Here is a 60948-nt window from a genome sequence, read left to right as displayed (position 1 = left end):
CATTGCAGCAGTTTACACTCCAGTTTCACTGTACTGTTTTTTTTGCAACCATAACCCAGATTGCCTAGAATTTTTTTCTATAATGTAAGCTTAGACTGCAGAGAATAATTACACAACACTGTAAAAATAGTCTGCAGCAATTTACACAGCCATGAAATACTGGAGCTGTTTTTTTCCAGTGTACCTATATATACATGGTTGCAACTAATTCCAATATTTACAAAGGACTCACTGGAGCTGTGATCACAGAAACTGGTATTTCAAGTTAGGCCACATACATGAACAAAACATTTATTGTTCTAAGGCAAGATTTTGTATTTTGGGATGTTATACCATGATCTCACTGAAGCATTACCTTGCCACTTCTGCCTTTTCTATATCACCTTCTGTCTGGATTCAATAACATCCTTGTGGCTAAGACGTTATGCATTCAGGTTGGAAAGTATTAATTTAACTACAGTTTCTTTCCTGTAATTGTGTGTTTCTTCTATTTTTGACCAAATTAATCATACTGAGGGGTTATACCCTCATTTCTTTCTCAGCAGTCAGCTTTGCTGCTCCTCATTTCTATTAGGGATCATATCTCCTTGCCTGCTGGAAGCTCTGTCCCCAGCCTGCTCTCCTACATGCTGATTTGTTCTCTCTCTTGATGCATCTTGCTGATGGTAGGACCACGGGCCCTACTGGGACTAAGCAAACGATGCCAGTTCTTCTTATGAGTAGGAGAAAACTGTTGTACCAGGGAGCAGAATAACTGCCCACTGACTCTCCTCTGCTGCAATAATTGTCAGGACTTTGGGTGTTTTCAAGCCTAGCTAAGCAACGGAATGAACTAATACAAGTCAGTTCCTCCAAGGTACAGCATGAGCTCTCTGGATTGCAAGCAGTTGTATTGTCCAAAGCCTGAAGATGTGGTGTCTAAATATTCCTTTTTATGCTTCTCTAGAAGCCTGCTTCTGTCTCTTATGTAATTCTGCCAAGCTCCTACCTTGCTAGCTCTACTCTCCTTTTAATGAGCTTGTTTAGTTGTTGTTTAACCCAGAAGAACTTAAATGATTGAACCAAAACTAAAAGAATGAATGAATGAAGCCACAGACTGGGAACAAACCCATTGTTCGAAGTCTCTGCATAGAAACTAATCAGGAAATAGTTATAGGAGAAAAATACAGAACATAAGAATTGATGAAAGTGACTATCTGCCTTTGGGAACAACAACTTCTAACTTTTGCAATCTAGCAGTGAGGAATTAATTCTTAAACATTAGATTTAGGCACTGATTTGAAGGAGTTAAATTCCCAGGCTGCCTCTTCGGAGCAGGGTGGGGCATTGGGGAAGCCAGAGACAGAAAAAAAAGGCACCTGAATGCACTTGGAAGGAGCAGCAAAACCTTCTGTCAAGCTCCCCTTCCCCTCCTATGCAACAACTGCTCCCCTGCTGAGGGAGTCCTGGTGCACACCAGCATTGCAGCCCTGGTGGCACACGCCTGCATGCAGTGACCCATGTGAGCAGCCTTCCCCACACCAGGAAGAGAGTGCCACGTTCACATCCTGTTCGCCTCTCCTCAGAGCCACCCCTTCCCACTGGTGGGACAGTGCCTGGCATGGCCAGTGGCTGGGGCCTGAGGGCAGGGACATGGACATCATCCCAGGCATCTTGGAATGCATCTTTTGGGGGACTGGGAACCGGGAGTGGGCCCCTCTCTGGCCCCTGGTACAGCACACACAAGGTAAGTGCCCACCGTGCGGCACCATGGTGGGGCCCAGGAACAAGAGGGCTTGGGGAGAGGGGGTACTAATTTCAGCCTCTTCCCTGTGTCCTCTGAAGAGCCCCATTCCAGCACCTGTTTGTTGCTGGCGCTGCTCCCTCTTCACCCCATTGTTCAGCCTGCACTGCCTGGCTTCCCCCTCTGAGCAGTCCTTTCTGCGTAGGAACTGGGCAGAGCTGTGCTGTCCTGTGCTAGAGCATCACTGGTTTTTGTCATCTGTGTTTCTGTCACTGTCAGTGCTGACAATGGATTTAGGCAACTGCAAAAGAGAGGCCGAAGCAGTCCCTGAGAACTAGCAATTTGAAGCATCTGCTAACAATAAAAATGAATTGGAGGTACATTAAACCCTTTACCTTTTCCCTTCATTTTATTTCACAAACTAGAAGGCATGGAAGGATACCCAACATCCTTGATTTTCTCTGCATAAGAGGCAAACCACTTTTTCACAATGTAAAGTATTGGTATAAATTGTGCATAAAATGGCTTGCAGCTACCTGCTCTCCTTTCTCTAGGAGCAGCCCAGTAGCAGCTGATAGCCTGAGGAAGGTCCCAAAAACTTTCCATTCTGGATTCTGCATTTGCTACTGGGTGGATAGCCATTTGGCAGGACACATTTTTCAGCCCCATGTTCTCAGAGCAAAGGAAACCTGAGAATTCCTGTGCACAGCTCCCTGGTGAGGAGGACTCCTGGCTGATGGCTGGTGGCAGTGCTTCCCAGGACCAGAGCTGGGTTCTCTTATTGGGAGACAAGAACGTGGAGCCAGTGGTTTTACTGTGGGTTTGTGAATTATGGTCCCAAGGCTGTGAGCTTGCATGGCTGCCAGAGGATGGCAGCAACAGGGAATGCCGTTGGCATGTGGATAATCCCCCACCCTGGCATGTCAAGGTGGGGTTTTTTTTTTTTGCTTGGCAAACCTCCCAGCCCTGCTCCTGTACTCCTTGGGGTTGTTGCATGAGTATTGCTGGTTTTTAAACATGATAGTTTTCTGGATAGACCTTAATAATTTTTTAGAGCTGCTTGGGTGTCTGTGTGTGAGACTGAAATTCTGTTCTTTTTTTTACTTTAGTTGTAGCTTTGGAGCAGTAATGGGTAACTATGGGTCATGTGTTGATGCCAACCATAATTTTTCCAACAGTTAAATTCTTCTGTCCACCCCCATTTTCACATTTTACATTTTTGGAAGCCTCAGAAACAATTTCCTCCATTATGCCATTCATGGCTATCCTGGCTGTGATTCAGTGGATCAGCCCAGTTTCAGGTCTTCACACAGGGGCTCTTTCCCTTCCCCTTTCCTTGAGGTCATTTTGTCCTCTTGGTTTGAAAAGGAGCTCTTTTTCTCCCTCTACAAGAGACCATAACTGCACTGGATCTGATCTGCCTGGAAACATCCCAGGACAGCTGAGGTGAGTTATTTTTCAGAGAGTATTTTTCAGTCCCTTCAACCCCATCAGGAGGTGAAAGAGTGAGATCCTCTTTCAAGAGCTCCTAGACATGAGTGGCTTGGCATGGCTGCCAATTGCAGTTGCCTAGTGCCACATGGCACATCTACACAGGAGCAGCAGATCTGACACATTCCTTAGGGAAATCCATGGCACTAGAGTAAGTCTTAAATGATATTTGTAAACACTCAGCTCCCTGGACAAAGTTAAAGTGGCTGTGACCACGTGGCTGTGTCCACGTGGCTGTGTAGTATAATGCCTTTGTGCTGGCTTTACATTTCTTTGTCTTTTGTTTTAATTGGGATTATTCTCCTGAAAGGTCCCTGATCAGGCTGATTGGATGCTAGCTGTTGGCATAAGGGTAGAAGGGGGCCTACACGGTCATGGGGAAAAAAAGGTGGAGGTAGGATTTCTCCTTGGCATCAGCATGGATATAGCTTGGTTTATACTGCTTGAGGAACTGCATCTCTGAAATCAGCAACACCCAAGCCTGTGCTCCCACAGCCTTCCCTGTATAGGCATGGTATGTTACGGGATATGAGTGTGTTTAATGGTGCAGTAAAATCTGATGAAATATGTACTTAGTTACCTGAAGTATTTCCTGCAAACTAATATTGTAATATTTTTTGTGTCTGCTGGAGTAATGAGTGTAAGAAGCCACAACATGTGGGCTTTGTCTGCTTAATAGGAAGTGTATGTAATTGCCTCAGTGTAATACATTTTTATTTCCCTCAGGACTTCTCATAGGTTTTTACTTATTTACAGTATTGTTGTTTATGGGCAAAAACAATTTGCAGGATTAGTTGAGATTATTATCTACAGTACTGATCCTGGTTTGACTTTGTATCAGAGAAGGAGAAAACAGCTGGGTGAGAACAGTCACTGAGAGCTCAGATGTAATAGAATCATAGAATAGTTTGGATTGGAAGGGACCTTACAGGCTGGCTAGTTCCAAACAGCCTGCCATGGGCAGGAACAACTTCCGCTAGACCATGGTGCTCAGAGCCCCTAACAACTCTGCTGTGACTCAGCATTTCACATATCTGTTGCGTGTGGACACTGTGTGTAGTCGTTCAAGTGCAGAAGCTGAGCCAGAGGTAGAAATTTATTTCACTTCTGCTTCTTTTTCCCTCTTTGCCTGTCACTTCATAGACTCAGAGTTATTATTGGCTGCCCAGACACTCACCTCGAAAGATTGTCTTATTTTGTGGGTTGTAGTAATAAATAATTTCTGCTCTGTATTTAGGGGTTGACAAGGCTGACAGTTCCTTCAGATGGATCTGTGGCCTCTTGCCCCCTCACAGTATATCTCAGCCTGTCAAGCATGAGTATGTGCCTGATCCCTTGTGTGGTCTCATCAGCGGGCGGCTGTGGCTGATATCAGGTGTGATGAGAAGTCCCACAGATTAAACACATTCTTGCAGAGGTCTTTCTACTCTGCCTACTATCATATAGATGAAATCTAGATTTTGTGTGGAATGCCACAATTGAGGTTTTTAGCTCATTCTGTTCAAGAAGAACATCTTCAGTGCTCCAACTCACCCCTCTTTACTAGGGGCTGGATGTCTAGCCTCAGCAAGGTGAGAGCATCATTTGGTCCTGTTTTTTTCCAGTGGCAGCACAGTGCCTGCTGGTACTTCTGATGCTGTGGGGGCTGCTTCACCTGTGCTGTGAGGGACCCAAGGCAGGAGGGCAGGGAGCTGTCTCCATGGAGAGAAAGATTTTGTCTCCATGGAGAGAAAGATTTTCTCTCCGTTTGCCTTGGCTTAGGAAGCACCCTAGAGACAGTGAAGGTCTCTTTAGCTGGCACCATCACCAGAGGAAAATGTTGTTGTGGTACATCCCTACACACATTCACCAGAGTATTTTGAACACTTAAGCAATGGCATTTCCAACCATGGCTTTCAATTAGGAAAAGCTCTAGAGTAAGTCAAGTTGTCCCTAGGATGTGTCGGTGGGAGTCAAAGGGCAGCATGGCCACAGCACAGGTGGGTTTCAATCAGGACATCTTTCCTCTGCAAGAAGGAAGAGAAAGGCTGTTAAAGGTGAAGGCAAACCCTCCTAGGTTTTTTTCCGCCTTCAAGTGTTTTGTAGGGGTTTTTAATGCTATTTTCTCGGTCTCTGTAGGATACCTCAGTCTCCAGTCTGCTCCCTGATGCACTGCAGATGTTAGCTTTTTCAGGTTAATCAGTAAACCAGTCCCTGAGCATGGGGAAAGTAGAGGCAAACGTCCTCACCCAGCTTTCTGCTGGTGTACTCATCTGTGAAGACTGCAGTGAAGTTTTTCCCCTTCAAAACCATCCCCCCAGCTCTTTATTCTAAAACTGTTCACTGAAAGCAAACAAGGGTATCAAAACACTGACTCTATTTCATCCTCTTGTCCTCTACCTGTCAGATTTCAGAGTTCACACAGTTTGTTTCCTTTATCTTACTGGGAAATGTGTTTGGGAGAAAATGCATACCATTTTTTAGGTACTAGGGAAATAGATATTATTTTCAGCCCTAATAAATCAAAACTTGGGAAGAGGACTTTGCTCAGCCTTTAAAATGCAACCTCTTTGAATCTCTCATAGGGGAATTCAAAACTTAAATGTTACAATGAAGCACATGATCACAGAATGGGTAAGGTTGGAAGGAATCACTGGAAATCATCTAGTTCAATCTCCCCACTCAACCAGGGCCCCCTAGAGCACATTACTCAGGATTGTGTCCAAAAGGCTTTTGAATCATTCCAGAGAAGGAGACTCTACAACCTCTCCAGGCAGCCTGTTCCAGTGCTCTGTCAGCCTCACAGTAAAGAAGTTCTTCCTTGTGTTCAGGTGGAATCACCTATATTCCCATTGCAGCTAGAAGCAGAAGAAGCACTGCACAGTTTTCTGTTGTCCATCTGCTGTCAAGAATCCAGCAACTTGCCAAGGTTTAGTGCCCATTTAACTAGTTTCTGCTAGAAAAGAATTTGTGGCTCTGGCTCATAAAAGCAGGACTGTCAACTGAGCCAGCTTGCACACAAGCTCTCAGGCTCTGTCAGAGCTGTAGGTCTGATCTGCTGAGGGTTGTGTTCTGATTAGCTTTAGTGTGACCAAGAAGCTGACATGAGAAGGCAAAATTGAACACTGGTTAGAAAGTGTTGCCCATATCATTCTTCAACCTCATACACCTATTCTGCGTTGCTGAACATCAGCTGTCCCCACAGATGTAAAGATCACATCTCTGGTGTGAAACGAACACACAGCTTACAGACTGCAGCCTCCAGCTTAGAGAGAGATCAGCTGCTGCTTGGGAACTTATTCATTGCTCAAAGGTAAGGGAAATAAGTACAGGAGAGCATACCCCTTGCCTGTCCCTTTGCACAGTACTATAAACATGTCTGTATCATCCCAGCTCTCAAATTCCATAGGGAAATACAGGGTTTTTTCCATCAACCACTTCAAGCAGAGTGGGAGCAAACCATGGAGCTGTTTATACCTCTGAACACAGAGGAGGCTGGACATGGGGCAGCAGGTCTGGAACAGTGGGAAAGTAGCCCAAAGACTGGAGGCAGTATGCAGTTTTGTAAGCCTGCTTGAGGAGTGACCTGCTTATCTAGTTTCCACCAGGCACTTCTCTGGGTCCCAGAACAGAATTTTCCAGTGTGTGTTATTGGCAGGCCTCCTACTGCCTTGCTTGGGTTCCTTCTACAAAGCCTGGAAGGAGTCATGTGCCTGTGACAGTTTCCCAAGCCCAGCATGGTGCTGGGCAGCAGGTAACAGCAAACAAACCCAGCTCCACGTTCTGAGCTTGGGGCACACAGGCCCAAGCAAATGCTGATGATGGGAGAGCTCACAGTCCATCTATTCTGGACATCTCCTTCTCTTCAGCATTGCTGGCAGAGCTGCTTGCAGGAATGTTTCCTAGCCTGACACAACAGAAGCTGGTGAGCAAAACCCTTTTATTTAGGCTGATACCTTACAATTCATTTTGAAGAAGTCTTGGTAGCTCTTCCTGGGTGCCTCATCCAGGACACTGGAAATGAATGCTCTTGCAGAGCTGGGGCTGTGCTAAGCACCAGCTATAGCTTGTCTGAGTATCTGTTGCCTCATTCTCACTGGGCTATTTTTCACAAATCTTAGACTGTTTTCAATGCTTCTCTTCTCAGCAGATGCTATGGTAAAATGAGTTTTATTTTTTTTCTGAGGATGTTAAAGAACATTTGCATTTGAATTTTTTCTTTTTTTTTTACTGATGATTGAGGTGACAGCAAGTTAAACAGGAGCTTTGTAATTATACTAATCTCTTTTAAGAGGTTCGAGAATGTTAATTAGGAAATTTCTAGGCAGTAAGGAACATTACACTACTAGTCATTTGTCAGAAAGTGGGGTGCAGAAGACAAATACAAAGACACTTGAGTCACTAATTACACATATCCTACCTAGTGCAGAATTTAGTTTTGCTTTGGACTGCTTCAAAATGGTATGTTACAGAAAGATGAGGTGCATAGTGCAGGCTGTATCTGATATCCAGCTTAGCCACTGACTTGAGGGCTTAAACTCTGGAGCCAGCAGAGCAGGTACTCCTCCTCCCTTAGTCATCGAGTGGGAAAGACCAGGCACGGAATGAATCTAAATCCCTATGCTGCTTTGGAGGTGCCTGGCTCAGTGTAGTGCTTTGCACTTCCTGTTCCCATCTTCTAGACTAGTCTACAACTAATGGACTTTAAATTAAATTGGCTGTGGCCACTGTGTTGATTTTCGAGTCTCATAGCATGTCTGTGAGTCGCAGTGACGTAGGGTGAAAGTCTGGCTGCTCCTACCAACACTTGTCTGCTCCTAAGATTTCATGAGATTGCTACGTGGATCTAGGACACTGCTGCCACACAAAGCAGTGGTGTTGCTCCCACCTTGAATCTGTGCTTCTTCTGGTTCATTAACTCTGGCTCCTTATGATTTTGTGATCCAAAGACTTCATTGCTCTTTGGAGCTTAAGTATGATCTTTCTTTTCCTATGGACTTGAAGTCTGCTTTGGGCATTGATAAAAAAGATGTCTGAATCTTATCCTTGCTTGTCTCCAACAGTCTGCCATATCTGAGTAAGTCCTGTTTGAAGGAATCAAAAGAAAACAAATTACTCAAGTAGAAATTTGACCAAACTCAAAAAACAAGGCTTTAGAAACATGAACAAACTGCAGACTGTGAACTTCAGTTGTAAGGGAGGTGAGGACCTTTGTCTAACCTGGTAACTGGAGACTGTGATTACTTTATGTGGAATTTTGGTAAGATGTATAAACTGTTATGCTCATGTTTATAATGTCAACAGGGATTGTCCCAGAAGAATGGCATTCACTAATGTGAGCAGTTGGGAGATATGCTTTCCATTCTTTGACTAATACGGACTTTGAAACATGTGGCCAGCAGCTTCAGAGAACAGCCCATTGATGTGTGAATCAGCACCAGGCCTGGAGCAGAGCTCTTAAGAAAGGGATGTTTGCAGTGTACTCAAGTAAATAGTCAATATCAGCCTAAACAGATGTGTTCTGCTTAAACTGAGGTTATACCGGTATAACTCCCTTCTCCTCAATGACGTTCATGGTTGATTTACATCATCTAGGCTAGAAGCTTTGGCCTCGTTTGGTGATATGAACTGTTTTTCCCATAACAGGGAAATGAAGAAAGATTATGGAACTATGATAAAGAGAAATCACGGAATCATTAGGGTTTAACTCTTGGATGAGGCACACAGCAACTCTCTGGTCATATTTCCCTTCGTATCCTGCTGTGTGTTGCAGAAACAACCCTGTAATGCACAGGCCTATGGTGAAGTGCAAGGTTTGGAAGAAGTCCCTCCACACACGAAAACAATGGGTCAGAGCAAAGCACATACTGGCTCCTTGGACAGGACTTCATGGTGGCTGAGGTGAAGTAGTAACATAGAAGTGCATATCCCCTTGTGGACAGCTCTACCTCTGGCTGACAGTTAATTCCCTAGAACTAAATCAGCCTCATGGGAGCTGAAATCTCCAGCAGAGTCCTAGCTAACATGTTTGATGACTTGACTGTCGTCCTGCTCAAAATGAAGTAATTTTGCCAGCTGATACAGATTGCACTTGAAGACTTTTTCTTCAACAGCCAAGGATGTAAAGATGTTGTAAAGATGTTACAGCCACTGTAAAGATGTTCCTGTGAAAAGCAACCAGAATATGGGGTTTGTGTACATAACAGGCTTATACCCACACAGTTAACTCCCAGTTAAAACCTAATTTAATTTTTTGGGCTCCAGCTTGGGAGTAAATAGATTGTGACTCCATTTACTTTGCTTTATGACTCTAACCTACTATTTTTTAATGTTTCTTTTCCATTTTTATTGGGGGTATTGTTGTGGTTTGGGGTTTTTTTTCCTGCTTTGTAATTGTCACAAGGTTTTTGTATTTACTGACTTCTTATCACATTATTTTCTTTCCTTTGTTTCTCTCTCTTTCAGTAACAGTCTTTTGCTTCCAGCAGTGACTAAAGCACCATGAACATTATATCATTCAGTGTCTATGTTATCATGAAGCAGTGACTCAGTCATCCTGTCAGGATGACCAAGAGCACAGCTTGTAGTATCTGCAGAAGCTTCAGTCAAATAATAGCAGCTTTCACCTGATCAAGATTCTAGCTCCATCTCTTGACCATTGTACTGGTTTTCACCGGAGTTAATGTTCTTCATAGTAATTTGTGTGGTCTGTGTTTTGGCTTTGTGATGAAAAAAGTATTGCTAGCAATCAGGATGTTTAGTTGTTGCTGAACAGTGCTTGCATAGCATTGAGGTGTGTTTTGTTTCTCATACTGCCCCATCAATGTGTAGGCTGGGGATGCACAAGGAGCCGGAATGGGACACAGCTGGGACAGTTTACCCCAGCTGACCAAAGGAATATTCCATCCCATATGGTGTCATGCTCAGCATAAAAAGCAGGGGGAAGAAGGGAAAAAGGGGACGTTTGGCATTGGTCCTCCTAGGTAACCATTACTCATGATGGAGCACTGCTTTCCTAGAAATGGCTGAAGACTTATACACCGATGGGAAGCAGTGAATGAATTCCTGATATTGCTTTGCTTCTCATGCAGCATTTGCTTTATCTATTCAACTGTCTCTATCTCAACCCACAATTTTTTGTGCTTTTACCCTTCCAATTTTCTCCCCCATCTTGCTGGAAGAGTGGCTCCAGCTGTGTGAGGCTGAGCTGCTGGCTGCTGTGATAACTACACATCAGAGACTGCCAGGACAAACTGAAGAGCAGTGCATGGTTTAAAAAGCATGCATGTGAGAGATAATAGCATCTGGCTCATGAAAAGAGTACTCAGTTCTCCTTCATTTCTTTAATTCCTGAAAAGGAATTTAACTTCCTGACCCCATTTCCATAGCAATCCCTGTCAAGAAGAAGTTATATCATATGTACCATTATATCCTATACTAATGCTAAAATACCAGAAAAAAAAAGACAGCAAGTTCTATATTGGAGAATCCACATGAAATACAGCTGCTGAAAGACCAACAATACTCAAAACTAGGGGGAAAAGCATCACTGCCTTGTTATCTCTGTAAGTACAACAGAGCACATTAAAAGGTGTTAAAGGTACATAGAAGGGATCATTCAGCTACACTGATCTTAGTTTTCTCTTGCAGAAAGCAGCTATGAAGTAGATGCTTTGAATCTTTGTGAGCTAAACACCTACTCTTTATGCCAGCATTGACCATGAATTGCAAAATGCTAATAATACTTTTATACTTTAAACCAGTAAACTACAGTTTGTAGTAAAATATCCAAATGTCCAACTGTAATGTGTCACAGGGAGACAGCTGAGCAAACACCAGCCTGCTACCTGTATCTCAGGCCCTTGCAAGAAACTTGCATGTGAGACCACTTCTTTAGAGTTTGTTTTTTTATTCCAAGATTTACATCTTACAGTTTTGAACATAAGTATCTGCAAATTAAAAGCATCCAACAGAGTGTTTGTGTGTGTATGCACCCATCTACATACGTGTGAATATTTCAGAGTGCAGGACCTCTTGTTTTTAGATCATCACTGATAATCTAGCAGTTGTTTATATTTAAATGAATAATGCTGCTAAGCAGAAGGTTCTGCCTTCTGGAGTCCACTCATTTTTTTTGCGTTAGGAACTATCTGTAAATGATTAACACTCTCTCTGGAAATGAAACTAGGAGAGCCAAGTGCAAGAGGTGCAGGAAGGAAAGCAAGGAATGATTACAGAACACCCCTCCTCTGCAGGAACAGCAGACTGGAAGGGCCTTTGGGCTGCTCATTCCCCTGCCATAAAATCAAGTAATTTTTTTAACAGATGGATCCAACTTCATTCTAAATGCAGTCAGGTCTGTTCTTTTTTTCCGTCCCCTGTTGTTAGTCCTGTTAGAATATTTCTGAAATGCCACTGGCTTGTAAGCATTGTGATTTCCTGCCTGTGTTTATACCTGTCTGACATATGTGACTCCGTGTTTCAACAACTGAGCATGTTCACTCAGGTTGTGACTTGGAGCAGCATTTTCTGTGAAGATCAAAGGAAGGGCTAGTTACAGCTAACAGAAGATTATTTGAGTCAGAATGGGAGACAAGCCTGCCGTTGTTTGAAAGTGATACTGGAGAGTGCATGCTGGAAGAGACATGCCATTCCTCTCAACTGGTGAAGGGAGAATTTCATATAAAAATTCTTTTGAGGATTTGGTAAATAATGTATTACATTTCTGTCAGGGTTTTCTGTTTCTGATTGAGGTAGAGTCAGAAATAGCTCATTTGTGCTTCAGCGAGACTTGTACTACAATAACAAGAGGGAATGAGCTATCTGTGCTTGGAGGCACGTTTGTGTGTACATGCAGAGGTTGTGTGTACATGCAGAGTGAGACATCTCTCCAAGAGTACTCCTTGTGCCTTGCCCTGCCTGATGTAACACTTAACAGCACTATTTACTCAGTTGTTCAGATAGCTCCCTTTTGAGCTTGCCTCCATCTTCCTATAAGCCTTGTATTACCTCTTTGGCTCTCAGTTTAGGGGTCCAGGGAACCACATTAAGCAAGGATAGGAACAACACAGCTTCTCAATGTGAGGCAGACTGTAGCTTCTGGGGATTAATATACCTAGGCTTGGAGTGGTCTAGCTTGGACCTTACCTTGTACACCAGGAATTAGACTGGGTTGAACAGGAACATCCAGAAAGCCTGCCCCTGGAAAGCAAAAGAAGTGTATCCCCAAGCCAACTGGCCATTTTGAGGGAGAAGCTGGTCAGGCAGTGCTAGCTTGCCTACCTGTTTCTCCTGTGGAACCTGGAAACTGACAAAAGTTTATAATCCTATTCTTGCTTTTCCTGGTATGTAATTTCTGTAGTTGCCATGGAGACGATATGTGATGGTACTTGAGAAAATCTTTTTATTAAGATGTTTTCAGCTATGATTGATGTTTTTATACAGTCATTGGAGAGGTTTTTATTTGCAATCTAGCAGGCATTATTAAAAACATGAAATGATCTTTGAGTATGCAGCAAAATATCCCAGAAACTAAAGTGTCCCAAAGTATCACAGGCTATTCACAGAAACAGTGTAAAAATCCATTCTGCTCCTTCTCCATTCTCCCACTTATTTCTAGTTTTAAGATTTCATTCCTGAGAATAAGAAATTAAAATTTAGGAGTCGAGGGGTTTCATTTTAACTCTTCAAAAAGGAAAAAAAATTGCTACTCATAGTGGTCTCTTAAAACTACCTGAAAGCAGGTTGTAGTGAGGTGGGTGAGTCTTGTCTCCCTAGTAACATGTGATAGAACAGGAAGAAATTGCCTCAGGTTGTGTCAGGGAAGGTTTAAATAGTACAGTAGGAAAAATTTCTTCATAGAAAAGGTTCTTAAACATTGGAACAGTCTGCCCAGGATGGAGGTTGAGTCACCATTCCTGAAGGTGTTAAAAAGATGTGTAGATGTGGTCCTTAGGGTTTAGTGGTGGACTTGGCAGTACTGGATTAATTGTTGGACTGAATGATCTTAGAGGTCTTTTTCAATTTAAATAACTCTATCATTCTAGGCTCGTTAACAGTACTGTGGGTGGATATGTTTGTATATAACCTTAGTAAGCATATCAAAAGTTACTTTAGTTACTTTATTTTACAGTTCATGTTCTCCAGCTTGGTTTGTTAACTGCTATGCATATTAATTAAAACAATCAGTGTGATGAATATAAATAGGATCTCATGAAAGTGGTTAAAACAGGGAGATAAATAAAAGAGTCCCACTTCCATAGTTGCTGTATCCTCTCAAGTTCCCCCACCTTTTCATAACTTACCAGGCTCTCATTCCAGCCTTTGCAATTTGTCACTTTTCTGGAAAAAGATATATTTTAAATTTGTGAGGTAATGTAGTTACCAAGTCTCCTCTCTCTATTCCTAACAAAGATGATGCCAAATCTTTTGATTCTCTCCTTCTCATATATTGAACAATGTCCTTTTTCTTTTGCGTCACAAGAAACAAATCAAATGTATTTTCATTTCATGTTCCCACACTGGTAATTGCCTTTTTACTCTTATTTCAGCTGTCCTTCAGTACTTCATATGGACCTTAACCCATATCTGAGCATATGAATAGCACTATGAAAACCATTGAAATAAGGACCTTGTTTTATTTATACATCTGTAAAGCACTGAGTACAGCCAGAGCTCTGTGAATAATAATAGCTAAATGATAAGCCTCTCCCAATTCCACATGGTAGCTCTTTGAAAAATATGTTTTTTGTTAAGGACTCTAAATTCCTCTTGCTTCAGAGTTAACTCATAATTGGAAGTTCAGAACATGTTCCACCCCTTTCTCTTTTTTTTTTTTTAATGAGATCCATTGAGGTCTGACAAAATCCCAATTATTGGAAATGGTGCATAGCTTTTGAAACAGTACATGCCATTAAATTTGTTGGGAATACCTTTAGATCACAAATACATAGAGAAATCAAGAAAAAATAGGAGCAACAGTTTAACTAGCCTTGATGAGTGAGCCAAAACCAGACATTTAAAGTGTTTAGGTTTTTTCCTGCTCATCAGTTCAATTTATAGCCATAGCAAGTTTCCATAAATAATGGCATATACCTTTTAGTCAATGCAAGTTAAGTTCCTTTTTCTAAGTTTTCATTTTACAGACCTGGCAACTGCAGTTTAATGTGCTTTAGGAAAACACACATGTAATAAGGATAAATTGCATTTCACCATATAACTGAGTCTCCAATGCAGATTTTAGTCTGCAAGTGATAAACTTACTAGAATTATTGCCAAAGATACAGATTTCATTTGCCATAAACCCCTTATTTTACTTTGACAATAAATAGAGATTTTGCATTTAAAATATCATTTTAAAATACTTTCAAAATGATGTGAAAAGGTGCTCTGATAAATAAGCATCAGGTCCTGCCTGAGTGCTGGAAGCAGGACCGTACCCATTCACTTATTTTGAGTAGCAATGTGCTGCCACTCCACGTGGCAAATGGATTTCTCCTGACTGATGGTTCAAACCTCCTTTGCCCACGCCTCAGCTTGTGCAGGACTCTCATGTGGCCGGGATGGGGATGCCAGGTGAGCACTGAGAGTGCCTTGCTTGAGGTGAATTTGCCATTTCTTGAGCTTGTTCCCTCTGGCAGCCCCTGTGCAGGTCAGTGTCACCCTTGACAAACTGCACAGGGTCACCAGCTTAAAACCCTTCCTGTGGATTGTGAATTTTGACCCACCTTTAGTGTTAAACACTGGCAGGTAACTTATAAAGAACATAATGGTAACGGGGTATATTTTGGATGGATTATTTCAGGTGCTTAAGCAAGGCAGTGAGAGAGTGGCAGGCCAGAAGAAGGCATTCATCAAGCCTGTTTTGCCACCAAGGAAAACGTTGGCAGATCCACAATGTCAGTCCATGGTCTGTGTACCCAGGGGTTATCTAGAAAGGACTTCAAAGTGGGTAGGTGACTTCCATGGCTTGTTCCAAAACATATTAAGGTGAAGTAAATTAAATTTCTGTATTGTTTTTTATTTTCTGGAAAACTTAAGGGCAAGATGTTTCTGTGACAAGCCTCATGCATTTGGAAGCACTGGAAGAATGTGTCAACAGTTTGAAATCTGGGGTCTGACAAAGTGGCCTGTATGCTCAGACAGATGTTTCGGTGATGAAGAAACTTGCAATTTATGCCAACAGTTTTGAATATTTAAAGCTCTTTCCTGTAGAAGTCCTTAGTTGACTGAAGTAGTACCATGGATCTGAAGTTGTCTGCAACTGAATTCCCCAGCTGAGGTTTGTCTTGAGACTTATGTGTGGGAAGCTCTGCAGTGCTGCGGATGATATCACAACTGGATATCACAACTGGAAACTCAGAGAATATCATGTTTATTACTTATTAAACTGGCTGTTCCACCAGTCCTTTAGTCTCTGAAGGATATTAAATGGCAGACACTGCACAAATAAGGAAGCCTCTCACATGATAAGATGAGAACAGAAGGACTCTGGTGGCCTTTAGGGCAATACAGTAACCATTTTGTGATCTGTCTCCAATTGCTGGTCATCTTTCATTTGTGTGTGGTTTTACTAGCCTGAGATATGCTATCCTATTTTTTCTCTTCTGTTTGAGTGCTGCTGTATGTGATAACCCTGGTTCCTTAGAAATTACCTGCTGATTTAGTATTCATTCTGATTTGAGATGTTTGCAATGTACTTTTCCTCTTTACTGTGTTTTTTTCCCCTTTATTTATTTAAGAATGTGCGAGTATGTACCTGCATGAGACAATTTTGCCATGCTGTAGCTGCATGGTGTTACTGTACCTTCATCTCATCTCCCTGAATGGATCCATGTGATATTTGACCTCCTTAGGGCATCGTACTCTGCTCTCAATCTTTAGGAGTCTGTTCAGCCCTGCGTTTGGAAGCCTGGTGCTATCATCATGCTAAGCAGAGCTCATTAACACCTGTCAGCCTGGAGCAGGCACTGCAGTATGTATGCAATGCTCAGGTGAAACATGTGGTCATTGCAATAAAATGACCTTGAGCTATGAGGGTAAGTTTTGAGCCCAGACTGCCACTACATATTTGTGTTGATCATACACATGTGCTGTTTTTTCTTGTGCACAGACTAGGAGGTTGCTTAAGTTAGGCACAGAGGAGTGTCACAGGGTAATGATTGTAAGATAAAAGATGGTAGATTTAGACTAGGTACAAGGAAGAAGCTTTTCACAATGAGGGTAGTGAGGCACTAGAACAGCTTGCACAGAGAAATTTTGGATACCCCATCCCTGGAAATGTTCAAGGCCAGGCTGGATGGGGCTTTGACCAACATGGTGTAGTAGAAGGTGTCCTTGCCCATGGCAGAGAGGCTGGAATTAAATTATACTTAAGGTCCCTTCCAACTCAAACCATTCTGTGATTCTCCAGGAAGAGAATTGACATTTTTAAGATGGTTTCTGCTCAGACACAGGTTGGTCATCATGACAGAAATCTTATGTGTCCCACAGTGATATATGAGCCAAGCTCACACGTACCTGGTGAAGCAACCACTGTGGTGCAAAAGCAGTTGCTGTTCTAGGGAGGACACCCATGACGCAGGGCATTGGAAAACCCACTGTTGGAGATTTGATTCACAGCCTCTAGGGCACACACTCAGGTCATCATCAGTACCCACACATGGATCTGATTTAGCACATTATTTTAAATGACCAATGGAACACATGACCTCATCCTCTGCTCACCAGCTGCATTCAAGTTTTACCTCCAGAGCTGGATGGAGACCCTTTTGAGGTCTGGCTTAAGATCAGTGGTGTTTCTTTCCTGGGGTGCTGGTTGCCTACTGAGTCCTGAGCAGTGTTTGTGACCCCCAGTGGAAAATTGGGAGGAAGGAGCTGCAAGGGGTTGCATCCTGAGATGCAGCCATAAAAATCAGCCTCTGGAAGAAAAAGAGCCGCAGAGAGACTGAGTTTTCTGCTGGGACTAGTGGGGATTTGTTACAATTACTAATGTAAGTGCAATAAGACGATGGGGTAAATGAAGTGGCAGTTTCTGCTTTCTATTCCCTGCTGTCTCCTTTTTCTTAAACACTTCATGGCGGGGCTGACAAGGCCACTTCTCCACCTCCTCACAAGGGAGCATGTTGTCATTTTAACAGTACAAGTCTTTGGGAGCAATAAAAATGTTTTTATTTAGTTGCTGTTTTTTGAAGCTGCTGTGTGTGCAGGATGAAGTTGTCAAACTTTGGGCAAGATCAGTGCTCAGGATTTGATGCTAGAGCATTAAGGCATAAGGAAGCAAAACCCAACCCCTCTGCTTCTGCAAGGCCGGGGTGGTGTCCATGTGACAGCACTTCCCCAGAGTGGAAGGAGGCTGCTGTGTCCCTGTAACAGTGCTGATCTCAGCAGAGACGTCTGTGCTGCGGTGTGCTGAGATGTGTCATCACACACTTCCCACTGGCTCCAGTGACATGTGTTCCCAGAGCGTGAAAAACACAGTGTGTGTGTGAGAGCCCAGAACATGCTGCTGGAACACCCACTGGAGGATCCTGAGGAGACGATGCAAGAGGGGAAGGACCTCCAGTGGCCATGCACCAGAAGAGCTATGGGCTGAACTCTTGAGTAATGCTTCTCACTGAACACTTCTTGTACCCAGGCTGGGGCACTGATGCTGTAATAGTTGGCAGAGGGAGCCCTCTCACTTCCTGCATTCTTGTCTCTGAATCCCCTTGCACCCATCAGTCATATCTTGGTGACACCTGGCAGGCAGACAAGCACTTCACTTGGAGCAGTTCTGTTGTCTGCTTCTCCTGCCGACTCTAAGCCACTACAGAAACATATGGGCTGGAAATGGTTGCATTCTGCTGTTTGGCTTAAGTAAGAATATTATAATCGATTTGTAATAAGGCTGTTGTTCCTTCACACTTTTGAGAATGCCTTTTCTTAGTCTTGGAATATCTAGCCACAGCAGCAATCTCCCCCCCACGTGCTTGCTGGACAACATCCTTATAAATGTTGACGGGGAACAGTCTCTGTGGCTGGTAGGCACTGCCTGTTCAGAGTTGTCCAGGGACCTTCTTGGATAAGTATCATGAAACCTGAGGCTGTGAGCATGGAGTTGGATGGTGCTTTACAGCCTGCAAACAGTTGTTATGCTGGGTTATATTACCATGACCTTGTTTATAAAAGTGGATGGTAAGTTTGTCTTCTCTACAAGCTAATGGGGCTCCTGACAGCTCTGTAGAAGTGACCTTGATTGTGTTTTTAATACACTTAGGATGGATGGCTTGCAATGTGTTAGAACATTTTGAAAGTGGACAGGGAGCTCTATCAAGTACCTGTTGTTTGACCTTGCTGAAATGGCATCTTTAAATGACTGCTTTCCAAAATATTGAATCCTGCTTGAATGTTTTTAATTCCTTGGCTTCATAGAAAATTTGCAAATCTTACTGAAAATTAGACAGTCTGATTAGGAAATTATTTGATTAAATAACACAATACACTAAAGCAACTGTCAGGAAACCTATGATCCTGGCTGCCCTGTCAAATGGTGGATATGTTAACACATAAGATAATGGTGTTCCAATAGGAATGGTTTGATTGATAATGATTTTCCTTTAGGGTAATGTAAAAAACAGGTCCTTTTCTGGGGGAAAAAACCCGGTATGTGGTTTTCAATGGAAACCTGCCTAGATTTTTCATTCATGAGATTTAAGAAGGTGTTGTACTGAAGGACAGCAAACCACTGACATGCCCTTTCCATTTCCACTTGTTTACTACTTAAGCCCTAGACAAATGTGCAGAGGTATTTATCACTTTACTCACTGCAGCATGAACTCAGTGACTGAAAAGTAAAATAATTTGGTTTTGATTGGGTTATAATGTGCTATGAGAAAACCACCATTATATTGTTCTTCTTAAACTAATAAGTATTTTTGTATTTCTTTGTTTTGTGATTTGCAGACTCAGCTCTTGGGAGTTTTACTTGCTGCTGCTTCAAATTTTCTCATTAGTGTCTCTTTGAATATACAGGTATGATATGGTTTCTCTTTATTCAGAGTTGTTTACATTTAGCAAGTAGTTCCATTGCAGTTTGGTTTTGGTGACGTTCAAAATGCAAAACTGTTGTATTTAATAAACCTTCTCTCTTTCATTAACTGTAATCTAGCAGTGCCCTGCTGTAGTTGCTGTAAGTTGGGAGTTGTTGGGAGCTCTCAACCTGTTCTGTGCTGTGATTGTCATACAGGAATAGAAGAAATGGTTATAACTCCTCCTCCTTTGAATGTGCCAGAAGGAAATACCAGCTGTGACTCACTTGTGGTCCCACTGAACCTGGGAGGAAGGAAGGATACTATGAGAGACAATATCAAAAGCTTTGATTAAGTCCAAAAAGATTACATTAACTGCCTTTCCTAGATCAACTAGGTGGGTTACCCTATTATAGAAGGAAATGAGGTTTGACAAGCAGAACTTTCTCCTCATGAAGCTGTGCTGGCTGTGGCCAATGACTATGTTGTCCTCCAGGTATTTTTCAATACGTCCCAGAATAATCTCTTCCATTATTTTACTGGCACTGAAGTGGGACTGACAGGTGTGTATTTTCCAGGGTCTCCTTCTTGCCCTTCTTGAAAATCAGGACAGTGTTCACCAGCTTCCAGTCAGCTGGGACCTCTCCAGATCCCCAAGACTGCTGAAAAGCAATCGAGAGAGGCTTTGCAATTACATCAGCTAGTTCTTTGAGGATTCTTGGATGAATCCCATCAGGCCCTATAGATTTGTAGGGATCCAGCTGGAGCAATAGATCCTGAACAAGTTCAGGGTTAGCTGGGATTTGATCATTCTCACAGCCATGGTCCTCCAGCTCAGGGTACTGACACCCCCTTGGTCTGTCATCCTGGTTGAAGACAGAGGCAAAGAATGCCTTAAACACCTCTGCCTTGTCCATGTCCCTGTTTGTGAAGTGACCATCCTCATCCTGTAACAGGCTGATGTTATTTCTATGCTACCTTTTGCTATTATATATCTGAAAAATCTCTTTTTATTGTCATTCACATTTCTGGCCATCTTCAACTCCAGCTGAGCTTTGGCCACACAAACTTTCTCCCTACAGTGGCAAGCTGCATCTCTGTATTCTTTCCAAGTCACCTGACCTTGCTTCCACTGGGCACACACCTTCCTTTTTTCTCTTATTTCCAAGGGAAGATCCCTGTTCAGCCAAGCCAGTCTTCTGCCTCTTCTGCTTGACTTCTGACACTGGAGAATTGCTGCTCCTGTGCTCTTAGGAGGTGATGTTTAAAAAGTGACCAGCACTGTCAGACCCCAGCACTACAAAAACATTTCCCAGGGGACTTTTCTAACTAGTTCCCTGAGCAGCCTGATGTCTGCTCTCCTCATGTCCAGAGCTGAGGTTTTGCTGCACTTTTCCTCCTGTCAACAAAGATTTTAAACTCGAGCATTTCGTGGTCTCTGTGGCCAAGATGGCGCCAGTCACCGCACTGGTGACGAGATCTGCTCTGTTGACAAGCAGCAGATCAAAGAGGGCATCTTTCTGAGTTTGCTCCCTGAGGACCTGTCCCATAAATGCATAAAGGCATAAAGGTTTTAAGAATATTGGACCCCAAAACAACTTCGACCAATTCAGCTTTTTTTTCTGCAATTAAGATAAAATAATCTGAGTAAATACTATTTAAATCATAAAAGTAATGGGAGGTGCCACCCTTACAACTGTGGTAAAGGGTTGTGGGATGTCATTTATAAAATCCTTTCTGTTTTAATAATTAGAATACATACTCAGTAGAAAGTTAAATTTTTCATTATAATCTCTATCTTGTAGACTTCATTGTATTTTTAGGTCTTCTAACAAAAGTTTTTAAAGCACAGAAAACATTGTTGTGTAAATTGTCCAGAAGAAGTATTTTTGCTAGCTAGTATTTTAGAAGTTGTACAGGCCTCATATAAAGCTATTTCTTGCTTTTTCTGTAAAGGATGAAACAGAAAGTTGTGGAATATGAAATCCTCTATTCATAGTAACCCACTTCATTAATGGTAGAAGGTTCTTCAGTGGTTCCCTCTTATTTTAAACATCATTAGCTGGAGAATCCCATAGAAAGAAACCTGTTTAGCCAGAGGTGGTAGGCAAGTTGAGGTGACTGCTGCCTCTCCAACATGAGTTCCAACCTGCTGGTGGTGACAGCACTAGGACAGGCTCTAGGAAAACCTCAGAAGTTGAAGTGGAAGGGTAGAGGTGAAGAAAAGTGAAGTAGAAATTCAGTCTAGCCATAATGATGAGGTTGTTCAGACTTCACATCTTTTGTCTGCCGAGCGTACTGGATGTCAAAGTAGATGCTTCGCAAGGGGATGTACTGAGGCATAAAGGCAGACTTCTGCTGACAGCCATAATCATAACAGCCCTTCCTGGATTTGAATGATCAGCTTTTTAAATGCTGGTTAGGGAAACCCAATAGCTCTCACTGCCATTTGACAGAAAGTTTAAACTGAAATTTTTTATCCTTTAAATTAGGTTTTTCTCCATTCTTCTAAATATGAATAATGACTTTCCCTAGATCTCAACATTTATTTTCACACTCCTATTAATGGGACAGGCCAATTTTTTTTATTCTCTGTCCCTCTCTGATCATGCAGTCCATTATCCTGCTTCTCCTCCCTCTAGCAGCTATAACTGAGTTATAAACAGCCTCCGCCTAAATACCATTTGCACACATTACTGTGCAGAGAAGATGAACATCTGGAGAACGAAGGCTGTAGGGGAGTTGCTGAGCTCTCCATCCTGTGTTCGCTGCACATCTTTAAATCTCACTATGCCCTCAAAAGTTAATCCTACAAGATTCTGGGGTGAAAACACATCTCAGGATTCAGTTAAAAACTTGTCCTATTTAATTTTTGGCAGAAACTTGTATTCTTTAGTGATAATTTGAATATTATTTAAAATTAATTTCATCTGTATCTTCGTTGGACTTTTTTTGTTTCCTTGCTTATAAAAATGGAAAATCCTGGATGTTACTGTGAAGAATGTGTGTCTCAAGTTTGATTTTCTTTTGCTCTTTTTCTCCTTGGAGGGCTAAACTTCTTCCTAGAATTTCATCCCTTGAACAGGTTCCACAGCATGAAGCTCCAATAATGGCACTGACTAAGACTATGGGGTGTTACAGACTTTGCTGTTTGGTCCATACTCTATCAAGTAGCCTACAGAGAAGGATGAGAGTATGAGGAAAATTCTTTACAACCTCCCCAGGCTCTGCAGGGAGACTTCTAAAGTCAGATAGCAAGTGACGGAGAAAAAAATTTCTTTTACCACCACTTGTACTGTAATAACTGTATCATTTGATTCCCACCTTTTTTGACCCATGTGCAGAGAAACTGGAGAGCAATTTAAGAAAGGAAATGATAATCTGCAGAATTAATGTGGTAAACATTGCATCATTCCCAGTTACGACACTTTCTTGATGGAGACTGCCTGGACTCTATTTCAGAAGATCAGTGTGATCAAAGACAAATTACCGTTCCATGTACAGGTTCTTGCTGTACAGCCAGAGAGAAAACAATTACGACTTGTGTCAATGATACCTTCTTCACGTACCAGGAAGTGTTGATGAAGTATTACTTGAGTATGTGTTATACCTGTGCCAACTGTTTTTTCTTTAGAAAATAATGGTTTACTTATGATCTCCTTCTAAGGTCAAACAGGAGATTGTAGCCAAATCATAAATTCTATTTAATTAATTTAGAGTCCTCCCTACAGAACATGTGATTAAGTGCTGCCTTTTCCATTTTGAAATGATATTTCTGGTGAGGATAGGTTTCATGGACAGGAACACCCTGTTGTCTGTTCCTCCTGTCCCAGTTTGTTGCCACAGTTCTGATTCTGCCCTGTCTCCTGCCTTTGAGTGTTTCCAGATTCAGAGCACAACTGCTGAGCTTTGCTTTGAGACAAGAACAGATGTGTGTGGTGATAGCTAGGAAGCACTAGCTAGTACTCACTTAGCATTTTTTGGGTTTATTCAGAGGCCTAACTTTTCAGCCCTTTCCACCATGGCTGAGAAAGCACATCTGAAGCAGCACTGAGTTAACACAAAGCTCTGCAGCAACAAGCTCCAAATCATGTTTAAAAAGAAAACCTCGATGCACCTGCAACTTGAAGTTGACAACCCCCTTAATTATTCCCCTTTTGTCAGACATAAGAACACAATGGAAGTCTTTCTATTCATGCCTGTTCCTAATAATTAATTTTCTAGAAATGCGCTCATCGCCGACTGGTTTGCCAAGCAGAGCAGAAACCCTACTACACGAGCAAGCTATGGTGGTGTGGGATTGCCCTCCTAGGGCTTGGAGAGGTGGGCAATTTCACAGCCTACGGATTCGCCCCCATTGCTCTTGTCGCTCCACTGGGATGTGTTTCTGTTATAGGTGAGACGATTTGCCATTTCTTGCTTGGGTATATGCTTTAATCAAATGCTTGCTTGTGGCTAGAGGAATAATACCACAGAAACTGCAGCAGGAACAAGAGGAAAATGTTAATGTCGTGGTTTGAAATTATTCATATAATTACATGAGCTGACAGTTTGACAAAAACTGTCTACTTAAACCAAAGACTCTTCTAATATATTTCTTTTTCCATGGTTTTGTCTTTTGCGTCACTCTGTGCTCTGCTAGTTCCTGCCCAGTGCTGTAACTGTTGCCAGCTCTGCAAGCTCCCAAAGAGGGGGACTGGCATCCTGCTGCACGCACAGAGCTGAGCTCTGATCCTGAGTACCTACAGCGTATTTGCTGTGTTACCATCACAGCAAGTGGTTTCTGCTACCTCTTCCCTGCCCATCACCATGATTCATGTTGATGTGGGTAAACTTGCTTGACTCTCTGGAGTGTGCGACAAAAAGGGCCTAGAATTTCCAGAAATATTTAGTACACTTACAGGCATTATTAGACATGTTCATTTGTTCTTTTATGTACAGATTAATTGGACTTTAGCTGCAGTGATATGATCTCGCTCTTTACTTCATGTGGGGTTTTTTGTTATTAAGGTGCTCAGACAGTATGTCTGTTTCTTTGACAAAGTAACACATTTAAAAATATGTCTTCATGTTGTACTAGTGTAAAGCAGGGTAGACAGGGAAATATTGTACAGAGGCTGTAAAAACAGGAGTACAGGGTGCAGCTGCATCCCTTAACCTAGTCACTTCACATCCACAGCTGAAACATCCAGGACTGAAATATCTCAACAGTTCTGAACATGCTGGAGCTCATTTACTTGCTATTTGCAAGTGATAACAGTTCATGGCCAGCAGCTACCAGTTGCATGCTTGGAAGTGACATTGCAGTGAGCGATTCTCCACAGGGAGGTAGAAAAGATGAATTATCTTCCCAGTGGACTGCCTGGCTGCAGTGGAAGGAAGCAGCTAACCATGTGTGGGTGCAATTCAGCAGAGAGAGAGGGGGAAGGAAACTGCAGGCAATTTACTGTAACCTTTAATGTTAAACTATTGCAGAATTTCACTTATAAAGCCATGTTAGTTCTTCATAGTAGGAAAGATTTCTCAAAGAAAGGAATGAGATATTACCTCAGTTGAAAATGTAAATTAATATGACATATCCCAGTGTGATTTTGGTGGCAGTAGTTATATCTTTAACAATTGTAAGCATTGTCAGACATCTCTGAACATCAAAGAATATTGACCAATCTCACTTGTTGCCCAAACTGAATAAAATGCAAATAGAGAAAATGAGAAAGAAAAAGCAAAAAGCAGTGAGTAGGAAAAAAGATCCCAATATTTATTAAACTGAAAAAGATGAGATCACATTTAGGGTTGTTTTTTATCCAAGCAGATTCCTTCTTTGCTTTTGCAAAATGCGAAGAAACATTGCATCTGGTGATTCCTTCATTCTCCCCTTCCCTTATTTATAACAAATACCAAAAACCATTTTCCTAACTGTTATGTCTTACCAAAATTCTCATCTCCTTTTTTTATTTTTAATGGCCCAGAATGATTATTCTGGAAGATCCCAGAAAGCACATTATCTTATATTCCATTCCCATAAATCAGCTGATAGTATCCATTTCATAGCCCAAACAATAGAAATATCTGAAATTTTATTTAGTCTTGCAAACATTCCCTTAAGGAAGGGCAAGTAAAAATTGTGTAGACAGCCAATTACAGCAATAACTTCCCAGTAACACTTCCTAGTACAAGATGCTTTCCTGTCTTCTGAAATTAAAGCCAGAGAGATCTTAATTTTTAAAGAGTTCATCATTTAGGGCAATGACAAACTGACTAAGTCAAATGTGCATCATCTGCTAACAACTGGGCAATGGGTAGTTTAGGCAGCAGGTCTTCCAATTTAAAAGATCAAAAATATATTTCTCATTAAGTTGTGACCTCTTTTAAGTGGTGGAGGGTGGCCTTTGCAGAGTCTAGCTGACAGGTTTTTTTGAGGTATTGTTTGTTGGGGTTCCTCCCCCCTGGCATGGGGTCCTGTGAGAGGGGACCCTGGAGTAGAGGCACAGCCTACAGGGTTTCCCTACTTCCTGGTCAGTCCTGTTCCCCATTGGTTGTTTTGTGTTCCCCTGCCCGAAAAGGACCCTGCTGGTCCCGTGATCGCGAGGTTCTTCAGCAGGACCCCGGCCATGCGGCTGGAAAACAAAGATCTCTGAAACATCTATCAAGAATCAGTCCCTGTTTTCCTTCCACGGGCCTCGCTGTCTATACATGTTGCAGAAATCCCAGCAGCAACAATTGTTGGATTTGTGTCTTTCATAAATTAGTATTTTTTAATGAACAAATTAAGTACTGGATAACAAACTCCAAATGTGTACCTCAACCCTAAGTCCAAACTCCTGAGAAGCATTTCGTTCCCAAATTCAGTGTCAACACGTCCTGTATGGTAAGGGCTGACTTTCACTGACATTGGAAATGCAGTACATACAATGTACTGAAGAGAAATGTGCTTTGCAGTATGTCCAGTCACCTAGGGGATTCTCTGCAAATCCCTGTGACTCTGGGTTTGCAGGGAAAGTTTCCTTTGCTTGGAAACCAGGGTTTGGAGGAGGATAAGGCAGACAGGAGTCTCTGCCCAGGATGGATTTGGGCTGTACCCGTCATATATCTCCAGACTTCTGAGACAGGAAGCATCTTAAAATAGATGGAGCCAACATCTATTATGCTCTGCTACCACATTTAACTACATTCAACTGAATTTTGCATGTAACCTGGAATCAATTAAATAGTGAAAAGTTTTTGCCTCTTTCTATTGAGCTGGATGCTTCCAGTGTTGTGTTTTAAAAAGAATACAGCACCAAAGATCATAAATTGGCATGGCACCAAGAGATTTAATTTTTTTTTTTTTATAATTAAGCTAGAAAAACTATATTTTCCTTCTTACACAGTGTAAGTATTTCTGTGTGTGGTTGCAATGATGCAAGCTCTACATCTGTTCAGGGTTTTAAATAGTTTGAGAAGACAGCAGTTGTTTTCTTCAAGAGGAGAAATTAGTAAATTTTTAATTTAAGAGTGGAGGAGTAATACATGTTTGATGTGATCATTAAGAAACTTTCTATACTTAAAAAGTAAAACTCATGTTTTACACGTAGCTTGGGTAATTTTAGGTTGCAGTGGTTTATAGCTCATCATCTTGCCTTTGCCTGCAGAAATGACTTGGGGATGGAAAAGGTGAGGAGAGGCCAGGGGTGTTGGAGATAATTTCTTCTGCAGTTTTCATCCTTCTATGGGGAGTTGTTTTACACTTGACTCACTTAGCCTGACATTGTTAAGATCCCTTTACATTTTTATGTGCTCCGTGTAAACAGTAGTGGGGTGCTTTAGGCTTTGAAAAGTTATATTCCTGATGAACTTCAGGAAGATTCTCAGATACTCTTGTAGAAATTTATTTCTCCCACTCACTGTAATGTAACATCTTTGTGGCCCAAGAACTTGAGATTTTGAGGACTCTGTTACTAATGATATCTAGGAAACATTCACCAAATTATTCTTTAAAATACTTGATTTGTACTTGTCTAGAAGATGTAACAAAAGGATTTTCAGGGGTTTTCCTTCTCTCTGCAGTGTATATTTCCTATAATCCAGATTACAGAATTAAGATCACCTTAATGGTCTCTCTTTTGAGCACTTTCTCAGATGGGGAAAATTTTTTCATGTTGTTCACTACTTTTCCAGTACTAATCTTTGATCATGTTAGAAATGTTACAGGTTCAGTGTCCAGGACAGCTATCAACAGCTATCTGTAATGTCTTTCTTTGTATTTAGTGCAGCATTAATATCCGTCATATAAACTAAGAATGGGTTTTAGTAGTCAATTAAATGTAATAAATTTGTTTCCAGGTGTCATTTGAGCTCCAGCAATTAAATGCACTACATAGGTCATCATCTCTCCAGATTTTCCTGATTCTGTGGCAGACTACAATAGCTTGAGTTTAGGGATGGATTGAAGCATCTGCAAGTTTTTCAGTACTGGGATGGTCCTGAATCACTTCAGCTTGGAAGATAGGCTGAGGGTCTGTTCATATAAAGCAGACTTTGAGGTCGCATCTTGAAATGTGACTGGCCACAATTGCATTCTTGTAACTTGAGCACTGCTCAACTGATTTAGGGTAAAATCAACCAGGTAAACATAAACTGCTTGATTAGAAGGAAGCACACCCTTAATTTGCATAAAACGGTAAATTCTTGGTCTCAAAATGAAATATTGTTGCACAAACTGAGAGAGGTGCATTAGTCTTTGAATCATGTCTAGTTCTCTTCCCTTGGTGTTTCATCCAGACCAGTGGTGAAATGGGTACAAAAGTATTCTTCTGGATGGGTGAGTTTAAATGCCTTTACCTGACTGAGTCTGTTAAGCTTAAGAAAATGAACATTTGAAGCAAATATTAAATTCTGTGGTTTGCTTTTGGTTTTTTTTTAACTATTGGAGAAGACAGAAGTAGTGCAAGCTGTCTATGCATTTATGAGGAGAGCACTAATCTTTTTAAATAGTGCATAAAGCTCATCTAGGAATTGAAAAGAGGAAAAGAAAGGATATACTAATACTTGAATTTATGAACAGTTGTGACAAGAATTAGTGTAAGACTTAGTAAAAAACAGAGGCAAAAAGATCATAAATAGCTTGAGAATCAGGAAAATAGCTTAATAGTGAAATATAGTGAAATAGTTCTGCATAGGAAAAATAAATCATGCACCCTCACTTAAGTTTTTTATGGCTGGATTGGAAGAAATACAGAGAATACATACTATGAATCAGTATGTATTTTCTATCTTTTACTACTTCTGTTGTGTATTATCCCTTTCCTAAAGAAACAAACAAAACCCAATCCTAACTGCAGCTTTCATGTCTAGGAAGCAGAGGAGTTATTTTGTGAGCTGGATTCTCACCATTCATTGTCTGCTAGTGGCAGAACCCACACATCACACTGGTCTTTATTTCTATTTGTGCTGGAGAAAACCTACATATTGAGACGATTGTAAACGATCACTCTCCTAAGAGAATGAGCAGCTGACTGAGCTATGTGCAGCACCATTACAGCCCTTCCTCAAGGCACTTAATTGCATATCATGAAGAAACTGTAAATTTTTTATAATTTTTTCAATTTACATTGAAATTCACATGCTGCAATGCATAAAAATTCATTCAATAATGTGAGTATATGATCATTCAATATATAATGAATATATTCATTCAATAACAAATGTAAACCAGCCTGGTTTATGCTAATGTATGAAAAGATGAAGATTTTTAGATAACAATTAAGGTCCTGAACAAACCCCTTCCCCCATCTCTCACCCAACAGTTTTTATGTATCATGATTTTGATGTAGTGTCAAATAATATTTTCCATTTGAGTTTCATGAGCATTCAGAAAGGCTCTGTCATATAGATACAAGCATTTTACAGGACCTATTTACTTTTCAAATTATGGATATTCATATAAGCATGCAATCAAGGCATGGAACAAACTCAAGGATTACATTAGGATATATTGGTTCTGTAATGTTTAATCCTTAACAGATCATCTCCCAGATTTTCTGCCCTTCTCTTGGTCTAGCATTGTCACTGGCCATGGGAGTTGGATCTCTGCCTACTTTTGAAAGTTTTACCTTAATAGTTAGTGAAAAAGCTAAAAATTATTCTGATTCACCCAAAAGTACACAAGTCTTCTCAGATGACCAGGGATGCAGTCTTTGATTTGATGACTTGACAGCTGATAATCCAGGCCTAGGGTTGTGCATGTTCTGTGTTCCCAAAGCCAGTGATTCAAAACCAGCAAGGCTTCAGAACAGTGATAAATTGCTTGTTTTGTTGCTGAGATATTGCCAGCTTACTCTTTGACACAATTTTTGGTCTGCGTTTCTGTATTGTTGTATTGTATTGCTGACCAGTAAAAAAAAATACCAAGAAGAAGAAAACTATCCCTCACTCTGACACAGATCTCAATCTCTATAACTGTCTATAGCTTTTTTTAAAAAATAAAGCAAACAAAAAACCCATTGCAAAGACATATTAATACTTTTCAGCACAGCAATTGCCCGAGTTCCTCAGTCTATTCACTCATAATGGTGGAGGAGGAGGAAGCACAGTTTCTGTGGAGGGAGAACAAGAGAACCCTGGCATGGGAAAGGGAAAATTGCGGCTGAGTGGTAGGGAGTTAAACTTATGCTGTGGTGATGGGATGAAATCAAGGTGAAGGAGAAGTGGACTAGGAGGAAAGTATGGGGGTATAACATCACTGGTAGAGAGGAGGAGGGGTGGGAAGATGCGAGACACCACACCTGTGATCTGAGGGAGGGTGGGAAAGGAGTGGAGAGTCTGGGAAGTTTCAGCAGGTCTGCATTTAAGAACTGAATTTAGGATAAAGTAAGGGCTTATATTCATGTATCTGGTAGGCCTAGTTATAGCCTCTGGGTGCCCACTTACTCTCTTGCAAAAAGTTCACAAGACCTAGGATAACTCAGGTTAGAAGGAACCTCAGAAAGTGCCTAACACAACCTCCTGCTCAAAGCAGGATCAGCTTGGAGGCCATCCAACAGAGAGGAGATGGCAGCGAGTGTGTGTTGGCCTTTAAGAATGTTGTCTTAAACTGCCTTTTCTGGAGGAGTTAATGTCTTAAGCAACTAAGTGCACCTGGGATTGTGAGTGGGAGCACAAAGGAGCTGAGGAAGAGGAGCAGAGCAGCTGGGAGGGCTGTGGATTTCTCACTGGGCTCCTGGGGAACACTTTGGTGTCTTTTGTCTTGCCAGCCAGAAAAAGCTGCAAAGCTGGCAGAAAGCAAAATTAGCAAACACCAGCCTGCATTCCCAGGGCTCCTTTCATACCCCTCCTCCCTGACCCATCTCCAACAAGACAGTCAGCTCTTGGTTTCTTTGCTTTAATCTGATTCAAACCTACCTCGAAAATTGAATAATATGAAAGACAATCCCAAAGTCAAACTTGGGAGCTTAAACCCCACGTAACTAACAAAATAAAAGTAAAATTAAAATGTCATGTTCTCTTGGCTGTGCTGCCATAACTTGCTTAAAATTTAGTCCTGGAGGTAACAGCCAGAGTTTGAGAGGCTACTGATCAGTCATGTATATTTTCTAGCATCTCATCAGGTCTGTGTAACTGTTTTCCGCTTATTCTCTTAGGTTTACCCTATTTCCTTTTCTTCTTCACTTGAATGAAAATGGAGCATTGGCAGCTTACCCACAAAGACAGTTGTCTTTTGTGTTCAGAGAACCTCCTGGGTCTCATTCTCCTCACCTTGGTACCTCACCTCTTACTCCAGTTTTTTCTCTACTCCTAGATGGTCTAATATGTGTTCTTAAAACCTCTCCTATTTTTAGATTCCTCTACATATTATTCTACATCGTAAAGAGTATTAATTATACATAGATTCTGTTGAGCTCATGATCGCTGGTGCATTACCAGCTATCTCTGGAGACAGAGCTTGCTGCATTTGAATGCATTATTAAAGCTGATGACAGGCTGAATGACAAGTTTCATTATCTGGCTGCATTCCAGCACATCCTTGTGCCCACTGCCAGCCTCAGAGGTTGTGCTCCCCGCCCAAGCTGACACTTGGGCATAACTCATCTTACCCCAAATTGGATGCCAACAGTGGAATTGCATTTACTAGACCTCTGCTGAATGCAGAGAGCCCAGACATGGAGTACTCAAAACAAACAAACAAACAAACAAACAAAAAACAACAGCAAAAAAAATCACTGAAATACCAGTCCTTTAAGCAACAGGTCTTTCCTGTGACAGAGACGGTCTAGGTGAGTGGGCTGAGGTGGGATTTGTGAAAGCTGTGAGAGCAGGGAGACAGAGCAGTAATTAATTCCTGCACTATATTGGATGCTGCTGCTTCTTTCCTGGTTTTTGTCCCTTCTTTATTCTCTAAACATAGGTAGCTCTGCTATTACCAGTGTTGCCTGGATACCATCAGTGTCTTCACTCCAGCAAAGTCATCACTGAAAAATTGAATAAAGAAAACCGTACCAGGCAACTTAATTTCAATGAGGCATTTTCAGTTGAGGATCCTTTTATTGCACTTACTCATTTGCACAGATCCCCATCACTCTTGATACGGTTTAATTTTATGACTTCTACTATATCTGATTTTCTACTGAGTGGAAAACAGAGGCATGATGGTGAATTCCAGTTCTCTGTTTGCCTCTTGGTATGAACCTCTCTAGATTTTTCTAGAGTACATTTACTAGCTAACCACAAAGTAAATTTTCCATGAGAACAATTGAGATAACGAGGCAAAGATAGTTGTAAAAATGTTGAACTGTTATTTCAATAATAAACCATTCTGTAGACAAGTACAGAGCTCTTGTAGCAGCATCCCATGACTCCATTTCAACGCATCCCTTTGCTGTCCCTCCTGAGCAGTCTTTCTTTGAGGTTTTTGGATGAATCTAACATCACTGATGCACCTCTCACAGAGGACTTTGCTCATCTCTTTTACATAGGAGCTACCCAGCCTCTTTTTCTTCTTTTTAGAGGTAGATGTTGTGTGCTGGAATAGAGCCATGTCTCCCAGTCTCATCCATCCTAAGTTCAAAGCCCTTCTTTCCTCTCTAACACATGTCCACACTGAGCTGCTCACCACAAAACCTGCCCCAACCACTGCTGCTGCTCATCTTCCCATTGCTACCTATCCTGAGGAGGTATGACTAGGAGCTGGCAGAGGTCAGATGCAAGAGCTGAACAAGAGGAAGTGTTTCCCAGAAAAGAGGAAATAATTTCTAGGACTCACTTCCATTTTTCTCCTCCCTCAGAGCGAGTCACTCTGAAAGACCATGGACAGTGCTCCCATATGGTACCTGTGTGGGGTTTTCTCCCTGTCTGTTTGCAGAAGTCATGACCACTTAGTTCATACTAAATACTGTGTTTTTGCAGTGACTTTCATCTTCTCAATTGTACTGCTGGTACTTTACCTATAAGCCTGTACTGCTGTTACTTTACTTCTAAGCCTCTAATACATTGAAGACTAAAGAAGCAGAACTTTATTGCTCTATGATGCAATTTGCCTTAAGCCAGTCCATACAGCAAAATGGGGGGTGAAACAGTAAGGCTGATCAGTGCCCAGTTTTCCTGACATATCCACATATGACTGAATCAGATCAGTTTAGGCAGTGTCCCTGCGTGGGAAATAGGAAGGGCATTTTTTCAACCACGTAAGAGCCTGCTGGATACGTCTGAAATCTTACAGAAACTGAGCATTGGTTGGCTGCAGGAATGGACTGCTGGATGTTTATATCATGGTATGGTGCAACAACAACACCCATGAGATATATTTAAACTTGTCCCAGGGCAGGTTTTTGTTATAGCACTTGATATTCTAACAAATATACATATATGAGTCTTTATATTTCTATTCTAGGTAGTGCATTTATTTCTGTCTTTTTCCTAAAGAAGACCATGAGGACTGCTGATATATTGGGTAAGTAAGCATTTGCTAATCTAGACGTGTGCTGCCATATGCTTAGCAAGCTGTAACTCTCACACAGCCCCCCACCTTCACACTCCCACTTTCCCAAGCAAGTGTTTCAAGGCAGATACTTTCAAAATTGGGAAAAAGTGATAGAGAGAGAATCTTCCTTGCATGAGGAAAAGACTGTATTCCCAAATCCTCTGCTCTTACAACTGTAACTCATTCCTTATGTGTCCTTATTGCTCAAATTTATTTTCATTTTCTATTTTTGCCTATGAGGTTGTCTTTAGTATTATCTTTATGAGTACGACACAGAATTAATAAAAACAGGGAAGTTATTGAGTTACTCATTCAAATACAAGATTTTTTTTTTCTTACTGCATACATATTGCACAAAAATGCAAGCTCAATTTAAAGTGATAACTTCCCTTCTGGTTTTAGTATTATCACTTCAAAAAACAAATAATCATATTGTCAAGTGTTCAGTTGGGAAATGTGGTCTTCACTGTAAAAGCCTGTCAACTTTTTGTCTGTGTCCAAGATTTTTTTGCATATCAAAACTTCCTGCCTTGAACACAGTAATAGTGAGAGAAAAGCACATTTCAGGGTTTGGGTTTTACACCAAACCATCTCAACTGGGACAGTGCACCTGATGCAGGGCACCTGATATTTCTGTGGGTTCCTAGCATCTAGGCTTGATTGTCCAAACTGTAGTGAGGACAGCTGTTCTCATGAATGTGTTGGAGAGATCTGTTCCGTATCATTCCAGGAATGCTATATACAATTTATTTAAGTTTGGAATCCAAGTTTGCCAGCTCAGCTGCTAAATTCAACCCCCCCCCTCCCTTCACTGATCATGTTTCCCTTATGGCCTTATACACTGTGTGTTGCTTTAACTAGTGTTCAGCTGATTTATTTTATTTCTGTGAGTTTGACTTTGCAAGATGGATTTAACAATGTTGCTACATTCCATAAGAATGAGCTGTACGATGGGAAATATGGTGATGGTTTTGCAAGCACATAAATATAACACAGTTCTGTTTTTCCAAGGGAGCTGTGTGAGATAGCAGTGCCAGCAAAGCCCTCTGGATGTGCTTTGTTTTGTATTCCTGAGCCTTGCATTCTGTGCCGATTTATAGGCTTACCAAGAATTTTAAAGATTGCTTGAAGAAAAATTGATTAGCTAATATCTTCCTTAATCCAATACAGTTTATGGTTTTAGGATCAGCTCACTTCTATCTTGATACTTCAGTGAACATCTGTGTTTGTCAGTTGGATGTCCACAAGGCAGAACTTGCAGATTTTTATTAGAAACATAATAATGCAAGTTCAACCTTGAAAGGGGCCCTGACAACCTAGTGGCTGAACAGTCTATTGCAAATCGTCCTTTTATAGAACAGTTCATAGATCTGCAAATACAACAGGGAGTGGCCAGAATGTTGACCTTATCACAGCTTCGCATGAGCACTGGACTGGCACATATGTGTTGCATCTGATGCTTCCAGGGCAGGTTGATAGCTGGTGCAGGTCTCTGTGGCCACACTGACTTTGGGACAGTTGTTTATTTACGCTGGTTAATGATCCAGCTGACTGCAATAGTAGGAAACTTGTCCTTTCAGTTTAGGCTAAGTTTGTGTGATGCACCTTTTACCTGTGAGAAATACAAAGGATTGATTCTCCTTTTTCATAAATTTGGGTTTATAATTGACAGTATTTGAAAATGCATTGTTGAGTTGGAACCCTAATTCACATGGCTTTACTGACAGCTTTTTTCACATTTCCAAAATTCTTTGAGTCTTTAATAAAAATTAGAATATATAGGGCTACAAATGCAAGGCACTCCAATTGGCTAAGTACAGATCTGCTTAAATGGACTTAAATTTTCTTCTAGAAAATATTTCCAAACCAGCTGAAGATCAAGTATGACCATGATTACCAAATACTGTATTGCCAAACTAACGTGTCCTTTTTTTCAAAGGAGGAACACTGACTATAACAGGGATATACTTGTTGGTGACATTCACTCCAAGTGTACCTCAAGAGCTCACAGCACAACAAGTACAGAATTACTTAGCCAGCTGGCCTTTTTTGGTATATTCAGTGAGTATCTGCTTCACACTACTCCCTTAATCAGAAAAACTGGGGTTACTGGGCTTTTTACAGTATTATGAATTAGTGGCAGCAAAAATGCTCCTGAAAATAAATTGTGATTTTCATAGGAAAGAAAGTCCCTCATCATCCTACTGAATCCAAGCTGAAAATATGCAGCAACAAAGGATATTTTTTAACTACATATCAGGGGAAAATCATAATTGTGCAGTATCAACAAGACCGGAAAGATTAAGATGTTTGGGGAACTAGAGGGAAAACCTAAATATTGGTACTGCTTAAATTTCCTATCTATGTGTTCATGCCACCCTGTCTGCCTGTACGCCTAAGTTACAGGGCTTTTCTGGAATGTGATGGAATTGTGCTTTTAAAAATCAGGCCATGTATGTTCTTGGTCCTGCTGTTGTTCTTTCATATTATTCTGTTTTATTCTTAAGCCTGGCTGAAAGGAGCTTTGCAAGGAGCTGAGATGTGAAGGGGTGGCCTACTTCACTGCCACTTAGGTTAATCTGAACCTGAGTTGGAATTCAAATACAAAAATACCATTTTGATTAAAGTATCTGTATACAAACTTCAAACACCATACATTTTCTTTGATGTGTTTAATTAACATCAGGAACAAGACCGGAGTGAGTCGGATGAAGTTCTGTCCCTCTTTTCCTCTGGAAAGCTGAAAATGTTTTCCTTCAGCTGAATGTAAAAGATGCAATCTAGGAGCTTCAGAAGCAGTTAGTTTTTCCCAGTAAAGTGACTCACTCAAGTTAGATTCTTAGTGCCCAGGCTTTTCTCAGTAAGATTCTCAGTTAGGAGGCCACTGAGTAGACAGTTTAAGGACCTTAATCTTTTAGCCAAACTTCAGACTTTACATGCATCTAACTATCCATGAGCTACTGATTAAACACAAATGGCATGCTACCATAAAAAATATTGATCCTCGCTTTCAATTTGTTGTGCATTTTAAACTCTCTCTCTATTTTTTGCGCCCTTTAAAAGATCCTGAAACATGGTGATAAGAGCTCAGTGGAAGAAATTAATATTCATGCTGTCTAAATCACAACATGTCCTTTCAATCAGGCAGTAGAGAGGCTTTTGAAGGCAATACCCAAGAGTTTTGGGGTACCCAGTAAGGGTAGCTTCAGCACCCACAGGAGCTTCAAGAAGTCCATGCAATCAGCAGAGTAAGAGGAGGGAGTTCAAAACAGGGATATCAGTGCTCTTTCTTTTCTACTGAACATCACCGTCTACCATTCAGTTCCACTTACAGATGATAAAGTAGCCTGACATTTTAGGCATGGTTTTTAAATTTTTGATTCACCCATTTGTGCAGAAATGGTGGAGAGAGAAATCTCCCTATCCATGCCCAGTGGCACCAGAAATTTCTGTGTGGTATACCATTCCAATTTTCTTGAAACCAACACGTTGATGGAAAAGGGCTTTTCCCTACCTCAGTACTTTTTTGACTTAATTTCAGGAAAAGTTTTCAAGAATACAACTGAATGAGTAGGAAGACTGTGCTGTATTCTTCTTAGGAGACACTGGGAGGAAGTAGTAACCCCTGAACTTTCTTTCCTCCTCTTATCTCTTTTCCCTACCTCAGCCAGCATCTAATTCTACATGTAGAGCATAGGTTGTAGGGAAGGATGGAGCAAGTACACAGCAAATCTTCTTGACTCAACAATATATCAAGTTTTAATTGTTCCTTCTGTTCCATGGATCCATCTGTGTTGAACTTCCTCTGACCAAAGAAAAGGGGTGAGTGAAAGGCTCCACAAGAGACTCTGAGATACCAATCTGGTTACCCTGGTATGCTGCTGGAAGATCAGGCAAACCCTGCTGTAAACATTCTCTTTGGGCAGGGAACGAGCTCTTCAAAATTGTTTGTAAAATGCCTAGCACAGGTTGGCTGTTGGCATAAAAAAGTGCAGCAGAAGCTGCAGAGTTTCCAGTATAAATATACAGTGAAGAGACAGAAGTATAATGCAGTGCAACAGTCTTTCTAAAAGTAGCCCCAAAGTGTGGTCTGCTGACAAATACAATGCTCCAGTGGTACAAAATATTCTCTGTGCATGGTAAACCATCCCCATGTGGCACTACACTGGTATATTTTGCAGAAGTAGCCTCTAATTCCCACAAGACAACTTTGAGTAATCTTCTGAGACTCTGCAGTAGCATAATTATGTCTGAGCAAGAATGACTATCCTAGATTGTTTTTTTCTCTTTTGCTTATGCGCACTTTGAGTTTCTACAGAAGGCCTAAATCATAGATGAAGCTCTTAGGTTTCCCTAAACAGAGGCATAGTAAGAATTGGGTTGTTAATATTTAATCTCTGCAAAATCAGTCTCAAAACATTTCTGCTTTTCTTTCAAAGTGCCTAGAAGACTATTCTGCATATGCCAGAAAAACAGCTGAGGCAGACAATGTGGTATTTTGTTCTGGTGCCGTCTGGTAATGCTTAGAAACATGAAAAATATGATTATTAAAAAATGTTGATGAGATGTGAGCTTGAGGAGACCTCAGTAGAGATTAGTTATAATAGCAAAGATGATTGTAAGCAGGTGAAATTCCTTCAATTCCTCTAAACAGAGTATGTGAAGCTGATATAATCTCTGCACTTCCCATTCCTGGGCTTCGTATTTATCACTACCACAGCTATCAGTGATGAGGGTAAGGTCTGTTTTGGGTAGGAAGCATCTGGGGCACCCCAGGAGGGTTCCTGGCTGTGTGAGGCCCTGTTAGGAGCTATGCACTCTGCTTGCAATGTGACTTAATTGTCACAGACTCTCCTTTGTCTTCTGATTAAAGATGACCTGTAAGTTGGTCACCAAGTGACAGAGAACCATGGAAGAATAGTTAGGCTGCTGGGCAGCACTAAGTGAGAACTAATTGTTTGAATTTCCTGCTTAGTATGTGAGACTTGACAGAGCTGAGTAAACTGAAACAGCAGCCCTGAAAGCAAACATAATTTATCTGCCTGGGTTTGTCACAGGACTGCCATCTCTGGCCCTATACCGTAGCTGCTCTTGGGGTTTCCCCAGGAGATAGTCAGCCACACACACGAACCTGTGCACCTCTTCCAGAGCTGCCATCAGGGACTCCAATGTCCTTTTGATGGTTTTGCTTGGCTGTTTCCTTTCAGACATGTCTTCTTGGTGGGTTGGTTTACTTTTAAGCAGGAGGAGACCACAGTGGAGTTTTATGGTAGCTTTAGCAAGAGAAGAGATCATGAAACAATGAGGACCAACAGAAGGCTGATGGACAGAGCCAGCTACGATGATCTGATTCAGTCAAAGCTGGTGCTGCTTGGGACTACCTGCCACTGAGGTGGAAGAGAGTGGAATGAGAGAGCTGCTGTAATGGAGCAGTTTGAGCCAGTGACTGTCCCTTGGCTTGTTTTTGGATGATTGTTCTTGCATAGTTTGAAATCTCAGTGACAGATGGTGATGGTGCTTCCCCCTGCTGTGATTGTCTAGAGGATATAAAATGAATCAGTGTAGGTGTAGCTGGCTGCCTGCAGTAGGGTTGTCTTGTGGGTTTCTGCACACTCTGGTAACCACCCAAAGGGTCTGGGAAGGGTGTCTGGTGCTCAGGTTTGCGCTGGTGAGGGAAGCAGATCTCACAGTGCTGTGTCACCTGGTGCTGTGGCCCAGTCCCAGTCACACCATCCTGTGTGCCAGACCTGAACTGGTGTGTCATGGAAGAAGACACCTAGGACATCTCTGGAACTCCTTTCTTAACATAGGTACCTTTCTGAGTGGGGAATATTTATTTAGCATGGATTTCTTCTATTCTGTTACCAATTGTTCACTGTCAGAATAGCAAATGAAGCTACTTGGTGGCTGTTGTAGCTGCAGCCTGATAATGTGATATTCCCCTCTGGCCCTAAGATGTATTTGCCAGTGGCACAAAGGGCAAAGCTGTCACCTTTACTTCTCCTCTCAAGTCCCCTCAAAACCTGTCATAGTTTTCAACAGGGAGGCCAAGATGAACTCACCTGTCTGCAGACCTTGTCATTTATTGTGTCTTGGTTCCTGATTTAGACATACCCAGTGCTGCACTGTTGAATAAAGCTGGAGAGGCTGGCCAAGTTACTTACTGTGAGACTGAGGCAAAAACCTCTTTTTCCACCAGCTGGTGGCCCAGCATTCATGTCTGGGTGCAAGCCTGGTGGGGAGGGACATCAGTCTGGAGGAAGATGAGACCAGCACTTCACAAGAGATTGCAAAGATCAATTAGGATTAGCTCGGTAATCCAGGAAAGCTTTTGTTTGTTTGTTTTTTAACCAACAGCCAAAGGCTTTATTCTGTTCAACACATGTAAAAACAAACAAACAAACGAACAAACAAACAAACAAAACACCGACCAAACACCCTGTCAACCAACCAACTTTGTTGTTTTGGTTTTTCAAATCTTGTCATAAAAATTTACAGTTTCTAAAGAAATGTGGTATAAAATCCAAATTTGTGTTCTTCACGTGTTGAAATGCAGTTGTCTCTTGGTTGTCTTTGGGAGCAAGGGATCCAAGTGAAGGTAAATAAAAATTGAATTAAAGCATAATTTGGTTCTGTTCGTATTTTTAAACACTATTGAACTGGGGAGAGTATAAGTGTGGCAGAGAATTTTAGTAACTGGGCATAGCTGACAGCTTTCCTTCTGCAGTCACTCTCCAAAATGAGAAATGGGCTACTTACATTATGTAACCATCACTAGTAACTGTGCTGTCGCCTCTTTGGAAATTTCCTCAGCACAACACCCAGGTACTTTTGAGTCTACTGCTGCCTTATGGTTGCTGTTGGTTTAAGAATGAAGCGGCATTATGAAACATAAAATAGTATGCTGGTGATAAAAATCAAGAAGATTAACAGGTGTTTCCATGATTTGCTTTGTTGGAAAAAAATAACAATAATGAGATTCAGTAATGATGACAGTCTCATTTTCTGTCTTATTTCCCCCATTTGATTACTTTCTGACATGCACAAATGAACTTCTCTATCTTCATGCTGTCTCTAAGGCTACCGGGCTTTTGAGCACCCCTTAGGTGCAGAGGTGCGTCACTCCTGCTTTCGTAAGTCTCTGGGCTTCACAGAAGCTTTATGGCCCTTGCACTTGCTGTTTTCTTTAGGCATAGAGAGGGATATTTGGGCCACCCCTTTGGGTAGAAGGCAAAATATCCATGCTGTTGAGATGGCAAAAGGCAGGAGTTACTGAGGGAATCTGCAGAGACACATTAACAGCAAGTCAGCAAATTTAACTGTCTGTCATTTAGCTGTCACATGTTATTGAAGGAGCAAAACTGGACCATGCATGGTGTAGGTAAAGCTGCTTCAGCATCTCAACATGTCCTGTGGTGTGGTCTAGTGTGTCATTGAACTTTTCAAGGTAAGCTCCTGGCAGGTACCTGTGATTTGAGAACTATCACGTGAAATAAACACTTTCCTCCTTATGATGTAAGGCAGAAAATTTGGACAAAGTTTTGAGGGGAGTTTTTAGTAGGAATGATGAGAAGGGCAAAGAGGGTAGCAAAAATAAGCTTTCACATCACAAAGAGTGAGTGGCATTAGGAATACTATAGCTAAAAGGAGAGATTGCTCTTTCTTTAGCTAAGTGCTTTACTCCATAAGAATTATAAACAGAGTTTCTGTAAGTATTATTACTAATAAATATTGGTACTTTTGCTGTCACATTAAAAAAAAGTCTTCTCAACATTACCAGTGATAAAATACAGGTAGAAGTGCAAAGATATAAGAAATGCTCAACGTTTAACTTTTGCTATAACAGGAAAGATAAATGACAACAGTTGTTTGATAGCTCAGTCAACTGTCAATAGTTATTTTTTAGCAGAAGATATTTTACAAAGCCATTTTTCTTTGAACAGGTAGAGCAGCAAAAATGAATATCACATCTCAAAGACTTTGAATGAAGCAGTTATTACATAGTTTCGCAGCTCTAACTTTCTTCTCTTTTATTTTCAGATTTTAGAAATTATAATATTCTGCATTCTCCTCTATTTTTACAAAAGAAAGGCTGTGAAACACATTGTGGTTTTGTTAATGATGGTAGCACTACTGGGTAAGAACATATTATACAGTTAAATGTTCCTGTCTGTTACTTGATAATTCCTTGTCTCTCTGGATAGTTTAGATTAGAGCCATTTCAAAGCAGTGTGCTCTAGGAGAATCATTGAAACATTTCACATGATTTTTACTGGAGTCTCTTTGTGAAGAGAAAAGCTGATTATGAAACGTAGTTTCTATGCTTATTGCTGGGACTATTTCTTTTTACAGATACCCTCAAATTAATATGCTGTGTGCAATGGTATTCTGAAACTTTTTTAAAATAACACTTTAGGTTTAGATCCTGGGAAAGTGGACTATTTGAAACTTTGTTTTGGAGAGCAGGCTGTGAAAACCACTTCTCTAAAACAGAGCAGCTGAGACCTTGTAAGTGCCCTGTAAACAAATGCAGTGATATGCTGTGACTGTACAACAACTTTAATTATCTCTGACTATTTGCATATGCAATATTTCATATTTTACCACCTTTCCTGAAGAAGAACAAGAACTCAGTGGGCCACTGAAGTTTGTTTTCTATCATTGTCACCACAATCAATAACCAGGGAAATACGGGAGACCATTTTATCAGCAGCTTTCAATAAAGTTAAACTTGAATCAGTTTTGAGAAATGTCAGGAGGTCATCTCTAAAGGTCCTATGCTTGCAGGCTTATATGAAGAATTTTCACCCCTCTGTGTGACAAATTCTCCTGTCCTTGTCTTGTCATTTCTTCATGAAACCCTCATGGCACACCACAAGTCTTTGGTTGAAGTGAGAGGTGCTTGAACTGTGCCATTGAAGTCAAAGGTTATTTTTTTACCGAGTTCAGTGGGTGCATGTATCAGTCTGCGAAGATTTACGCATTTCTAATGGAGACGACCATGAGGGTTTTGATAAAATAGAATTTCACTGAATTTTGCCAGGTACAAAATTTGGATTTAACTGAATGTGGAAAACTCTCACAGATTTATTAACTCTCTTCCTTCAGATCCCTGACTGGTTCCTTACTCAGCTGAAAAGCTCAGACTTTCAGAACAACTTTTTGGGGACAGTCATCCCATGTAGGTTTCCCAGCACTAGGAACATTAGGATCTGTAGCTCTGCAGAAGCATTGAAGGATTTCCACGCTCCCTGCATGAGGCAGAGATGGAAGAGCCCCCAGAGCCTTAGGTCTAACTGCTCTTTTGGAGGAGGGAAGTGTGAGTGTGGCTATCCCCCAACTCCAGTGCTAGCACAGAGCCTTGGAGCTTTGGCAAAGCTCGCCTGAGCTGCTCTGCAGCTTCCAACACAGCCATGCGGAGCATGAAGCACTGTGCACTCCTGAGCAAAGGTCCAGCCTCCTTCTGCATAACTGGAAGCCTAAAGATTTCCAGATGTGTTCCTACACATCACTGCTGCAGTTCTGGGCAGGCCCACCGTGATGCTGCCCCAAGCAAGCCCTGGGAGATCTGGGCATTTGGTCTGTACAGCCCTGCTGACTCTACCTTGCATCCTGCCAGCCCTGATGCTGCCAGTGTGAAAGGGACACGCAGAGCTGATGAACAACAGCAAGGCTGCAAACCTGTGCCCTTGCAGGCACTAACTGCAGTTCGGTGGTCTGGCTGCAATCAACCAAAAATACATTTTCAGCTGGTGGCTGCTGAGGTTTTTATGAGCATATGCAGCCTGAGGAAAAAATGTATCATTATTTCTGCTCTATTAAATAGACACAAACAAACAAATCCTGGTTCATGGGAACTTCTGAAATACTGACATTTCCCTTGAGCATGAAACCCAGAACCGCATCTGACTCTGGTTCCTGCAGCTGTCCTGGAGCCTGGCAATCCCCACAAATCGACACTTGAGGCACTCTGCTTGGTCTCTGACCTCTCTGCTGAGCAAAGTGATGGAGGTGCTGAAAAATTGCCCATAATTTTGCTCCCAGCTGTGTGACACAGGCACTGCCCTTGGAAGGCCCTGCCTGCCAAAGGGGTGGGTGTTCATGAAAGGTGAAATATTCCTGGTGGAGTGTTCATACAGATGTAAATTAAATGTAGAAAGGTTTCTTTAAAGAGAGGGCAGCCTTGTGTTTCACTGGATAGGCAAGCTGCTTTTACCAACAAGAAAATACAGAGGTGATCACAAAACCTGATAAAGTTTTGCTTAGTAAAACTGCAAATTCATTTGGTGAGAATCATCTTACCTCATGTATCTACTCAGTTATCATAAGTTTAGGAGGAAACATTTCAGATTATAGTGGGATTTCAGAGCTTTCTGCCGTAACAGCTGGAAAGTGACATCATTTGTCACACTAGCCTTGAGGGGAGGTTGTTCTAACAGACAAAACAACTTCCTAGGTTTGAAACTTGTTTCAGAGTTGCTTTAATGAAAAAGATCATTCCACTTCTTGAAGAATATAAACCAACCAACCAGCCAACCAAACCCCCTGGTGCTTTCATTTCTGTCTTGTTAAAATTATAAGGCATGGAAACTGCCCTTTCATCAGAAAAAAATTTTAGCAATCTTTACCCTTAGCTGGACAATTCAAAATACTCATTTTTACCTGTAAGTGTTCTTTTAAAATAAAAACTTCCCCATGTTATAAAAATCTCAATTTTTATAGGGATGTCTTGTTGGGGCTTGAGTGTAATTTTGACTTTTTGCTGGCCAGCATTTGACCTCTGCTCTGTTTTCCAGCTGTGTTTGTTAAACCACTTCACCTGTTTCCATTACAGAGAAAGAAGTGAAGTGCTTGGTGGAAAGGCTGTCATGAAAACAGTGAATTTCATGGTGATGAACACATCACCACAGGGTGTATGCAACTCTTAAACTCCCCCTGAACTTTTGGACTTTTATAAGAGAAATGCTTGCAATCAAACCCACAGACCTGCATTCATTCTTCTTCCCCCTCCTTTTCCCCAAACCCTTGGCCTGAACCTTTTGCACAGTGCAGGTCTCCTTGCCAATCTGAATGTTACAGGAGGATGAATCAGACCACTGAAATCCAACACTCCCAAGCTCTGCACAAGGGTGGAACTGGATCTCAGCTGGGGGACAGTGCTCCTGACAATTAATTACCTTTCTTCAAAGGTCATTTCCGCATCCTGACTCTTGACATTTTTAGGGTTTTTTGAATTTGTTACATTTTATTTGCAGTAATCACAGACTTCTTGGGTTAGCTTCCATAAACCAAGAGCTCCAAAAGGAAATGTAAAATAACTCTTAGCTAAACTCTCAGCCCCTTTTCTAAAAGACTTGTCTTGCAGAACCTCTCTGAACTGGCAACATGTATTAAAACCATGGTCTGCTGTCCAAAATTTGTTTGTGGTGATGCAATGATAGTGATTAAATGGATTGACACTACTGAAATACTCTTTCTGTGGGATAAATTCAGTAAACGGTCTTAAGAGCCTGACCCCTGAAATGAAGTGCAGACCTCTGTGTTGTTTGTCTGGTTTTCATATATATATGGCCCATGGGAAGAGTTAGGTGCTTTGGGATGTGATCCCAGAAGTCAACTTTGTCCAGCTCCTGTTTCAGAAGAGAAATCCTGAGGGCGACAAGAGTGTCACATGCAGGCTGCTATAAAGAGGCATCCTGACTGCTTTGAACAGATAACCAGACCTCTCAGACGTCTCCTGAAGACTGTAACATGGGCTCCAAATTAGAAGTTGGAGCTAAATAAAGTCTGTTTGGAAGATGTGGAGGCTGTTGTACCACCTTCAACTGGGAGCTCAGTGTGCTGCAAGAACTTAAAGGCTAAACACAAAGCATACTTGGACCTAAGGCCACTGAGCTTAGACAGTATCTTAGCAAGCATTTATAAAATCATACACTTGTTTTAGGTGCCCAAATCCTTCCTCAGTCTTATTTTAAGTGATCAGACCTGTGTCTCTGACCTGGATCTTTGTCCTCCCTCACTGATGTGCTGAGGTCACTGCCAATCTGAATCTTGCCCTGCTAATCTCTTCCTTTCCCTTTCAGCATCACTGACTGTCATTGCTGTTAAGGCTGTGTCCAGCATGATAGCACTTTCTGTGAAGGGAAAAATGCAGCTAACTTACTCCGTTTTCTATATGATGATTGTTTTAATGGCAGCTTCTTGTGCTTTCCAGATCAAGTAAGTGAGATTCTACTTACCTACTAATCTTTATACATATTTTTTCTGTCAGTTTTATTTGGTACTGATAATGATTCCAGATACAAGTTGCATTTTAAGGCAACAAACTCCTGGCAGAGCCTTGACAGATGCATGAATTGCCTCCAGCTGATTGTATTGTGTATTTAAGCTTTATTTCTTAGTTTATAATTGATTGTTATGGACACCGCCTCCTCTCATTATCACCTTCAACGAGGTCTTTCCAAATTTACTTGCCTAGTTTTGGCACAGGTCTTAACACACTTAAGTGAAATTTATGCTTATGTAGTCATTTGGGGGCTACTTTTAGAAACCTTTATTGCTGGATAATCAAATGGCCATGTTTACCCTCATTATTCATGTCTGTTCCCCAGCTTTATGGCCCCAGTCAGACTGAAGAAGGGAGTTTATCCCAACTTTCTCCCTGCCTCTGTTAAATCTGTGTGTTGTACTTTGCTATCCTGTTTGACTGTACCTTTCAGCTTTCCCTGCAGGCCTCTGGTCTGTGAAGTGATTGGTTTATGCTGCCTTTGCAGATTGCTGGGGGTGGCAGCACAGTAAAATATGTCTTGCAGCTGAACAGAGTCTATTCCCTTTCTGCCTGTCCCTCTGCTTCTGGTGCTGATAGCAGCCTTCAGTAATCTCATCTAGACTGCTCCAGTGTGAGCCTGAGTAGTTACTTGCATGATTATTTTCCGGTAGAAAAGCCAACCCAGCTTTTTCATGGCAGAACATACCATTCCCATGTGGAATCAGAAAGTCCATGCATTATTATGTACTGACTCTCCATGGCTGACTCAGGAACTCCCCTGTAACAGATTATAAAGTGATTTACATCCAGCTTGTCTTCACTGGGAGAACAGCTCCGGGCATTTAAAATAGGAAATAAGTGCTTGGTAAATAAGAAGATGCTGAATTAACCTCTCCATCTTGTAATTTTTTCTTTCGCTGGCCAAAATTAAAGCAGAATTGAAATGTGCCCATTTAATTCCCTGGGCTCAGTGTCCCTTTCTCTCTGCTCTTTTGGATGCATTTTCTAACAGGGACGGTGCTGTCAGTCTAAATTTTTCATTTTATTTTCTTTCCCCCTTATTTTATTTGACTGTCATTCATTATCTCAGAACAGCCTGTGCTGCAACAATCTCCTGGATCCAACGCTGGGCCTTGGTATCACTATTTTAGTCCCTGTGACCAAGTTTGTTGCAAATGGGAGAAAATAATGAGGTGTTTTCAATGACTTCAAAATCCTGACTATCCTGTGGATATGTAGGATTTCTTTATTTTTAAAGCACCATGGAGACTGTTCAACAGTTGCTAAAATAACCACACAATTATTTTAATGGCTAAAACAGATCCAAGCTTGGATTTTTACTGTGCACATATATTGCAGCAGTGAAATGTTCAAGTGTGGTTCTTTTTACAGGTTTGAATATACTCTGCAGACTCCTGATTTTTTTTCTCTGAAATGACCATTCACGTAACAGAATATCTACAGGTGCATCCACAATTCCAGCTCATGAATCATCACTCTATGGGTGAATGTTGATAGTTGTGGTCTCTGAGCAAGGGGGTTACTTGCTTTGCCTTTTTGCAGATTGTGCAGGCTGCTCCACGGCCAGTGCTTCAGTCCTGCAGGTCTGTGTGCAGTGTATGCTCCTGTGGCCCTGCTCACTCTTGCCCATGATTCTGGTGAGGGTTCATGTTGCCTTTCTGAAGAGCAGGGCAGAGAGTTTCCAACCCAAGGCGCCCAAGCTTGAAGCCACCTTCCTGTCCTGGCAGGACAGAGTGTTTCTGGGGTGTGATTGCATGGATAAACACACAAACAGGTGTTTCAGCCAAACTGGATTGAGCCGTAGCAGCAATGGGGACTTCAGCAAAGTGAAACAGTTCCTACAAGAACTCCTGTGTTCATGTCCATGATGCAAATATACCCTTACACAACCTGTTTGAATTAGAGCAACTTGTCCCTGGCTGCTTGAAGCAGCACTGCTTCCAAGTACCAATGCAGATAACAAGCAATAATACCCTAGCGTTCCTCCCTTATCTGTGGCAGACAAAATTTTTCCAGGAATGCTTCAAAAATATGTCCATTGACAGCTAGAAGAATCCACACTAGCCTTCCTGCTTTCACCTATTCATTTGTAGTCCACAGAGTCAAAACCAGAAAGTAAATTCAATACATGTATGCTGTCCAGGGCTACTTGCTATTGTGGTAAGAAATGGCCATACTTATTGTTAAACTGAAAAGAGGTGGCTTAACCTGACTTAAAGTGCAAGGAACCTCCTGTAGGCATGAGTTGCAATAATGCTTATCTTGCAGGTTCTTGAATCAAGCAATGCATCTGTATGAAGCAACAGCAGTTGTCCCCATTAATTTTGTGTTCTTCACCACCAGTGCCACCATTTCAGGTTTGTTTCTGACCTTCTTCCTCTACAGAAAGGTTTTCTAAACATCAGGTTTTTAAGAATAGGAACCTTGTGGACAGGAACCCAAACCAGTCATATTTGTCTTCACAGAAAGAAATTTTTCCTAAGTCATAGGTGTTTAAGTTCTGAAAAATAAATAAGTTCACAACTTCTGAAACAAAATAAATGGCAGGGGTGTTAGAACTAGATCATCTTTAAGGTCCATCCCAACCCAAATCATTCTATAAAAAAGAATCAAATTCTAACCTTTCCAAAATAGATATGTGTGATTTACTGTGCCTTGCTGGCTTACTAGAAGTACCTGCATTTATCCTAGCCTCTTACTGACACCCAGTAAATGAATTTACCATGTGCACACCAGCCTCTCCCTATACGAACTGGTAGAGTAATTTTAACAGCCTGGCAAACTACTCAAATGACAACCAGCTGTGCTTCATAGTAGTTAGCGTATATTCCATTTCAAAAGTGGAATTCTGGGTTAAGTGAAGGAAATAAAATGACTACAAAAACTTTTTAAGCATTTAACATTTTATTCTGGGTGAGAACTTTGAACTCAGCATTGTTAAAGAGGGACTGCAAATCTTGGAAATGGTGTGCAGTGTAAGAACATGAGCTGGGAGGACGACTAAGATGCTGTATCAGCAGTGAGCCAAAATGATCATGTTGTTAGAACATTTATGACTCATTTTAACACACGCTGGGGGCTTTCCTGTCATTGCTGTGCAGGAGTTTCTCATGCAGAGCTGCCATTAATGAGAAGGGGAGTTAGCTTCATGCACAGATTGCCTCAGCACCTGTGTTAGAAGAGACCTACACTTTGTGACCAAGAGGAAACTTGTGCCAAAAGGGGGTTGTGTTCCTGTGACCATATGGGGAATTTGGCCTGGTGCCTCCTTAAAAGATCAAGTACCTATTCAGGAATGGCTTAATAGCTTTGAGAGTGGATACACATGCATTTGCACCAGGTTAGTTAAACCAGTGTAGAGCTTGAAAGAGCAACCTCTGCTGAATCTTGCTGGGGTGCTTGTAGAAGGTGCCTTGTCTCATGATTCCCCCATCCCCAGTTACGGCCTTTGAAGACACAGTCACACTTGAGCTGCCCTGGTTCCCTCTCTGGTGTTTCTAAGCAGAGCTGTGCTCATCAGTGGTTTAAAGCTAATATACCTGGCTCTTAATAGGGGCAGCTGAGATCCAGATACACATCTGGTTCTGTCACCTCCACTACAGAGGTGCTAATTCCTGGAAGAGGGGTGACCAGAAGGAGTTAGTGATCCCTACAGCTAGAAAGATTTGGCAAACTTGGCTGCTGGAGCTCTTCACTTGGTGTAAACGTCAGGGACACAGTCAGTTATTGAAAATCTGTTCCCAATTGGAGTTAAGATGTCCACATGGTCTGTTGGAGTAGCTTAATGAAGTCCGTGAAGAACCTCTTAGCTGTATTGGTGTGTCTCTGCTTGTGAATAGGACCTCAAGTTTGACCTGCATAGAAATTGTTGCTGACAATGCAAAAAATATGTGCATCTGTGCAATTACCAACCCAGCACATGTTCCAACCTGATTGACTAAATCTTCTCCAGTCCTATGCAGTATCTTGAGAAAGCCTAGATTGTGGAATATAGGACATAAAGTGAACACATCACAATGTGTATTAATACCTTATTTGGGATTTTTTTTGCTCTGTTTAAGCATGACACTTCTCCTGACCCTCCCAGCTGTAATTCATATCACTTGGAAGCCAGTCAAGATCTGCAATTCTTGTTTCTGTCACATTCCAGGGGTCATATTTTATCGGGAATTCCGAAGTGCAGCTTTACTGAGTGTGTTCATGTTTCTGTTTGGGTAAGTGTATCAGCCTAAAATCTGCACTAAGATTTGTACTGAAACAGCATTGCCTTGTGGAATCTCTTCTTTTCTCAGTAAGAAGAAACCCACCTTCTTATTAAAGTATTATGGAATAGCCATTATAGTAGGATAAAAAAAACATTAAAGGAAAGATTGATGTCTGTGCTTTGGGAGTTTGGAGGCCTGGGTTTGAATCCAAATATGTAAAAATGTGAGACACTTGTGAACTACTAATCTCATGATGGAATGAAAAACCAGCATCATGTGTTCCTCCAGCAGGAAGGAGAAGTCACTGCTCTCCAGCAAATACCAAATTATAGGGGATGCTTTCACTGCTGTGAGACCTCTCTTCCCATGTTACCTTTCACTGGTGTGTCTGGCTGGTCTCTGCTGCCTGTGGGCACAGGCAATTATATGAGCTGCATGCCTACAAGGCAATACTGTAATGACTCTCCCCCATCTTCCTGAGTTAAGAAAGACAGTGTGCCTGCAGAAAAATGCAGAGCACACTAAATAAGTTTTTGAAGGATGGCCTGGGTGTTGTGAGAGCAGAAACCTTCTGCTAGCTATCAGCACCATAACAACTTTTGGGAGAGGTGACAATTATAATAACGGGCATGAAATAGCTAAAAGATCTCCTAGAACTGCTGGAGCTGTCTTGCCACAGTGCTGTCAAATAAATGGGGCTGATAGCTACAGACGTCTTCATCTTGTGCAGTTGGGCTGGAGTAGGTGCACACAGCCGCTATCTTGTCTGACTGCTGGAAAAGAGACAAAAGATGGAGATGAGCAACCATGTATTTGGCAGATAGGAATTGGGGGTTGTGTGTCCAACACGCAGCGGATAGATGATGTGTCCAACCACTGCAGTTTTTCATTGTTCCTGGCTTGCAGCCTCCCCCTGAGACACACAATCAAATGAGAAAAACAACAGAGATGTCGACTGTCCACAGCTAGACTGAGTTGTTAATGAAATTGCACATGCTAGAATGCTAGCTTGGATGCTCTGTGAAGATTTGCTCAGGGATTCGAATGTTGTGGTCTCACACTCACAGGCATCTGATTAGGTATATATTGCTGGAAGTGTAATTTTGGCTGTGGAGCCTTTGGAACTGATAATAAAGCTTCAGGAGGCAAAATCTAGACTGAAAGAAGCCCAAAATAAATTTATAGAGCTGCCAGGAAGATGTGTTTCTTTATAAACTCAGCAGCTTGGGTTTGGAAATCCTTAAAAAAGAAACATGGAAAGAAATTCTCATCTCAGATGCAGTGAGCTGTTTCTAATGATACTATGCCACTGTTATTTTGCAGGTGTCTCTTATCTTTCCTTGGTGTGATTATAATTGCAAGAAATAAAAAAGAGGAGCATTTACAAATTCCTTTTATTGACTGTGGACATATTCCTGGTAAGTAGGGCTTTTTTCTGACTCTGTTTAAATGAGGTATCAGATAATGGGGTGACCTAGGAGAATTGAGTCACAAATGTGGTCTAGTCATATTTAATAAATATACTGTTCCCTTAATTTCTATTCCTGTTCCCAACAGATTTTTCAAAGAAATTTTCAGGGTTTTTCCAAGCTATTGTTACAACCAGTCAAATGAAAACAATGATTACTGGAGCAAAGAATGTTTAAATGATGGATTGGTGGGGAATTTGTTGTATTAAAATTCTTCACAGAGTTGTTGTTTTTTCCTTTTCTCACCACATTTCCTTAGGACAAAAATTGACAGGCAAAATACAACCAGATTCTCACAGTTTATGCTATGGCACCCAGAATAAGGAAGATGATTCAGTGAAAAGGCAAAGCTGAAAGAAGAAAGCACTTTACATGCCAGTTAGCAGGAGGAACACCACTGGAACAAGGATCAGTAGCACCTTTTTACTGAACCTATTCAAGTATACATTAAACTCCTGTATGTTGATGAGTCATAGTATTATTTGATCCTAATTAATTTATCCCATGATTGTACCAAATGTATTCTAAAGATAAAGATAAAGGAAGCCTTAACAAAAATGAAATAGCCATTAATGAAATGGAATGTTCTCCTAGTATCAATGCCTCTTGAGGACATTTTTAGAGTTTTAATTGCTTTTAAATGCAGTAAGCACAGAACAGGATTATAAAAATGCCCCTTTGGAACCCCTCAGATTTGTGTAAATGTTTAAAGACAAAGGTGAGAAATGAGAATTTTCCTAAGTAATTTCAAAGTATTCTCCTACATGTATAATCCCTTTTAAACCTGTTCCTTCCTGTTCAGGAGTCAAAACTGTGAGCACATATGCAGTAGACACAAATAGGTACACAAAAAGGATTTTGTATTATGTGTAGAGGAACAATCCTAATTATCTCCTACAATCGGATTAATTCTCTTATCTTCCAAGGAAATAAGTACTTGTGTGGGGAGCAGGAAGATAGTATTTGCTATAAACACAGGCACGTGGGCACACACACACACTTGAGGTGCCCAGCCAAGGCAGGACAAGGGTACTATACTTGACATGTTTCATCCTTCCAGAGGAGTCCTGTGCACTGGGCTGGACTGGGCTGGGCTCTACAATCTGTTAGCATAGTCTGGTCTGAGTTTTAGCTTCTCCTTTCAGCAAAAGAAGGTTTTAGTGAAGAAAATGCATAGTTCTTCAGAGGAAGGGGGGTAGCCAGGATCCCTCTCTTGGTATGGCTTGGAAAAATACCCCTAAAAAAAGAAAAGTAGGGCAAATCCTGTTACCACTGGTAATTCTGCATGAGGAAAAGCTGTAAGAAACAGGATCACAAGGAGTCATGGTAACTGTACAGTTTCCCCTTCATTAAATGGTAGTGTCTCCACTCTGATTCGAAGAGCAAGCAGTGATGGGAACCATGGCAGTACAGGCTTTGTGTTCAGATTTGGGACATCTTGGTGTCCCTCCATCCCATCAGAAAAGCTTCTTCTAGACATTCATCATGAGTCCACTTATCCCTGCCTGGTAGTACTGATCCACCTCAGGCAGCACTGTAGGGGTCAAACACATCCTCTGCATAAACAAGTGAAAGCACTCTTGAAAAATGTTCATAACTTGTTTAGGATTGAATTAATCTGCAGTAATCAGTAGGGGCCATCAACCATATGTATTTTGTTTCAAGTCTCCTTTTTTTTCTCAAATATTTGTTTATTTATTTTTAAAATAGGTACAGCTGAAGATCCATAAGACAGTTTTATTTCAAATGCTGCAAAGCACACACAGAGCTGCAGTATTTCATGGGCAGCAATGTCCCAGGAACTATGGCATCTGGGGACTTGTGAAGCTGTTTTTTAATATGGGTCTTTTCCAGCTGACACAGGACAAGACTCTGTGTCTGCACCTTCCTTTTACCAACTGCCTGGCTTGGCCTTCCTTTCCTGTCTTACATCTTGAGTTCAAGTTTCTAAAACTTAAAATAAAAAAAAAAAAAAGCACATGACTTTCCCAAGCTTTCTTGAGGGAGTAAGGGCATGCCTCTCTCTTTCTTTTGCAAGTCAAATTTAAGCTGCTTTCTAAGTCTCAAGTGAGAGTATGTGCTAAAATTGAAAATTAGAGGCCTACAGATTTTCATTCTGTGACCTGGGAAACAAATGGGTGAAAGGATTTGGTATTGTTGCTTTTTAAATTATTGGCCTTGGGCGTCTTTCCGAAATCTGTTTCCATAGCTCAGGAGGGCTGCAGGAGGTAATAAAGGTTACTGAGTACAGGATTTTCTCTTTAAAGCAAGAAATCAAATGTAAAAATCCGTGGCAAAAGTTATTACTTATTTTAAATAACTGTATTTCTTCTTGAACAATATTTTTTTCTTCCTATGGGTTTATTTTAAAATTAAAAGGGTTAAAATGTTTTATTTTAACTCTAGTGTACTTCAAAATAATTTGTAGACTGGTAGAAATTATGTGCAATTAAAAGTTGTGATTCGACATGATCTTTGAGATGTGAATATGTTCCAACTAATTAATGTATTACAGGATTGGAAAAACTCAGTGATGAGAATCCATTACTGCTCTGCCAAGAAATGGACATGACTTTTTTCAAGAATCAATTTGTAATCAGTGTTATTTTCAGATTCTGCTTGCCATACTTAGGTTGCAAACACCACAGACAAATGCCTGCTAAAAGAAAAGCCTTTGCACTGGAGCAAAAAACCATCTCTGGAGCCCTTCTCCTTAATAATGAGTTATTTTCTTGCAGTGGTTTTCCTGACATCAAAAATGCGGGCCAGATATATGCTGCAAAACTTGTGCCTGCAGACTGACTTCTCCTGAACAGGTTCTCCATGGGATCTGCAGAAATCAAACCAGGAGAAGGTGTGGTAGGCAGGCAGTGTCTCACGTGGTCCCTCATGCTCCAGCTTGGGATTTTTGACAGCCCAGGACCAGCAGGACTCATTTAGCACTTGTTCCACTGCTGGTCACGCTGCAGCAAGAGATGAAGTATTAACTGGCCTTGGGCCTGGAAATGGGAGCTCTGGAGTAGAGCGAGACTGTTTAATATTTGCTGTAAAATATCAGGATGCATTTACCAACAGTTTCAGCTGGCAAAAAATAAACGCAGTTTGGACTAGATTTGTCTGTTTGCCCCTGGGAGGGGTCTGGTGTTCACCTGGCAGGCTGATTGCCTGCTACTTGCTCCAGCCCAGCTTTTGGCAGACGTGTTTTTGGCAGTGCGTGTAAGGGCACTGGTCACCTAAAACCAAAGGAAAGAGGCCGAACTTTATAAGGATTTGAGTTTCTGTGCTTTGAAGCTGTGGTTTCATGCACCTGGCAAGCTGCTTGAATGGATCAGCACTGCCAAAAGGCTCATCTTCTTTTTCCCAGCTGTGAGGTCCTGTGGCTTCCTGTGGCCAGTTCAGCTCACCCATCCTGCAGAAAGCATCTGCATCCTTCTCCTTGCTGGGATGGCTCTCTGAACTGAGCCAAGCAGGCTGACTAGAGCATATGGTGGGATAGATGTGAAAAGGGGGAGAGGGAGTGAGACCTCTCTTGCTTTGGCGGAACTGTAATACTGTTTCTCTCCTTCTGAGGCAATTCTCTATATAGCAAACATTCTGCTAAGATCACTCTTCTTGTATCACGATGCCCCAAATGCAGCTGAGAGCTTCTTGAAGCACTTTTAAGTGCCAGAGTCACTGGCTTGTGTATGCTGAGTGATGAGTGGCCCCAAGTGGGACCAGGAGCTTGTGACAACCAGCAGTGTCCCAAGGTCAGCTAAAAGCCTGGACCCACGTCTGACTACGAATGATTCTAAGGACTAATTTTTTTATTTTCAGTGACTGTTTGCAATAAGGTGTGTAAACAGTGCTGGAAGAATGGACTGAAAAGTCTTCTATACTCAAAATATTCTCACCCTTGCAATGTCTCCTTCCAGCTCTCTTTATGTAGGATCCATGGTTGCTTGCAGAGAAAAATGTTGCCTTTTATAATACTGGGGTGCAGCTGATTAGACTGAGCTGCCTGTCAGTATGCCCTTTTGTTACTGTCCTCTGAGGCTTGACATTTTTCTTGTTCAAATTTGTTTGTTCATTCCTTCTGCAGAAATCAGCTGGACTGTGTTAGCAACTAGCTGAAAGGAGACACAGGCTAGGTACCATAATTGGAGAGCCAAGCTGGAAGATTTACAAACCTAGGCCACTTCAGGAGCAAAAGACAGAGAAATGTTTAGTGCTCTTGATTCTCAGGAGTTTGAGAAATCCTGAGTTTGCAATGTTTTTGGGCTCTGGGAAAGAGCCAGGGACATCAGTGAATAAATAGTGATTTGTTGTGGTTTTAGTTTGGGTTTTGTTTATTTCCCACCAATTTGGAAGTGAAGGATGACTATTCTCTGCCTAGAGAAGCAGAGAGGAAATACAACATTCCCTTGGCAGATGGGAGATGTTTCAACCTTTTGAAGCTGGGAAATTTGTAGAGGCACCTCCCAGGCACCTGGCTGATGTAACCCTCGAGTTATAACATAAAAGGAGGCAGCACTGGCAAATACATCACTACATACTAAGCACTCCTGGCCATGTAGGAAGGATCCCTGTCCTTTTGCCATGTGTTAAATCTGTTCAGACCACATGTAGCCAGTCTGGCCCTTGAGGCTGCACATAAAAGTATTTTTGAAACATGTTAAATGGGATGCCTTGAGCATCATATCAGTGCCTCTTGGGCACGTACTGTCTTTCATGCAGAGCTCTTGCTGGGTCTTCCCCATAGGGAAATTAGATGTTGTGATAGCTATACAATGCAGGATTGCTCTGATAAGAAGATACAGTTCTGCCAGGATATTCCCATGATCAGGGAAGCATTTATAGAGAGTGCCCTACAAGGAAGTTGCGTAAACCTGCAGTCTTGGGTTACATTCCCTTTCCTTTCTGATTCCCACTAGAGTAAGCATGGACAGTACTGGTATCCACAGAAGCAGAATTATTAGCACCTCAAGAATCTCCAGGCCTAAGTAAAAGGTAGGTGGCTGCTGAGTAGGTTTTTTATTTAATCTAAAACCCAGTTTTGCAGTTAGGCCCCTAAAGCTTGTCCAAGACTTTCAAAGTACATTTCATATTACAAATCTCCATCAGTATTTTGGTTGCTAATTGACCCAGGCATCAGTCCCAGGCGAATGTGTGTCAGTTCACAAGGTAGCAATGAGAGGGACACTGGGCAGGAGACTCAGAAATGTATCATGGTCACAGGAGAGTTTTGCATGAGCACAGAGAAATGACTCCAGGGGACCAGTAATGTACAGTGGTCTCCTGGGCTCCTTTTTGACAGTGTCAACAAGGCACTTGTTGACAGTTTTCAAACTACAGCTACTGTAAAGGAATGATTAAACAGGTGGTGCTAACACTGACTGCTTTACATGAAGTCAATATATCACTCTGGTCCATGGCACTAATACCTTAAACATGAAAAGTGGCCTGGGGCCATTGATGAAGGAGCCAATTTCTGTACTTTGCTAAATCACTTTGGGAAAAATAGAAATGATTGATTTAAGCTTCCAGCACAAACATGCACTTGCCAGCTCTCCAGTGGAAGATTTGCACTCTTGGAATAGGCATTGCCTTGCCTAGATGAAATCTTTGGAGTCTGCTGCCAGGTCTTTTGCCAGAATCATTAAACTGGTTGAAATAACAGCACTGTCATTTGTCTTCCATTCGATAGCTTGTGGGCACAAATCCAGAGCAGCATGAGCACAAGATCAGGAGCTTTCTTTCCATTTGAAAAAAAATGTGGAAGTTTTTCTTGAGTTTCAATAGCATGTGTACCAGGTGCAGAGATTTATGCTGTCTAATGCTCTCCAATGCCCTCAGCCAAGAGCAGGAGAGAATGCTTGCATGGCACAGAGGCTGCCAATTAAGCAGCTCTTACCTGTCATGAGTAAGGTCATGGCTGGTAACACATTGTACAGCAATGGAATACAACAACAAACTGGAGCTTATATTGATTTTTCAATAACTGCTGTTCTGTGTTTTACAAGGCAGAAGAGCTGAGGAATGTAATTTACTGTGACTAAGCATCGCAGTTACCCTTGTGTTTATTTTTTCCTGACAATATTTAACAGTTAACTAACAATATGTCCGACAACACTGACTGGATTCTGGGTGCATGGATGTGTTGCAGGACTTGATTCAGTGCTGTGAATAACGGAGGTTGTTGATATAAGAAGGCAGCTTTAAGTCATCTGGCCTGGCCTCCTTTACAGTTCAAGTCAGGCAACCTCCTCCAAGCACTTGTGTGAACCCTTTGACCCATCTACAGAAGAAGACAGCCCATCCTCTCCTACTAGTCAAAGCAGAGGAACCACCAATGCCATTAGTAATTTTTACTAGCAATGAGTCATTGTTTGCTTTTAAACTCTGCCTTATGTCTATTTTAACTTGTTTAGCTTGCAGCTATTTGTCTTTTGCCAGTGGTTTAAAGCACTTGATAAGTTCCTCTAGCAAAATACAGTATGATGGAATTTTCACTAAGCCAGAGAGAAACCTTCTAAGCCTCTCACCATCAGATATTTGTCAGCCCTCAAATTGTTTTCTGTGGTTGTTTGCTACTTTCTATCCATTTTTCCAGTGTCTGCATTTGGCCAAACACAAAGTAAAAATCAGATCCTAGCAGCACTGCAGAAGTAGCACAGAACAGGACAAGACCCAGCATGCCGTGGTTGGGTGCCTGGCTTCTGCCCTTCCCACAGCTGCAGCACTGCCACCTCTCCAGGGAGGTGCATACACTTTGTTTTGACACTGTAATTTATCGTCAGCTGTTTTGCACGCCCAGAGATGCAGCAGCCTGTTATTTTCAGTGATTTGATTTCTGACTCATTGCTGAGTTTGGTGGTGGTCCAAAAAGTAGGTGCCCCTGCTCAGAGGTGTCCAGGAAGTCCAGCACAGCAGGAGACTTTGAAAGCCTCTGGCCCAGGGTCTGCCACAGATATGGTGGCACCTGGCAGTGGCAACAAGCAACATCACAGAGCTGCCCTTTCTTCAGCACCTGAGAAATTTGAGAGCTCAGCCCAGATTTGGGAGGAGGATGACTAATTCAGTGACTATTTGAGGTGTGGTAAGTAAATAGGCTCTGGGAGGAGTGCCTGGATGTGGGGAGACCCTGCCCAGGTCAGTTGGTCTTTTCTCAAGGATGGAGATGGTGCACCAGAGAGAAAAGATGCTGATATTTGACAGATGCTAATATATGACAGAAAGGTTTCTGCTCTCTCTGTCCCTCACTGCTCACAGCCTCACAGTGAGCCTGTGTTCTTAAAGCAGCAGTTTGGGCATCTTCCCTCCAAGAGGACACAAGCATCTGGCAATACTGACTGGGACATCCAAACCCCAAAGAGTAGTGGGATGTGCATACCAGCCCTGGCATCTTTGGGTCACCATTCAGGTGATCAGCCATTTACTCAGGCTGTGGATCTCCCCACCCTGAGGTTCCCAAGGCTCCTCACAGGGTCCAGCTCCTGTGGACTCTGTGCTTCAGGTCCTGCCTCTCCCTGAGCAAGGAATGAGTGTCCCCAGACATTTGGGGATATAGAATTTGAAATACGTTTGCATTGGAGGAAATATTGTGGTGCTTTTACAGCCCAAGGTGCTATGTTAAGCCACAGAACAGACACAGCTATTTTGCTGGCAGCTTTACATCATGAATAGTTTGGATCCAGTGCTCCTCAGAGTGTTTGGGGTGTTTTTTCTTGGTAATTTCAAATGAACAGATCCCTAATGTCACCTCAATTAGCCTGAAATAATTTGTGGTGGAGTTTTTCATTTAAAAAAAAACATCTTTTAATAGTGAAGTCTTTGCAAGCAAAAGACCCTGTCAGAGCACTTTGAAAGTGATTACAGTGACTCACATTTTTAATGGCTTTTTTTTTAATCTCAAAAATGGCTTTTTTCCAAATAAAATCCTACAAGGCCTCATATAACAAACAAGGGTTACTGCTCTTTTCCACACATAACATGAAAAATATCCTTGAGCGGAGCAAACTGCAGCCCATCTGCTGTAGCTTGGCCGGAGTGCGGCACAGCTCCCTGGCCATTACGCATGGCTCTGGGTAAAGCAAACCACCTGCTTCCTGCACAAGGTCCCGCAGCCTCCCCCGTGCTTCTCCAAGGAGGAAACCTGTCCAAAGTGCTGATGGGGGATGACAACCTTGGCATTCCCTTTCACTGCATTTGTTCTTATGCCATTTGTTGTTCACTCAAGTGCTCCGTGGACTTTCGTCTTCTTTTCCATCTAAACTAGAAAAAGGCAGGCTTTGCCAGGGATAAATAGACTCTTACTTTCCTGTCTATTGTGCTCCCTTAATCTCCAGCTGCAGTCAGCAAAGTTTCTTCATTTGGGAACCCAAAAGGGCACCCTTGAAAGGGCAGTGAAAGGACAGAAGTCTTGGGGTAATTTTGGCAAGGAGCAGTCTGAACATCAGCCCCTCCTCCCCGATTCAGGGTCTGATGCTGCACATACTTAACTGAGCTGAGCCTTTCATGTTTCCCACTTATGTCAAACAAGTACTCACTTTAATTCCAGAAGCATCCCTGACATGTACTTCCCAGACACATTTCCTAAACACAGCACAGACAAAATGTAATTTTGCAAAGACTGTGCTGAGTAAAAAAGGGCATTTCCCCCAAGCTGCTTGCCACCATGCTGCAGAGCTCTGCCAGCTGAACAGACCAAAGCCAGCACCATCAGACTTCACATGCTGAGCACCCTCTTGTGAGGAATGAGACAACTCTTTGTAGAAATTAAAACAATTTATTAAAACAGAAAAATTGAAAAATTGCAAAAAACTAACAAAACATAAAAATTTGGGATCCTGATGGCTCGAGAAGTATGCCCCAGGAGCGCAGGGATTCAGGAACTTTAGGCTTAAGACAGCTCTGAACCTCAGGTAGAGAGAAAAAAAAAAAAAACAAACTTGCAGTCTAGGCTGGTCAAAAAGAAATCTATTTCTAAAAGCCCCTAGAAAGGGGTAGGTTTCTCCAGCACTGCCTTAGCAAGCTGGAGAGGAAGGGAGAATGAGACACGTGTCTTTCTTTTGCTCCCTTTATAGCTTTTGCTCCGCCCACAGTCCGCCCACAGCCCACCCCTTTGGTTCAAGGTGATTGGTGCTCTCCCTTTGACAGACCATCTCCATCCACCAATGGCTCCTCCTGGTCAGAGGGGTGATATTAGTTGAGATAAGGGTCATGTGCTTATGGGGGCTGGGCTGTTTGTTGCAACTGGGGTTTTTAAAATCTGCCTTGAAACCAAGATACAAGTAAAACAAAAAAATACATCCAACACATCTTAAAACACTTGTAAAGGTATACAGTAAACACAGGAAGACCATAAAAACTTGATTAGTGTACCTGGACTGATGGACTGATTTTAACATTCAATTTAAAAATATTAAGCTCAAATTAATTAAAGCACTTAATATGCAAAGACCAAGCACAAATAGGGATTTCATGTATGACACTCTCATGGCCATCACTGTCCATGAAGGGAAACCTCTGCTCATCTCAATCACTGCTCAAAGCAGATGAGGGATCATCTACATCGCCCATCCACCACCTACACTGGGGGGGTGCCCTGCAGCCCTGGGCCCAAGAGGTGGGCATGGCTTCAAAGGATGCAGCGCTTTACAAAACAAATGGCTCTCTATGGCCTAAGTGAGTCAGGGTACACATTGCTCCAAGTACCTCTTAGTGGTCAAAACATTAATGTGAGGTTTAAAAGTCTGGGTTGAAATCCTTTCCCAGTCTGAACTGGAGACTATTAGGCTGTCTTCAGGATTTGGAAGAACTGGACTATTGGGAAAAGAGGACTTGTGCTCA

The 60948-nt window shown here is 41.7% G+C and overlaps 1 protein-coding gene across 5 annotated transcripts; it reads left to right on the top strand.

Annotated features, from left to right (window-relative positions):
- The first annotated feature begins 1444 nt into the window (after window positions 1–1444).
- NIPAL2 (NIPA like domain containing 2) lies at window positions 1445–54231 on the top strand. Of its 5 annotated transcripts, none has more exons than XM_069005206.1 (12): window positions 1445–1726; window positions 14997–15143; window positions 19136–19204; window positions 23425–23596; window positions 33065–33124; window positions 35094–35215; window positions 41195–41291; window positions 45238–45373; window positions 47712–47800; window positions 49594–49657; window positions 50972–51066; window positions 53856–54231. In XM_069005206.1, the coding sequence occupies exons 1-12, from the start codon at window positions 1601–1603 to the stop codon at window positions 53927–53929; spliced, it is 1251 nt and encodes a 416-aa protein (XP_068861307.1). In that variant the 5' UTR covers window positions 1445–1600; the 3' UTR covers window positions 53930–54231. The 5 variants fall into 5 exon arrangements, with proteins under 5 accessions (XP_068861307.1, XP_068861306.1, XP_068861308.1 ...); XM_069005205.1 differs by having other exon boundaries at window positions 53633–54231; XM_069005207.1 differs by lacking the exon at window positions 53856–54231 and adding an exon at window positions 52828–53622.
- The last annotated feature ends 6717 nt before the right edge of the window (window positions 54232–60948 follow it).

Source organism: Aphelocoma coerulescens, chromosome 2 (genome assembly GCF_041296385.1).
Source record: "Aphelocoma coerulescens isolate FSJ_1873_10779 chromosome 2, UR_Acoe_1.0, whole genome shotgun sequence".
Lineage (NCBI taxonomy): Eukaryota > Metazoa > Chordata > Aves > Passeriformes > Corvidae > Aphelocoma > Aphelocoma coerulescens.
This window is presented reverse-complemented; position numbering and strand designations above follow the sequence as displayed.

Excerpts from the sequence above, each read along its gene's own strand:
- NIPAL2 (XM_069005205.1), top strand. The coding sequence starts at position 1,601 with ATGGCCAGTGGCTGGGGCCTGAGGGCAGGGACATGGACATCATCCCAG. Across the intron at positions 35,216-41,194 it reads GGCCTTTTTTGGTATATTCA|ATTTTAGAAATTATAATATT; the intron begins GTGAGTATCTGC and ends TTTTATTTTCAG. Across the intron at positions 47,801-49,593 it reads CACCAGTGCCACCATTTCAG|GGGTCATATTTTATCGGGAA; the intron begins GTTTGTTTCTGA and ends GTCACATTCCAG.